This window comes from Primulina tabacum, chromosome 1 (genome assembly GCF_025594145.1).
Source record: "Primulina tabacum isolate GXHZ01 chromosome 1, ASM2559414v2, whole genome shotgun sequence".
NCBI lineage: Eukaryota > Viridiplantae > Streptophyta > Magnoliopsida > Lamiales > Gesneriaceae > Primulina > Primulina tabacum.
Window position 1 is genome coordinate 27,252,996 of NC_134550.1, and position 72,089 is coordinate 27,325,084.

General features: G+C 37.5%; 1 protein-coding gene, 1 long non-coding RNA gene and 1 other non-coding gene across 4 annotated transcripts; 1 reads left to right on the forward strand and 2 right to left on the reverse strand.

Annotated features, from left to right (window-relative positions):
* Window positions 1–26,906: 26,906 nt before the first annotated feature.
* LOC142507025 (uncharacterized) lies at window positions 26,907–27,470 on the reverse strand. Its single transcript, XM_075619491.1, has 2 exons — window positions 27,239–27,470; window positions 26,907–27,127 (listed from the first exon to the last, which is right to left on the reverse strand). Exons 1-2 carry the CDS (start codon window positions 27,468–27,470, stop codon window positions 26,907–26,909), a joined length of 453 nt encoding a protein of 150 aa, XP_075475606.1.
* Window positions 27,471–31,458: 3,988 nt separating this feature from the next.
* On the forward strand, window positions 31,459–31,564 carry LOC142521257 (small nucleolar RNA R71). Its single transcript, XR_012814112.1, has one exon. It is a non-coding gene; the product is annotated as a small nucleolar RNA R71 (small nucleolar RNA).
* Window positions 31,565–36,148: 4,584 nt separating this feature from the next.
* Window positions 36,149–37,050, reverse strand: LOC142518558 (uncharacterized). Of its 2 annotated transcripts, none has more exons than XR_012813581.1 (3): window positions 36,850–37,050; window positions 36,518–36,753; window positions 36,149–36,421 (listed from the first exon to the last, which is right to left on the reverse strand). It is a non-coding gene; the product is annotated as an uncharacterized LOC142518558 (long non-coding RNA). The 2 variants fall into 2 exon arrangements; XR_012813580.1 differs by having other exon boundaries at window positions 36,149–36,417; window positions 36,513–36,753.
* Window positions 37,051–72,089: the final 35,039 nt, after the last annotated feature.

Sequence of the window (72,089 nt, forward strand, 5' to 3'; positions counted from 1 at the left end):
AAAGATAGATTTGCTGCAAACTACTATTCTCAATGTTGTTTCAGACCTATCCACTACTGTTAAGCTCTTATCAACCGATGTTCGAAGATTATCTAACAAGATGGATGAGTTTGACAAAAAGGGGGAAGAGATACTAAAGCTAAAGCTCAACTAGATCAACAGCACAGCAAGGATTGATTCGTTTTAGCAGATTCTTAAAGTTTAGCAGATTTTTGAAGATTACTGAAGATTTTTGTACTCCTTCATTCCTTATAACAAATCTGCATGCTGAGAGAGTTATCTATAAAGAAGATCAGTTGTTCAAGATCTTATTTTATCTACAATGAGCTCAGTTGATCAGTTATTATTTGCCTAGTTTTGTCAAACACCAAAAAACGGGAAGTTGTTGGAGACCAAGTTTCGGATGTTTGACAAATTAAAGGGCTTTCGGACGCCCCAACTGAATCCAGCAACTAAATTATCTAACCAACTGATCTACGAAACTGGACGCACAGTCAACTGACTGCAGCTGTGAATCTCTTCAGCTTATATCTTTCAACTGACCTTTCAGCTGGACACGTCATTAGTTGAAAAGGACATTCAACCTACAATAGTACAAAGCAGACCGTAACTCGTAGTGCAACGCTGCATTTCAGAGAATACAGTGTACGAATGTCAGAAAAATGTTGACGTGGCAATCAACAGATGCAAAGATTCAAATTATATTTATTGTTACCATTGGAAGGAAGCCTATAAATTGGCGAGAAGAGCAATGAGATACAACGCTGAAAAATACGATTCATTCATTCTCTCAAGCTTGCTGTTATTCTAGTTTTATTACTCTCATTTGAGATTCAAAAAGTTCACTCTTATTAGAAATATTTGTAGCATTTGAGGCTACTTTTCGAGCTTACTAGCACAAACTTCTGTATTACTTACATCAGTCGTGCTAGATCCAGTCGAAGAACTGTGAAAATTGTTGTTAACTAAGAGTTTCAGTCTTGGTAGTGTTAAGTCCAAACTGAAGTGGGTCTGTACAAGTTTTGTATTAATGAAAGTCTTTTAGTGCATATCCTATCCTTGTGATAAAAGGGGTGACGTAGGAGTTATTCAATCTCCGAACATTCATAAATCCTTGCATTATTATTTCAGTCATTTATTCTATCTTTCAGTCAGTTTATTTCCGCAACTATATTTAGTTAAACTGATTATCATCGATTGAAAAGATTCTTAAATTTCAGTTTATCACAAAACTGATACTTCATTCGAGAAGGTTATAAAAAATTGTGAGTGTTTATTCAACCCTCCTTCTAAACACTTTTCTACCTATTTACCGATCCTATCACACACATAATTTTTGAAAAATTGAAGAGCAAAAAATCCAAGGTTGTTCGTCGCCTGTTCGTTCTTCTTCGAAACCCGCGCCAAGGATCGAATATCTGAGCGTTCTAAACGCAAAGACACGTTTTTAAACTTTCCTTTTACACAATTCAAATCATATTATGCATGATTTAACGTTTAACGGATATTTAACGTTTAGACGAATATTTTTCAAAGTGTTGACCATTATATGCATATATGAAAGGTGTTACGAATTCTAAGGGGATTGCTGCCATAGGAAGATGTTTAAGGGAAGGGAAGTGGAATGATGAAGGCTGGACAGGGGCTAGAAGCGTGAGTGTGTTTGGGTGATAAAACAAGGGTTGCTAGGATTTCTTTTCGGTTGTAGCTCTCGGCTAGTGGGCGGCTGGACCTGGGGCTCAACCAGGCTCGATCAAGGCGCTGTGATGGCTTGTCCTAGGTCTAGAGAGAGTCCTAGCATGGCTCGACTCATTAAAAGTAAGGAAAGAGTAACCGCGACCTTGGGAGGGGTTTTAGAGCTCGATTGTGCGCATGGGTTGTATAGGTGAGGAAGGAGAGGGCACGGCTTGAGCCTAGTGCAGAGTGTTCCGAAATGGTCCTTAGGGGCGTGTCTAGGGGTCTGGTCGGCATGGCAAGGGCCTAGAGGCATCCGGTATGGAGAAGGGGTGGAGGTGCACGTATGGGAGAAAGAAGAGGGGAACTCGCGCGACTTAGGGCTGGTCCGGGCTGGTCAGTGTGGTGCAAGGAAGGGTAGGCTCGTGTCTGGGCTGCCGTGGTTCAGGGTGGCCTGATGGTGGCTCGGGTTTGTAGGTGCATGGCTTGGTTTGGGAAAAAAAGGGCTCGGGTAGGGCTAGCGAGGAAAAAGGGGTCGGAACCGTGGTTCAAGGAGGCTGATTCGTTGTTCATGGGGGTTGTTTAAGGATGGAATGTTTATGTTTAAAATTTGGAAAGAAAATATTAAATTTTGAATTTATTCGGATTTGTAACGCTTCACGATTTAGCTATTAAGTTATTAAATCGAAAGGCTTGGGGTCACGTCTAAGAAAAATATTAGAAATAAAAAATAAGATTATATGATGCTATGGATAGGCTCGAGTCAAGAAAAGTAAGAAAAAGTAAAATCGGGAAACTTGGAGTCCAAGGGTAAAATGGTCATTTTATTTCCCAAGTAGTTCGAAAGATCTAGCAGGCCATTTGGATAAACCAACATTGGCCTCAGCCCATAGCTATGCACCACTATTGGTCATGGGTAAATATGATGGTCAAGCATGAGCCGTAGCCCATGCCCATGCACTGTCACTCACAGAATATCACACCCCTATAAAAAGGGTTTCTTTCGCTCTCCCCAACACTTGAACTCAGGACCTACAGACTTAAGTACATAGATTCTTAACTTGTTGGTACCTAGTTGAGCTAAGGTCTAGAAAATTCGAACTACGTAACTTTATTGCATGCAATCTAGGGTTTTGCTAAAATAAGTGTCTAATTAATTTTAATGCATTGAATGCATGATCATGACATGAATAGGTGTTTTATTTCATGGTTCGTTAAGATTTCATTTAATAGGGCTTTTAGCAGTATTTCAAGCTTGAACGAGAAATTGAGACCGAGGACAGTTAAGGGAAATTTTTTTATTAAATATTTATTTTTCATTATTTAATATATGATGAATATATGTGAATTTCGAAAATGGGCTTTTGTAGGAGATATTTACTCATCGAGTCATGTTTTAACCGGTACACAAAGTTTAGCAAGTCGAAGGAATTTTTGAAAGTTCGGACAATATTTTCAAAAACATGCCTAAACGAAATATTTTTCGGTAGTAGTTTGGGCTTATGGGGATAATTTATTGTATAATGGGCCTAAAATCCTACTCAACCTCGTTATTTTTAATTAAGGGTCCGTTAACACTAAATATTATATCTAACCCTACCCTCCCGAACCCTAAGCACCATTCGACCCCCCCTCTCCACATTCATCAGTAGCCTCTCGAATTTCGGCAGCAATCCCCTTCGACTTTTCCCTAGGTTTTTAAAAAGAATCCTTTCCCCGTCTTTCCAGTGTCCATTCTACGCGTTTGTATCAAGGTTTTCGAGCGTTAAAATGCAAAGGCACGCCCTATACCTCTTTTTTCTCATCAATCATATCATGATATGTGTTTTTAATATTTTTTCCATGTTAATACGTCAATCCATTGAATTTAATTGTGTTACACGATTTTTACACGAATATATGCTTGGACCTTGACATGATGCTCACGTTTTCCCTTGTGCATGTAAGGGGCTGCCTGGTTAAGGCTTGTAAGGGCTGTACACATCCAGATCGAGTGTGTCAAGGTTCTGAAGTTTGATTTGGATCGAGCCATGGGAGAGCCGATCGGATCTTAGGGTTCTAGTGATGTTTGGTCGATCGGGTGAGGAAAAGAGAGGGGCATGGCCACGTAGGGTTGAACGAAGCCATGGTGCAGACCTTGGTGGGTCCCAGACGTGGTCTAGGGAGGCCCAAGCATGGCTAGTCGTGAACCGATTGCAGGTCGGAAAGGCTTGTTTCGAAGGGGAGTTGCGTGGAGTTGTTGGTGAAGAACTATGCACGTCCGCATGCATGGGGGTTGTAGGCATATGGGTTGGTTGGTCCACACTACTACAAAAACGCAAAAGGACAACGGATGGTTGGTCCACACTACTACAAAAACGCAAAAGAACAACGGATAAAATCCGTTGCCGTAGGCCATTTAAAAATTGTTGTAATTGAGGGTGTTGTTGAAGGTGCGTTCAACGACAACAGTTTAAAACCGTTGTCGTTGCCAACATTTGCGATGGATTTTTTACATTAGTGACGGATTTAACCGTCGCTAAAATTAGCGACAGAAATCATGCCAACCGTCGCTAATTAGCGACTTTTAAATAAACCGTCGCTAAAATTAACGACGAATTTTCCATAAAGTCCGTCGCTACTTTTAGCGAAGGTTTATCATGAAGTCCGTCGTTAATTTTTGCAGTAAAATAAAAAAAGTTACTTTTAATAATTTAATAAATCTAACAACATTAATGATCTTAACTAACACTTAAAAATTTACAATAAATTGAAGCGAAAAAAATTTACCCTAAATCGAAACTAAAATCGTGTAAAAGAAAAAATTTAACTGTTGTGAAGTGGTGTGTAGGAAAATGGAGTGAAAACGCTGGTATTTATAGACAAGTTGTGACGGTCCGACGATAATTTTATTAACTGTAGCTATTAGCGATGGTGTTAGCAACGGTTAATCATTCAACGTCGCTATTAGCGACGATTTAGAATGGCGATTGTTACTATTAAACCTTCGCTAATTTAAAATTTTTAGCGACGGTTTTGAATAAACCGTCGCTTATTTAAAATATACGACGGTTTAGCTTAAAACTCTCGCTAAATTATATACAAAAACCGTCGCTAATTTTAAAAATGCGACGGTTTTAAGAAACCATTGCAAAATTTCGCGACGGTTTTAGCAAAACCGTCACGAAATATAGCAATAGTTTAGTAAAACAGTTGTTATTTGTCCAAAAAACACGTTAATGGAACCGTTGTCGATTGTCCAAAAAAACACGCTAATAGACAACAGTTTATAAAACCATTGTCGCTGACCCTAAAAAAACGCTCAAAGACAACGGTTTTCTAAAAACCGTTGTCGATTGTCAAAAAAACACGCTAATAGACAATAGTTTTTAGAAAATCGTTGTCGATTGTCCAAAAAAACTGTTAATAGACAACAATTTATGGAACCGTTGTCGTTGATCATAAAAAAAAGGCTCAAATATAACAATTTTTAGAAAACCGTTGTCTTTGACCCCCTAAAAGACAACGGTTTTCTAAAAATGTTATCTTCTCCTTTAAAAATTGTCATACGACAACGGTTTTCAAAAAAACCGTTGTGAAAAATAAAAGACAATGGTTTTAGCGAAAAATCATTGTCGTATGTGTGTTGTTGAATGGAAAATTTGTTGTAGTGCCAACAGAGAGTCCCAGGCTTGATTTTGGTCGTAGGGTGGTCTGGTTTGGGGCTGGTTTGGTCTAGTTTGGGCTAGGATCGAAAATTTGAGGGTTAAATGCATTAGGGTTTGATGGATGCGAAGTGCAGAATTTTTCCAGTAGCTATTCGATCATTTTCGATGGTCTTAGATGGTCTGAAATAAGTGGTTTAAGGGTTGTTCATGTAGGTTCAAGTCATGGTTTAAGTTGGGAAAAGTTTGGTTGAGTTTCAGGTTAATTCAGATTAAAACCGGGACCCCGATCCAAATTTTAAAATGAATTATAAAAGTTATTGCATGGGCTCGCGTTCACGTCTAGAAAATGATTATAAATTTGTTTTGACGTGTTTTAATAAGTTTGGTAGGCTTCGGGTCGAAATTTTTAGATCAAGAGGTAAAATGTTCAATTATGGTTTCTAGGGGAAAAATGTTCGTTTTGCTCGCGGGTCGAGTTAGCAGTCTTGGCAGTGCCCTGAAAACTTAAATTTCATGTTTAGAAATGTACATGTTAATATGAATATGAATTTTTATGAAAATACAAAAATACGTTGCACGCTTGATTTTAAAAAATGTACGTATATCCATGATTTTTATAAGTGATGAATACGATGACATGTTTTTAAAGGAGGGGAGTTAGCAGTGACTAATACGAACACGAACACAAACACGAACATGTAAGGCCAAGGCTCAGTGGATGGATAAATGATGGATCGATTTGGGCACCTTTGAAGGTGATTCAAACACAATATTCTCAATGAACAACAATAGCTCGTGTTCTAAGAATGTAAACACCGATGAATTAGATCGAGTTTGGTTTAAAACCAAGGTTAAAATACTCGAAATAATCATTCGTTAAGAAAGCTAATTATTTTATAGCTTTTAACTTGTGTAAACTAAATAACTGAAATAAGGGGGATCAGTTCTTGCATATATCAGTTCAGTTCTGGTGAGAACTGAACTGATAACAGCTTGAACTGATCAAGTCAGTTTTAGAACAAAAGTTAAGCATTTAAATACACAAGATATGTTATGGATGTTCGGATACTTCAATTGATCCTACGTCACCCCTTCTACCACCTCGGGTAGGGTCCTACTAGAAGACTTTGATTTATACAACACTTTGTACAAACCTACTCAGCTTTGGGCTTACACTACTGCCTAACTGAATTCCTAACCTAGACTGAAGGCCAGCACCTTCCAGGCAACACTTGTTTAACGTCTATGTGTCAAAGACTATATACACAAGCTTAACGTCTTTGTGCAAGACTCACTCAACTTATCAGTATGCTCAATTTTCTGTATATGTGAGTGATTGTGTGTGTGCGTGTGTGAGAACTGATCTGTGAATGCAACACGAAAGTGTTCTTACACAATGAGAATTTTGCTTCTAAACTAAGAAGTTGGCATGCCCTTTTTCTCTTCTATTCTGATATTCACACACTTGTGTGTTTTCCACACTCTTTAGTATTGATGATTTTGGTCTGGTATTTATAGAGGCAATGAGAACGTACACCAAGACTCGTCAAATATGAATGTTGCAGTTTCAATATGTTCCTCGATATCTGTCTTGTACTTTCCGACAGCCATTCTGGAATGTTTTGGCTTTAAGCATTGCTGCAACATCTATTATTGTCATTTTACTGGACAAAAGCTTTTCCTCAGTGCGCACAAATAGATTACATTGAATAAGCTAGTCGTGTTCTGCAAACTGATTGATTCCTAACTGATGTTCTGAAATGTTCAGTTGAAATGATCTGGAACTGGTTCGGTGAAATCAGTTGGCTCGTCAGCTGAACTGATTTGCTGCATCAGTTGAACTGTTCAGCTGGACTCTTCATCACTTGAGCTCTTCATCAGCAGGCCGGGCTTCTGAAGATATTCTGCTGAACTGCCTATCAGGTGGACAATCAGTTGAATTGGTATTTGATATTTCAGTGGAACTGGTTCATTTTGGGCGATCTGGCGCTTTCAGTTTGCTTCTCGATGGCTTCAGTTTTGGCTCGATAACTGAACAGTTCTAATCTTGATCAGTTCCAGTTTCTGCGCACTTAGATAAAAACATTGTTAACAAATAATAAGTTTTGTGAACATCAAAATCAAGATTGCGAATATGAAATGTTCCAACAACAAAATTTTCGTTGATGTCCCCGTCACCGGGTATCGCGGTTGTACGTAGATTGATCCATCGGCTAGAGCTGATACGAAAGTCACAATTAATTATCTGAATTCAATAAAAGAAAATGAACACGTATATATTGATATGATGATATTTGTTATGGATACGTTTATGCTTTGTCATGCTATATTTAAGTGCATGCTTTTCAGATCATGAAATGTATTTCAATCAAAGTATGTTTCATTGTTGCATTATATATATTTGTTATTGTTATAACGGTTCAGGTGTGTTGAGTCTTTAGACTTACTAGGTGTGATTGATGTAGGTGAGCATGATGAGGTAGAGACTGGGGGTGCCGAAGACTGAGTAGGCGGAGCTGGGAGTGTGCACGATAACCCAAGGACCTTGCATTTTTTCTGTACTTTATGTTTATGAGTCAGGAGTGATACATTATGTTTTATACGTTTCGCATCTTTTTATATGTTGATGATTGGCAGGATTTTGAATGTTGCATTTTAGCTCTTTTGATAGTCTAGGGATTTGAGGATGTTTTAGATTTATCTAACTGCAGTTCAATCAGCGATGGAATAACTTTCTTATCACGCATGGTTGTTAGTTTTTGTTTGCATGCATGGGTAGGATTATTTTCGAAAAATAGCTTGCCAAAAAAAATATTCTAGTAGTGTTTTAGTAGTAGACTTCACAACTGATATCAGAGCAAGGGTCCTGTAAGGGTTGTTCCACCGTCAGCTTCAGAAGCTCGGTCAGTCAAGCCTCAATTCTGTAAGTTTGCATGTTTTAAATGTTTTAAATAGTTTAATGTTATCACTTACATGTTTACATGTTTGTATGTTTTACAGTATACGTTTAGCTGTTTATATGTTTGATGGAATAAATATTTTGAAAAACTATACTGAATTGCATGATGGTTTACGTTTTGTATTTGGACTATATTCATATATTATGCCTCACAGACGAGCCCCTAGCACAGACAGGCATGATGGTAATCGTGGAGACGATAGAGGCTTTCAACCACAACCACAAGAAGATCCAGCTATCCGAGTTCTTGAGGGTATTTCTAGATTGATGGAGCAGGCTCTGTAGGGTCCGAGACCCAGAATGACATTTATGAGCAGTTCAGGCAGGCTAAACCCGAGGGATTTCGGGGCTACTACTGATCCATTCATAGCAGAGGGTTGTATTCGGTCTCTAGAGCTGCACTTTCAGTATCTAGACATGAGAGACGAAGAATCCGTACAAGGACACCTTACATGCTGAGGGACGATGCATCCCTATGGTAGGAGGAGGCAGCACATGGGGTGGATTTGGCTAACCTTACATGGAATCAGGTCAAGTACACCTTCTATAATAACTATTTTCTAGCTGACGTCAGAGGAATCCTGACACGAGAGTTCATGAGTCTTCGACAGGGGACTTGTCTGTGGCTAAGTTTATCCGGAAGTTCGATAAGGGCTGCCATTTTGTACTTACTAGCTAGGGATGCTGCGGAGAAGTTGAGGCACTTCATAGATGGCATCAGACAGACCATTCGTCGGAATGTCATGTTGATGAGGTCGGCTACTTATGATGCTGCCACCACTTGTGCATTTCAGGCGGAGCAGGCCCTGAGAGATATCGATGTGGATACGTAGCGGAAGAGGCATCAGACCTAGCAGAGCTCACAGCCGCAGAAGAAATAGTTTACCGGACCACCCAAGATTCAGGGGCAGTAGAAGCCCCAATGACAGTTCAAGAAGCCCGGAGAGCAGAAGCCACCACAGGATTCAAGTGCTCTTAAGCCGGAGGAGAGACAGCCTTGAAAGCAGTGCAATCGGTTCCACTACGGTAAGTGCATGTGGGGGACCTTCAAGTGTTTTATTTGCAAGGAAGAGGGCCACAAAGTAGATGACTACCCTATGAACAAGGGCTCTACTACTGGCAGAGAATATGTGATGCATGCCGAGGAGGCGGAGGCTGAGCCAGACTCGACACTGATTACCGGTAACATTCCGGTTTAAAATTTTTTATTTATCACCATTGATTGCATGGAATATTATGTTGTATGATAGAATCACTTTTGGGATTGAGAACTAAGAATAAAGTATGTTGCATGTTCTAACTAGGTGGACTGAACGGATTGAATTGACTTAATTAAGAGTATTAAGGGTCAAATTGCAAATAACCGAAATTATAATGGCCAAATTGCCAACAATTGAAGGTTTAGGGGCTGATCTACAAATTCTCGATAATTCGGGGTTTTTTCGTATTTTTGGAAATTTAGGGATCAAATTAATGATTTTCGAAATTTTAGAGCCTAAATTGATTAGATTCGAATTTTATAGGGGCTAGGAATACAGTTTTCGAAAACTAAAGGCAAATTAAAAAACAATCGAAACTTTAGGGTGGAAATTGCAATTTCAAAAAATTTCAAGGGCAAATTTTGTGACTTCTGAAGGATTACTAGGACTAAAATTGGGATTTTCGATAATTTGGGTAATTAATGATAGAAAATTCCTTAAGCCTCAACACGATCGGATTTGATGGTAATGTTTTGTCTCAGGAAGCATATATATTTCAGGTGTAGCCACGTATGTATTGCTAGATTTCGTAGCTACAATTCATTTATATCCGAGACATTTGTCAAGCGATTAGGTATCATACTAGAGGCAATGGGTTTGGGATTCAGAGTTTCGATTCCTTCCGGCGATCAGATGTTTACCTCGGAGATAGTGAAGAGTTGGGAGCTTCGATTGCAGAAAAACGTGCTACATGCAGATTTGATTGTGCTACCATTGCCTGAGTTCCAGCATTATTCTGGGTATGGAGTGGCTTTCTTCGAACGGAGCTGCGATAGATTTTCGACGGAATTCAGTATCTAGTCTGACCGCCTAGCGGGAAGCCATTTATTTTTGAGGTATCCTGGCACCAGAAGATGCCGCACATCATTTCTTGCATTTGTGCGAGAAAACTTATGAGGAGAGGCTGCCAAGCACTTTTGGCAAGTATTGTGATGGTGACCGAGCCAGTCAATCAGAGGCTAGAAGATGCCGAGGTGGTCAGGGATTTTCCCAATGTTTTCTCGAAGATGTTTTAGGCATTCCACTAGAGAGAGAGGTTGACTTTTCTATCGAGCTGATGCTAGGTACAGTGCCAATTCTAAGGCATCCTATCGTCTAGCACCTACAGAGATGAAGGAGCTGAAGGATCAGATTCAGGACTTGCTAGACAAGGGTTTCATGCGCTCGAGTTTCTCTCTATGGGGCACACAGGTACTGTTTGTGAAGAAAATAGACGACAATATGCGGCACTGCATTGATTACAGGAAACTGAACTGAGTCACAGTCAAGAACAAGTATCCTCTGCCTAGGATTGAAGATCGATTTGATCAGATTCAGAGAGTATCAGAGTTTTCAAGATCTCCGATCAGGATACCATCAGCTGAAGGTTAGAGAGTCTGATGTGCACAAGACGGCTTTCAGGACACATTATGGGACCTATGAGTTTATGGTGATGCCCTTCAGACAGACAAACGCGCCAACGATTTTCATGGATCTCACGAATCTCGTGTTTCAGCCGTAATTGGATCAGTTCATCATAGTTTTCATAGACCACATCATGATCTATTCGAAGAGCAGGGTGTGATTTTTGGCTAGACAGAGTGGCATTCTTGGGACACATCATATCCTGAGATGGAGTGGAGGTTGATCCCAACAAGGTTGAGGCAGTCAGAGATTGGCCAGTGTTTGACGTGTCAGCAGGTTAAGGCCGAGCATCAAGACATGCAGGAAAACTAATATTGCTCCCTATTCCCGAGTGAAAATGGTAGAAAAATACCATGGAATTTGTGACAGAGCTATGGAGGACAGCTGGAGGGTATAATGTCATTTGAGTGATAATTGATCGGCTTACCGAGTCAGTACATTTCTTACCGATCAAGAATACTTTCACCATGACTAAATACGCAGAGCTGTATATCAAAGAGATAGTCAGACTTCATGGGATTCCAGTGTCCATCGTATCAGACAGGGAGCCGAGATTCACGTATGCATTTTGGAAGAGTATGTATCAGGCATTGGGTACCAAGGTGCTATTCAGTACAACCTTCCATCCTCAGACCGACGATCAGTCTGGGAGAGTGATTCAGATCTTGGAGGACCTACTCAAAGCCTGCGTGATCGACTTCCAAGGCAACTGGGAGCCGAAGTTACCTCTCGTGGAGTTCACTTACAACAACAGTTATTAGGCATCTATTGGTATAGCTCCATATGAGTCACTTTATGGGAGAAAGTGTTGGTCACCAGTCTATTAGGATGAGGTAGTGGAAAGAACGGAATTGGGGCCAGACATTATCAGTCAGATTGAAGATATAGTTGTAAAGATCCAGAACATCATGAATACCGCTCAGAACCGACAGAAGAGTTATGCAGATCAGCGGTGCAGGGATCTGGAGTTTGCAGTGGGTGATCATGTATTCGTGAAGGTCGCATCGATGAAGGGTGTGATGCGATTTGGGAAGAAGGGCAAACTCAATCCTAGAATCACAGGACCATTCGAGATCCTTGAGAGAGTTGGGACACTAGCTTACAGATTCGCATTACCGTCGAATCTGGTGGGAGTTCATAATGTGTTCCACGTCTCGATGCTACAGAAGTAAATGTAGAATCCTTCACATGTTATGAATTACGAGCCCCTGCTGTTGACACCGAACCAGGTTTTCGAGGAAAGACCTACTCAGATATTGGATAGGCAGGAGATAAGGCTCCAAACAAGGTGATCCAAACGGTCAAAGTCAAGTGGATGAATCATTACGAGGAGGATGCTACTTGGGAGACAGAGACAGAGATGAAGTGTCACTACCGGAGTTATTCGGTGCATTTTAAATTTCGAGGAAGAAATTCAATATAAGGGGGGATGAATTGTAAGGTCTAGAAAATTCGAACTACATTACCTGACTGCATGCAATATAGGGTTTTGCTAAAATAATTGTTTAATTAATTTTAATGCATTGAATGCATGATGGTGACATGAATATGAGTTTTATTTCATGGTTCGTTAAGATTTCATTTATTAGGACTTTTAGATGTGTATCGCGCTCGAACGAGGAAAGGAGACCCAGGACAGTTAAGGAAAAATGTTTTTATTAAATATTTATTCAATTATTTAGTATATGTTGAATATATGTGAGATTTTAAAAAATGGGCTTTTGAAGAATATTTTTACTCATCGAATCATATTTTAATCGGTACGCAAAGTTTAGCAAGTCGGAGGACTTTTGAGGGTTCAGACAATATTTTCAAAAACGTATCTAAACAAATATTTTTGGGAGTGTTTTTGGGCTTCTGGGGCTACTTTATTGCGTAATGGGCCTAACATCCTACTCAACCTCATTATTTTTAATTAAGAGCTAGTTAACACTAAATATTATAACTAACCCTACCAACCCAAACCCTAAGCACCATTCGACCGCACTCTCTCCAACTTCAGCAGTAGCCTCTAGAATTCTAGCAGCAATCCCCTTTGAATTTTCCCTAGGTTTTTCAAAGAAACCCTTTCTCGTCCTTCCAATGTCTGTTTTACGCGTTTGTATCAAGGTTTTCGAGCGTAAAAATGCAAAGGCACGCCCTATACCTCTTTTTTTTTTATCATCAACCACCTCATGATATGCGTTTTTAATAGATTTTGCATGATAATACGTCGATCCATTGAATATCATTTTGCTACACGATTTTTACGGTAGTATATACTTGGATGTTGACATGATACTCACGTTTTCCCTTGTGCATGTAAGGGGCTGCTAGGTTAAGGCTTGTAAGGATTGTACACATCCAGATCGAGGGTGTCAAGGTGCTGGAGTCGGATCTGGATCGAGCCATGGGAGAGCCCATCGGATCTTAGGGTTTTAGTGATGTTTGGTCGATTGGGTGAGGAAAAGAGAGGGGCACGGCCGTGTAGGGTTGAACCAAGCCATGGTGCAGACCTTGGTGGGTAGGTCCTACTGTGGTCTAGAGAGGCCTAAGTGTGGTTCGTTAACCTAGGGCAGGTCGGGAAGGCTTGTTTCGAAGGGGACTTGCATGGGGTTGTTGGTGAAGAATTACTCACGTCCGCGTGCATGAGCACAGCAGGCGTGGGTTGGTCGGTCCAAGAGAGAGTCCTCAGCTTGATTTTGGTCCTAGGGTGGTCTGGTTCGAGGCAGGTCCGGTCTAGTTTGGACTAGGATTGAAAATTTGAGGGTCAGGTGCATTAGGATTTGAAGGTTGCAAAGTGCAAAATTTTTATAGCAGTTGTTCAGGTCATTTTAGAGGGTCGTAGATGGTCTGAAATAAGTGGTTTAAGGGCTGGTCATGTAGTTTCAAGTCATGGTTCAAGTTGGGAAATAGTTTTGTTGAGTTTCGGGTTAATTCAGATTAAAATCGGGACCCCGGTTCAAGTTTTAAAACAAATTATAGAAGTTCCTGCATGGGCTCGATGTTACGTCTAGGAAATGGTTATAAATGTTTTTTGAGGTTTTTTAATAAGTTTCATTGGCTTAGGGTCGAAATTTTGAGGTCCAGAGGTAAAATGGTCAATTAGGGTTTTCAGGGGCAAAATTGTCATTTTGCACTCAGGTCGAGTTAGCAGTCCTGTCAGCGCCATGACAACTGAAATTGCATATTTGAAAATGTACATGTTAATATGAATATGAATTTTTTTTTTAAATAAGAAAAATACGTTGCATGTTTGATTTAAGAAAATGTAAGTATATGCATGATTTTTATAAGTGATGAATACGATGACATGTTTTTGAAGGTGGGGAACTGGTTGTGACTAATACGAACACGAACACGAACATGTAAGGCTAAGGCTCAGTGGATGGGTAAAATTGACGTTGATGTCCCCGCCGATGGGTATCGAGATTGGAAGAGTCTTAGCAGGGCTAGGACTCGAGTTCTTAGTCTGGGGAAGAGTCCACGAGAAGATGGACTCCTCCCCATACTCGGGTAAGGCAGCAGCCAAGGGGGCTCGCAGTTAGGGCTGGCAGGGGTCGGGTCAAAGGCTGGTGCAGGGTGGCTCGCTGGTGGCTCGACCACAGCATGAGGAAGATGCACGCGGCTCTTGTTCAATTCTCATGGCGCTGGTTCAAAGGCTTGGGCTAGGTTTGTTTGGGTCAAAGCATGGTTCAGGGTCGGTGAGGGTTAGGTGTGCTCGGTGGTGGCTCGAGTAGGAGAGTCCTAGTTGGGTAGGAGTCCTAAGCGTGTAGATGCAACCATGCACAGTTTTGAGTCTACGTCAGGGATGATTTGCGTGAGTTAGGGGCTGGGTCCTTGGGTCAGGACTGGTCAAGAGGGTCCATGAGAGGTCTGGTCGGGGTTTGGCTCGAGGTGGCTCGGGCATGGTTCGATAAAAATGCAAGATGGCTCGGTGGGTTTTAGCCTGGGTTCGAAAATCAAGTTTAATAGAAAATGGCTTGAACCGTGGGTCCACGGGTCGGACAAGCTTTGGCATAATGCCCTAGTTTACCACAACTGTGACATGATCCTTGTACTCCACTACATTGTGTAGTATGATGTCTACCTAACATCGATCACAGAAAATCACGGGTATTGCCCACTTGTCACGCTCTGTGAACTGCTTTAACTAGATGAGCTTGACTGATATTTCTTTTTGAATTGTTTTCCTTCCCGTTTAAACTATTTCTGCTTTTGTTGTTTGTATGATTGTTGAGGTGGAAATGACGGTGTACTCGCTGAAAAATATAAACCGCTGCTAGGTATCTGTGGACCCTGTGGTCGTCTACCTCGTCTCAATCCTATCTCAATTCCCATCTCTTTGTCTACGGCTTATGCATCATTGGTAGGTGATCCATCCATGACCATAACATGTATCTGATAGTCCAATCCTTAAAGAAATTTTGAAGTTTTTCATTTTTCGCTAACAGCCACACCTGGTACATAAGTGAGAAAAGCAGAAAATTGTCAAATATATTCTTCAACAGACATATTGCCTTGCAATAGTCGATGAAATTCAGATTCTCTAGCTAAATACTAGGATAGTGGAGCATATTCTTGGATAAATTTAACAGGAAACAACTCTCAAGTGATCTGACTACCTGTTTACTCCAGTACATTGGTAGTAGCCTCCCACCTATGCTATGCATGATCCGTAGTTGGAGAACTGCCATCGTCAACCTTCAATCAGAATCATAACATACCGTGTTAAACAAGAATTCCATGTGCTTTAGCAATATTTCTACTCGATTACTTTTTTATTCCCAAAGAATTTTGCTTGACACATGTATTGAAATCGAGCTACAGCCAAGTCCATTTCATCCACTCTATGTGTCAACTGTTTTACCTCTTTATCAGCCTTATGAGATGTCTCTCCAGAAAGACCCCCACGTCTGCCTCAGGGAACTCCGTCATTTCTTCCAATATTTTTTGCCACGGACTCCTGGGCCATTTCTTTTCCTTTCCCTTTATTTCGTCTGGCTGCCATTCTACAAAATTTAAGATTAAATTCCAAAAATATTTATTAACCTCAATATAATCCAAATAACCCATATAAAACCCAAATGCATGGTTTACATTTCATATCCCTAAGATAATAACATGTAATTCATGCCAGGCAAGAGCAAGTAATTTCAAATAATCAACACATTCACACAAATTTCTTGTGCCTAAACTCGAGTGTACTGACTCTACTCTGAGCGTATCCTAGTCTATGCTTTGTTACCAACTGTGACGGTCTATTATCCTAATAATGATTTGTTAACATGCAACCATGTTTAAGCAGTAAACAACAGAAAAGTGAGTTGAAAATTTGCGTTTGGGCCTATAAAATTTTTTGCATGACCTTCCCAGTAAAAAAGACATACAAGAAAATCAAATACTCAAAATAAACAATATATTCCATCAATAAACAAAACAACATAAACAAGTGTTGATTAGGCACAATCATGACTTATACAAGCCAAAAATATCGTAGAACTGACAGGGCTCATAATAACATAATAAAATTCTCTAAATATATACATATAATATCTGAGAGATTAAAACATTATGCAATATCTAAATACAAATGAGCCTACTCTCAAGGAGATCTGGTACTTCTTGAAGCTTCCTCTCGATCACCTGATGTCGAACCATTTGTAGCACATGTCATGTCCACAAACAAAATACATGAAAGCCCCCTCGAGTGTATGAAACCCCAGTACAAGATATCAAGAAACCATGATATACGACATAGAATAGCAATGATGTTCTGCATGAATAGGTATAAGATATCAAGATATCAGGACTCAAATTATCGATATTAACAATCATACATAATATGCTCGAGCTTGTGCACGACTTAGCGGACCCTGCCTGGGATATGGTCAGCCTCGAAGCCAGCAATAACGGATCTTAACCGAAATATATTGGATCTCAATAACAAGAACGCTCAATATGATATGTTTGGTGGTATTGATGTGTCTAACTAAAATAATTTTATGAGCAAAAGAAATATTTTATTTTTCATATCAATTACTCACCGATAATATGCAAGTCAGCATATAATATCATATATAAATCAACAAATAAAAAATAAATCATACACAGGATGATCATATACCTCTGTCAGACATCATATACCTCTGTCAGACATCATTAAATCCTTAAAAAAATCCAGAAATTTTCAAATTAGACAAATCATCTGAATATTAAATTTAAATGGTCTTATTACCATACATCAATCTCATGACCATTTATATTCAACTAAAACTTAAACTTAAACTATTTAGGCATTTTAAAACCCTAAAATTTTAATATTCGACTGAAATTCCTAAAATCAATCATTTTATTTTAATTTGTCTCAAATAATCTATTTAGTTTTAAAAGACATAAACTTATATTCGTGACTAATTTTCTTAAATTCCCACAATTTAAATTTTATATAAGAAAATTCACAATATTTGAATTTTTTTTTAGCTCAAACTATTGCGACAAATTTTAATAATTATAGAACTATCGTAATTTTCTCAAATTATCAAATTATTAATTCAATGCTAAATTCTAGTTTCGTTGGATTGTACCTCCAAATTGATCAACTCCGGAACCTACAAAAATAATCCATTAATTTATCAATATCAATACGATATTTGGACTGAATTTAATTTAATTGAAGCAACTCCTCAACCTAGGAAGCTTGCTACTCGAAATGTAGGGGCTGAAATTCAAGCTGGTAATGTTGAAATTCAAAACAAAAATCGAGCTAGGTGAAGACCGACGGCAGACATGAAGGCACTAACTGGCATAAGTAGTAGAAGTAAGATCTCGACCTTCAAAGATCAGTAGTCAATTGTTATGCAATGCGAAGTTAGAATGCCGAACATTGTAAACAACAATAGAAGTAATGATAAGAGACAATTATTGTTTTTGGAAGTTTGAATGAACAAATACTACTACGTTTCTTATTCATCTATTTTCACAAGGTATTCACTAAATGACTTTGATATTTACAGCTTCTGTAAACACTCACTTCAATATTACTTAACATTTGTTACTGAAACTCTTAGTAACAACTTCTTTATGAATGTAAATAGACTTTTGAACATAAAGACTCTTTTTGTCAGTTATAAAACTTACTCAAATAATAAGCCAAGATTGAGATTACAATGTAAAATTTAACACAAAATGATCTCAAAAAATATCTGATAAAACTTTGAGATTGTGCTTCTGATTTTTTCAGCACTACGTCTGATTTTTAATGGCCTTGGCAACCACTATTGCTCCATTTATCATCCTTAAGAAGTTCGCTCTCTCTTTAAGCCTATTGCTTCTTGTCATCACCTACAAATCATTGCAAAGATGAAATCCATATACAATGTCAATACCCAAGAAGATGAATTAATTGAGAAATTTTCTTCAGTATATAACATATACTTGCCAAAATTATTCTGAGCTAGATACTCCACACAAATGTGCTTCTAATTTCCGGGCTTGTTCCAGTGGCAAAAAATATGTTCTGACTTTGGGTTTGTGGGATCTTTAGTATCATTTGGAACGCGCTTCTTATTGAGTTTTTTCTTCGAATGTAAAATATTTTTCCTCTTACTATGTGGTGTTTTTTTTGTCCCACACGAGGAGCCCACTAGAAAAAAAGCTTCTCTATCTTTATGGTGGTCTCACAAGTCATAAGCGTATAAACCAACTCATCAAAGCTAGTCTCGAGCTTATTCATATTTAAATTCACCACAAAACAACAAACGAGAATAGTAGCGACAATAGTAGTATGCCAATGGACAATTCGCTTGTTATGAGCATGTCTTGGCCCAGAATATTTTCAATGAATCCAATCATATTTACACTATGCTCATGGAACAAGTTCCCATCTCGCATTCGTGTAGTCATAAGCTCATGAAAGCGGCGTGCCTCGATGGACGTGTCTACGCACAATACAACTCTTGTAAGTACATGTATATGTCAGCATCACTTATAACTTCCTCAAACCACTTCTGTAGTTCATTTGACATTGAAGTCAACATAAAACACTTTTCTTATATATCATGGTCCCACTATTTATTAAGCTTCACTGGTTTCTCAGCACTAGCATTCGTACCTAGCTCTTTTGGAGGAGCCTAAGTAAGAGTGTATGTTATTTTCTCCGCATTCAGAATAATTTTAAAATTTCTCAGTGAATTTTGAAAATTAGGTCTGATTAGCTTGTTTTGATCGAGTATGACAATAAGTGGATTATGCGAAGAATTTGCTAATATAATGAAATAGAAATAAATTAAATGTTACTGATTATTTTAAAATATTTTATAAGATATAAAATATATATTTTAATTTTGGAAAAACCCTTCCCTGCGCAAATCTTAATTTTTTAAAAAAAAAATTGTGCAGGCAATATGTTATTCTGCCCACTACCCATTGCCCAAAATCAGTCTTGAAAAATTGTGTAGGCAGTGACTAATAATTTTTTTCATTAAGATTGTGAAAAAATAATTTCCTTGGGCACAACAATTTCTGGAAGAAAACTTTCATGCAGTTAGCAACAATGAACTCAACATTATTTAAACAATAAACAAAATAACCATACGATTTAGAGAAACACGGACTCTAATACACAAGGCACTTCGTAAGTTTTAAAATTTTAGTGTCTAAATAATTAGCTTCAATTATACCATATGTTAAGCAGATATAGCTCTTGTTGTCAATCCCTACAAAAAATCAAATAGAAACGCCTTTTATTCAATTGTCAATATCAAATCCACGATTGATTGTTTTGTTCCACTTCTAGTTTGCGCTAGAAAACTAAAAGATCTTTTTGTTTAGATAAAGGAATGAGGATTGAGATAAAGGGATGATGACGACGACGTCAAATTAGTTTCATGGAGGATCAGAGGCTGACGGTGGTGAGAGAGGTGGTCTGCCTAGACGTTACTCAAAGAACAAGGTAGCCGAATACAAGAATGTAGGAGAGAGAAATATTTTGTCAAATCTTGATATTGTGTGATTCGCAATTAGTGATGTGTTATCTAGTCTAACACCAGAATTAATAATTGATCTACATGGAACTCAAAAATAACTTCTTCTTGGTGATTTAACCAACTAGGATATACTCTAGTTAGTATTTGATTTGGACATTCCAAACAAATTAGTCCTAGCAGGTGTTTGATTAGTATATTCCGGTCCAATGACTCAAAACTTCTATTGGATATTTTGCCTAACTAGGACTCCTACTAGTTAGAGTTTCAATAGGATACTCTAATCCTGTTAATCAAACAATCTAAGATCGTGGTTTTATCATAATTTCGATTGACGATCATCGATGTGGCGAGTCTAAATAGCTCGTTATAATGACGTAGAGTCCAAATTTTCGAAACCACTGATTCAATAGTCACTTGGTCAAAGTCAACTCTATGAAATTCAACCAATCAAAATTAGACTTGGTCAAATTCAATTAGTCATAGTCAAAAGCTGCCAATTATGGAACACCTTCACAAAATTCAGGCAATTGCACTCTCCTTACAAATTTAGCAGTCATGCGAACTCTCAAAACGTCCAAATATGGAATCCACTTATAAACTCTTTTACAAGCCAAATGTTTGATCTCCATCAAAATTCAATCACAAAATTCAACTACTTTAATTTGACTAATCTCTATAAGAACACATAAAACAATATTTTGTGACCCTCTATAGTTCAGGTTACCCTAATTAGCCTCATTCTATGCATCATCTTGTTGATTATAAGAATATCACAAATTAGTTCTGATTGCACCCAGCAAATCATGGTAAGAGCGCCTAATATCATCGTCCCATAATTTCTTATGTATCAATGATAGTGTCTGCAAGAAGCAGCGGGTTATAGTTAGCGTACAGTACAGTTCATTCATCTTATCTATCTCGATCAAATATAAAACTATTGGTATATCGAGGGTTGCATATTAATTTGAAAATAATCTGATGAATCTTTGAATAATCATAGTGACATCATATATACAACTAGGGAACCATTTTACCAAAAAGCACATCTCATACTTTTTTCAGAGATTTTTTGCACTATTAACTCATCAGTTGACATAGAATATCCACACTCGTACATGAGCGGTGAATCTCTTACTAATACACACAATATTATCTTCTGATGACCTTCGCAAAGCCGGTAAATGCGTCAAAGTACAACATTAGTACCTAGAGACTCTTTGTTTTCTCGGGTCATAAGCACTATGGTGCACAATCTTAGCACAAATTTATCCACTCGATAAATGACAACCTCTTCGAAATTCAAAGGAGGGGTTTTTCATACCCATCATATGAGCACTCATCTTGTATGATCGAACATCTTCATGTTCCTACCAATAAAACATGATACACAACATCACAAATATTAGTATCAAGCTCAAGCGACCTCTATCCCACAAATATTAGTATCAAGCTCAAGCGACCTCTATCCCTATGTCAAGAGATCGAATCGACTAAGAATAAGTTTAGAATATACGTTAACTTTTAAACGTGTTTAATGATCGCCATCGTATGTACGACCTCATTGTACCATAGAATATTCAAGATATTTATTTATGCAGCTTGTATGAGTATACATATAAAGTAAATGTAATAATTAATAAAATAATAAATTTTATTAAAATAAAGATCGTTTGTATCATAAGAGTCAATCAAGCTTAAGACTACAGTTGGCTTGCGGGAAATGTACTCTAACATGATATTCACGTCTGTAGGCGAGCGGTAAATCCTCAACTATAATCCATTGGCTCCTAATGTGTTACAACTACACTCAATCTCACCACATGATCACCCTCATGGCGTCGGTAAAAGAAGCAAAGTGCAGCCCTAGCATGTATACCTTCAGTGTTTTCCTGGGTAATTAGAATCATAAGGACTAATGGTGCACAACAATAACCATTGGCTTATCCACTTGATGAATGATAACTGATCGAGAAAAACTTGCACTGTGGAATCCTTAATAAAAATATGATTTTATATGCTCGAAAATTAATCACAAGTGCATGATGTCAAGTAATAGTATAATGTACGAGAGTACGAGTATCGTTCCACTGGAGACTGTGTTTGACAATTATTATTTTCAATTATCAAATCTTTAGCAACGAAATTTGAATGGTTGTTTATGACTACTAAAATCACATAAGCATGCAAATAAAAATGTTCAGTAATTAAAGAATGAGATATAATATCTAGAATGGTTAATTAAAATTCAATGAGAAATGAATTTGTTGGGAATTTCAGTTAACCTATCCCGCGTTAATTAATTAATTCGTTCGATAATGATTTACGCTTCCGACAGGATTTCCTATTCGATTGAACACGCCCTCTCGAGGTATGCCAAACTAACCCTACTCAATGAAGTAATTAAATGTCTTTAATTGTTTATCAAGATTGAATCGCATGTCGATCTATGAAATCCCCTAGTTTTCGCCCTACTAGACTATGACTATCGGCGCGTATCCAATTTCATATGTCTATGTAAATTTTAGATCCACGGACTATGCTACTCTTTCTTATCACAAGCTATTATTTCGAACTCACTCACAATATAAAACGTTGTTAAAGTTAGCTACGCTCTAACAACACAATGAAAAACAGTAGCACACTCAAGAATAAAGCAAAAATCAAAATATAAATTAACTAAATCAAAATTCGGGGTAGGATCCCCTTAAATCCCAACAAATATTTTAGTTTAGCTTCTCGAATTCATAGTGAAAATAAACACAAAAATGTTTAAACGATAAATTCTAAATAAGAAATACTAGACTTGACGAAAAATGCGAAGAATGATGCCCGGAAATCTCGAAATCTTCAACTCCAAGCGCCAACTCCTCTCCAAGACTTGTGGTGCTGTCAATAATATCTGAATCCCCTCCCAAAAACGTCCGAAATCCTTCCATATTCTCTCCCCTTCAGAAATAAGGGAAGAAATCGCCTAAAGAAATCTTTCCATTTTTAGATGGCGCTCGGGCGGTAGAATATTACTGCTCGAGCGCCACACCCTCTGTAATCTTGCTTGAGAAGTGCGGCACTCGCGCTCGGACGGTAGAATTTCACCACCCGAGCGTCGAGTCTTCTGTACATCAACTCTTCGGAAGGCATTTCTCGTGCCTGGGCGGTAGAATATTACCGCCCGAGCGCTATGCTCTTTGGAATTCAGTTCCTCGATTCGCTTCTCGCGCCCGAGCGGTATAAAATTACCGCTCGGGCGCCAGCTTTTATGCCCATTGTCTTCTTGGCTTGCATCTTTTGTCCGATCTCAGTTTTCCGGTCATTTTTCCTGCAAATTGATCACGCACAAGTGAGACATGATCATATTCATGGCTCACTATAAAACGAACGAAATGTAAATGAAATATACGTATGCACAATGCAAACACACAAAAAAATAATGCAAAAAAACACGTAAAAACTACACCTATCAACCCCCTCATACTAACCTCTTGCTTGCCCTCAAGCAAGATAAGTTAAAGACCACAACCAAAATGTGAAACAAACCACAAATTTAAAGTACTAAAAACAACTAAACTGATGGCGAAACAGCAAACTGACATCTCATGCCTCAGCGGGTTTTTGAACTACATCCAATTAGTCACCTCACAGCATTTATTAACACCCCTTTTTAAAGAATCTTATAGCATTTTGATTTGACCAGAAAATGTGGTCGTGTGTGTGTGCTGTGGGTTTAACCAGCTCGTGCTTCAGATAGTTTCATTTGCGAATCATGCAAGTCACCAAATCAACAATTCAACGCAAGTTTCGCTATCCCGAGTTCTTTTTCTATTTGTGATCAACAAGTAAACACAAAGCGGCAGAATTTCATAGTTGTCCAACAAAGATTGGGGAGTCAATATCCATAAATGTTTCAAATGGTTCAAAAAGATGGGGAGTACACTGATCATTTTCATTATGCACTTGTCAGCATTTTTAGCTGACATTCCTCAACGCCTTATATCTCCATCTTTTTAGCCTCGGCATAGGATTTCATCCCTTTTAGGCTCCCCCACACCTTACATCCCCTTTTTTCTTCACATTCTAATTCTATTTTTTTTTAGTGCATAATTTTTTCATGTATATTCACTGGGCTTTGAATATGCGGTATCTTCATTTATCTGTCCTTGGGACGACTTTTGAGGTTCAATGCACGATTGGGACGAAGATTATTCCAGGTGGATTAAAGTTTTCTACTCGAGTGTATGCCACTGGTCAGTCACGACTGTCAACAGAAATTTATTCAAGTTCTACTCGCATCTCATGTTTTTCTAGTTTCCCCACAGATTTTTAAACTCAACTGTCATTTACACTACTACCAAAACCCATTATGTTGGCATATACAAATTCACAAATCACCGGGGAATTCATAATGAGTGACAAGACTAAGCAACATGCAGTTCATTTAACCCAAAATCATCATCGGCTACCAACTCACTTGTTTCACCATCAACTGACACACATGCAAGACACAAATTAAATGACCCCCTCATACTAAGAGTGTGCAATGTCCCCATTGCACAAAAAAAGAAAACTGAAACACTAACGAAATATGAATGCAGACATAGGCACAAATGCAAAATAAATGACAGAATGAAACAACAATAGGAACCAAAAGCAGAATGCAGTAGAAAATAAAAAAAATTAAAATAAATGGGAAACAGTGAAATCCCCTGATCACGGCTCATCCTCGTCATGCTCTGGCGGTGGCACTCCCGGAGCATCCCCCTGCTGCTAATAGTCATACTGAAAATGGAATGGATGAATGAATGGCGGGGGTGGTGGTATGGTCCCTAGGTCAACGCCCCCGTGCACGAGCATAGTGCGCATCATGGATTCAACGTAAGAAAAATGGTCATTGACGTTCGAGTTGACCTGATCCTGATGCGCCATGAAGGCATGGGCTTCATCCATTTTGTCATTTTGGGTTAGCCTGCAAGGCTGTGGCGGGCCGGGTACATGAGGCGGCTGTGCTCGATCCACCCACATCTCTCTCGCGAGTGGGGAATTCTATTTGTCGTTTAGCGCTCTTCCGCTGTAAGTCTTCCACACAAATAGGTTTCACCAGTTGTAGCCATTCCTCATCATCCCGAAAAACCACCCCTGCTCTTGCACACAACTCCGAGATGATGGTGGGGAAGAAGAGACCGACGTGACTGTTGTGAGCACTCATTATAATATGAGAATACGGATGTAATCGAGTCGAGCCAAGCCGAACTCTTGAATGTTTGAGCTTGGTTCGTTTATAATCGAGCCGAGTTTGAGCTTTATTTAACGAATATATGCATGGCTCACGAGCTTATTCAAACCTTTATCGAGCCTTAACAAGCTTAATAAATATGAATTATACATTTAAATTTTTATTAAATTAATTAAAAAGTAAACTATATATTTAAAGAAAAATATATTATTCTTATTAAAATTTGTAAATTTATTATAATAAATAAATTTAATAGATTTTTCTATATATTTCACAAATAATATGCAAAATCAATAAATCAAATATCAAAACTATTATTTTTTCATCTAAAAGATTACTCATGAACTTACCAACGAACATGTACACGACCTAACGAGCCGAATACTGTTATGCTTGAGCTTGGTTTGTTTATCTTAACGAGCCTCATTAAACGAGCTCAAATGAGCTTTTATCGAATCGAGCTTCGAATAGCTCACAAACGATTTGGTTCGTTTACATCTCTATCTGAGAATTTATAAGTTTGCCCACATTGATGTTGTACTCTTCGGTCATGGCAAATAGTAGCACTAGCCCGCTCTTTTTGTACCTCGCTCTTATGCAAGACCGGCATCATCCTTCAGGCCACAAATAGATACCATAGGGCAATTCCGGCTTTCAAATACTTCTCGTCAAAACAGCTCGGTGGTCCGACCAACGGTTTCCACATCGTGCTCGGAAGGCACAGCGCTGCGAGTATCATATCATAAATGGGGTCGGCTACCAATGCTTCAAATCGAGAGTCAATAACTTCAGGCGTCTCTAATAGTGCGTTAATTGTAACCGAGTCACATGGACAAGTCGACCTCTAACAAAAACCTTACCATCCTTCCCTTCCACGGAATTTGAATAGAATTCCCGAACCACTGAGAGCACTGCCGCCGTAGGTTGATTTCCAAATTGTTCCCATCCACGTCTCCCCAACTCCACAAGTGGATCTTAATATCTATCTTCATTTTCCTACAGAATCCCCTCTCAGCAATTGGGTTTCGATGAATCTTAGCGTATTCATATCTAGCCCTAGCCGCCTCATTCACAAAATGATGTCTATCAAATGACGAAGATGAGGAGGAAGAGCTGGGAGTACCTTTTTGTTTCTTGTGTGCCATGGTGGTAGATGATGGAGATGGTGACCGGAGGGAAGAAGATGACCGGAGGGAAGAAGATGACCGGAGAAGCGAGAGATGCTTGATTCTTACGGAAGAGGGTGAGCCACGGTGTGTGATTCTTGATGTTTGGAGTGAATTGTGCTGGAAAAACGAGAGTGAGTGCAAGTGAGGAGTAGGGATTGAGAAAAAAAAATTTCAGAATGACAAAGGGGAAGGGGGCGGCGAATTTATGTGCAGGCGCGCTCGAGCGTTAAAAAATTACCGCTCGAGCGCCAATCTCTCTTGAGATTTCATCCTGTCAGAGGTGTTCGCGCTTGAGCTGTAATTTTTTACCGCTCGGTCGCGAAACTTCGCCCAAAAATTTTTTATTATTATTTTTTAAAAATTTGAACTTAAAAAAAAACTAAAACAGTCACAATCGAATTAAGTATGGAAGAGAGGTAGTTCTCAATTTATAGTCGAGAGCTGGACTGTCTGTCAATTTCAGTTCAGATTGTCCTGGAACCGGGTGATTCCAAGTTGTGGCTCAATTGTGCCATCCATGTAGTGCTTCAGTCGCTGGGCATTGACCGTCAATGTCCCATCCTTTCCATCTTGCAATTCTACAGCTCCCAGCGGGTATACTTTAGAAATCACGAATGGACCAGACCATCGTGACTTCAATTTTCCGAGAAACAGTCGCAACCGGGAGTTGTAGAGTAGGACATTTTTTCCTTTTTTGAATTCCCTTTCGATGATTCGCCTTGTCATGAGCCCTCTTTGTCTTTTTCTTGTATGATAGTGCGAGATCATATACCAAATTCCGGAATTCTTCCAACTGATCCAATTGAAGCAGACGTCGTTCACCTGCATCAGTAAAGTTAAAGTTTAGTGCTTTTGTTACCCAATATGTCTGATGCTCTAAATCTACAGGTAGATGACATGCTTTACCAAAAAATAACCTATATGGTGTAGTGCCTATAGGTGTTTGGAAAGCAGTCATATATGCCCAAAGAGCATCATCTAACCTCACTGACCAGCCTTTTCGACTGACGCCTACCACTTTTTCCAAAATCCGCTTGATCTCTCGGTTCGACACTTCCACTTGACCAATCGTCTGGGGGTGATAGGGGGTAGAAATCTTATGTATGACACCGTATTTGCTCAAATAGTTTTTCAAAGAGTTTGTTGCAAAAATGGGTGACACCATCACTAATGATGGCTCGTGGTATCCCAAACCTTTTAAAAATATTTTTCTTTAGAAATTTCAGGACCACTTGAGCATCATTAGTGGCATATACCTCTGCCTCTACCCACTTAGACACATAGTCAATCGCCACCAAAATATACTTTTTCGTGAACGAACTGAGAAACGGTCTCATGAAGTCGATTCCCCCACACATCAAAAACCTCACACTCAAGAATATTATTTAATGGAATTTCATGACGATTAGAGATGTTACCTGTCCGCTGGCATTTATCACATTTAAGCACATAAGAACGAGCATCTTTAAATAGATTTGGCCAATAGAAGCCACATTCAAGTACCTTAGATGCCGTCCTTGTTGGTCCAAAATGACCACCTATCTCACGGTCATGGCAATGGTTGAGAATTTGACCAAACTCCTCCTCTGCAAAACACCTTCTTATCATGGAATCTGCACAAATCTTAAACAAAAATGGTTCCTTCCAAAAATAATGTTTCACGTCAGAGAAGAATTTCTTTCATTGGTGAAACGATAGATTTGATGGTGGTGTGCCTATGACAAGAAAGTTAGCAAAATTTGCATACCAAGGACAGTGTTTCACCTTAAATAGCTGCTCATCAGGAAACCAATCGTTAATAGCATGATCTACACAGTCAGGACTAATCATCTCCAATCTAGATAAGTGATCCGCTACTACATTCTCAACACCCTTCTTATCTTTTATTTCTAAATCAAATTCTTGTAATAATAAAATCCACCGAAGGAGGCGTGGCTTTGCATCTCTCTTAGCAAGTAGATATTTAAGGGCAGAGTGATCCGTAAACACAATTACTTTTGACAGGACAAGGTATGAATGGAATTTGTCAAGTGCAAATATTACTGCGAGTAAATCATTTTCAGTGGTTGCATAATTTAATTTTGCTTCATCTAGAGTCTTAATTGCATAGTATATAGTGTGAAATACCTTGTTCCTGCCTTTGTTCGAGGACAGCACCGACCGCAGTATCACTGGCATCTCACATGACCTCGAATGGTATATCCCAATCTGGTGCCACCAAGACAGGAACCGTCACCAAGCGCTCCTTCAATTCCTCATATGCCTGCAGACAGTCATAATTAAACTCAAAAGGCACATCTTACATAAGTAAGGAAGATAGAGGTTTGGCAATTTTTGAAAAATCTTTTATAAAACGTTGATAAAAACCGGCGTGGCCTAAAAAACTTCTAACTCTTTTTATGAATGTCGGAGGTGGTAAGTTCTTGATAACTTTCACTTTTGTCTCATCCACCTCTATTCCATGCTGTGATATCTCGTGCCCCAACACTATGCCTTCTTGTACCATAAAATGACATTTTTCCCAATTCAGTACCAAATTCGTCTCCTCACATCTCATCAACACCATCTTCAGATTCTGCAAACAATCATCAAACGTTTCACCAAAGATAGAAAAGTCATCCATAAATATTTCAAGAAATGTTTCAATCATATCATGGAATATAGCAGTCATGCAGCGCTGAAATGTAGCAGAGGCATTACAAAGAACAAAAGGCATACGGCGAAAAGCAAAAGTTCCATAAGGACAAGTGAAAGTGGTTTTCTCTTGGTCCTCAGGTGCAATAGTGATTTGATTATACCCCGAATACCCATCTAGAAAACAGTAAAACTCATGCCCTGCTAGTCTCTCTAACATTTGATCAGTAAAGGGAAGGGGAAAGTGGTATTTATGGGTAGCATCATTTAATTTCCTATAGTCAATACATAATCTCCGTCCCGTAACAGTCCTCGTGGGAATAAGTTCATTTTTTCATTAGTGATCACCGTAATCCCACCTTTCTTAGGCACACATTGAACAGGACTTTCCCATGCACTATCTGAAATAGGATAGATAATACCTGCATCGAGAAGCTTAATAGTTTCGTCCTTCACTACCTCTTGCATCTTTGGATTGAGTCGTCTTTGAGGTTGCACGAGGGGTGAGTACTTTTCTTCCATTAATATCTTGTGCATACAGACTGATGGATTTATCCCTTTGATATCCGCCACTTTCCATGCAAAGGCGCTCTTGTGCACATTCAAGACTTTCAGCAGTTTGTCCTCCATCACATCTGTCAAAGAAGAAGAAATAATCACAGGAAGTTTATTGTTCTCACCTAGATAGACGTATTTTGGATGTTGAGGTAATGGCTTGAGCTCCAGAGTTGGTGGCTCCTGTAGGCTTGACTTCTGAGGGATCTAAGTCTCTTCGATCCCCCAAGTCCTCTAATCTCATCCTTATTGGCCTCTTCCATTGTTGGTTAGCATTGAGGTATGCCACTATGTCGGCTTTCTCTACATCCAAATCGTCTTCTCGTGATTCAGTAGTAAGAGTGGCTTCCAAAGGGTCCCTAAGAGCATCCTGCACATAGTTGAACACAAGAGAATCAAAAGCATCAATTATATAACAACTATCAGAATGCAGTGTATGCTTAAGGGCATTAAAATGTCAAAAGTAATCTCCTCTTCTCCCACTCTCAATCTCAACTTCCCCTCCTGCACATCAATTAGAGCCTCGCCAGTTGCAAGGAATGGTCACCCCAAAATCAAAGGCATCTCTATATCCTCCTCCATGTTGAGCACCACGAAATCTGCAGGAAAAATGAATTTGTCCACTTTCACTAGCACATCCTCAATAACTCCTCGTGGATACTTGACAGATCTGTCTGCTAGCTATAAAGGCATCCTCGTTGGAGTAGGTACTCCTAATCCAAGTTTCCTAAACACAGACAAAGGCATAATATTAATACTCGCACCAAGATCACACAAAGCTTTATGAAAAACAACATCACCAATCATGTAAGGAATAGAAAAACTCCCTGGATCCTTAAGTTTCGGTGGGATCTTGTTTTGCACCAAAGAAGAGCAATTTTCAGTTACATTAACCGTCATGTGATCCTCCAATTTTCTCTTGTTTGCTAAGATGTCCTTCAGAAATTTAGCATAGTTTGGCATTTGCATCAGAGCATCAGCAAAGGAAATATTGATGTGCAATTTCTTGAATACTTCTAAGAACTTACCGAATTGCGCATCTAATTTCGCCTTTTTTAATGCTGCAGAAAAAGGTGGAGGGATAACAATTTTAGATTGTGCAGTGGGTGCTGGTGTAGAATTAGAAGACTTATCTTTTGATGACTCAGTCTGTTCATCCAGTACTTGATTTTTTTCTGGCCCTCTAGACTCTAAAATTTTTCCACTCTTCAACTCGATGGCCTTCACTTGCTCTTTTGGATTGGTCTCTGAGTTACTTGGCAGGGTGCCCGGATCTCTACTTGCTATCATCTTTGATAACTGTCCAATCTGATTCTCTAGCCCCTTTATCGATGCATCTTGATTTTGGAGTCTAGTTTCGGTAGATGAGATGAACTTAGACATCATCTGCTCCAAATTGGACTTTTCTTCTCTAGGAGGGTCAGATCTGTACATTGGTTGTTTTCCATATGATTTTCCTCCATGTGGTCAATTCTGACTGTTTTGGCCAACCCATGAGAAGTTAGGATGTTGTCTCTATCCAGGATTGTAAGTGTTCGAATACGGATCATTCCTTAGACGGTTTTGGACTCCCACTTGATTCACTGGTGCCTCTTCTTGCACATAAAAAGGACCACTATCTTGACAGTCCTTAATAGAGTGTTCTCCTCCGCATTTTTCACAAAATATCTCTTGAAGACGCATAGTCGTGCCACCCATATTCAAGCCGTCCAATTTCCTGTTCAAGACATCAAGTTGTGCAGTAATAGCAGGAAAGGTCAGTTACCTGGTGAACTCCTGCACTTCTTCGCTGGTTGTTCCTTTCAGATTGAGGATGATAGCTGCTAGCATCCATCTCTTCCAATAACTCGTATCCTTTCTCAGCAGTTTTTCTCAAGAGGTTTCCACAAGCAACAGCATCTATCATAGTACGATTAGGAGTAAGCAAGACATAGTAAAAGGTTTGAACGACTAACCCAAGTGGCAGTTCGTGATGAGGGCATCTTCGTAACAGATCTTTGAAACGCTCTCATGCCTCATATAAAGATTCCTGCTCGAATTGAGCAAATGTGGTGATGTCTGCCCGCAGCTTCATGGTCTTAGATGGAGGAAAGTATTTAATGAGAAACGCTTTTCTCCATGTCCTCCCATGTGGTGATCGAACCTACAGGCAAACAATTTAACCATCCTTTATCTTTTTCACGTAAGGAGAAAGGAAATAAACACAGCCTAACAGCGTCATCAGAAACTCCATTCAATTTAAAAAGTATCGCAAATTTCAAGGAAATATGCGATATGCGTGTTTGGGTCATCTATTGCAGATCCTCAAAACTGGACTGTATTCTGAATCATCTGAATTATGGCTGGCTTTATTCGAAGTGGTTTTCCCGCACAATAGGCCTCACAATGCTGGGGCGTGCATCATCCAAAGAAGGCTGGGCATACTCTAGCATCGGTATGCGGCGTGGCATCTCAACATGTCTGGCTTTATGGTGTTTCTCCTCATGCTCATGCTCGTGCCTCTCCATCAGTTCCTTCAGTCTTTGCTGCTGTCTTCTTCTGCGGAAAGTTCTTTCAATTTTCGGATTAAACTGCTCAAGATCCACGTCAAGTGACTTTGGCACGCACTAGAAAAAATATCTGGAATAGAATATGGAGTGTTAGTTCAAGAAAAATAAAACAATGCTAAAGAAAATAACTAAAAATAAAATTGTGAATTAACAGTCCCCGGCAACGGCGCCAAAAACTTGATCGAGCAAAACTTGCACTGTGGGATCCTTAATAAAAATATGATTTTGTATGCTTGAAAATTAATCGCAAGTGCACGATGTCAAGTAATAGTATAATGTACGAGAGTACGAGTATCATTCTACTGGAGACTGTGTTTGACAATTATTATTTTCAATTATCAAATCTTTAGCAACGAAATTTGAATGGTTGTTTATGACTAATAAAATCGCATAAGCATGCAAATAAAAAGGTTCAGGAATTAAATAATGAGATAAAATATCTATAATGGTTAATTAAAATTCAATGAGAAATGAATTTGTTGAAAATTTCAGTTCACCTACCCCGCGCTAATTAATTAATTCGTTCGATAATGATTTACGCTTCCGACAGGATTTCCTATTCGATTGAACACGCCCTCTCGAGCTATGCCAAACTAACGCTACTCAATGAAGTAATTAAATGTCTTTAATTATTTATCTAGATTGAATCGCATGTCGATCTATGAAATCCCCTAGTTTCGCCCTACCAGACTATGACTATCGGCGCATATCTAATTTCATATGTCTATGTAATCTGTAGATCCACGGACTAAGCTACTCGTTCTTATCACAAGCTATTATCTCGAACTCACTCACAATATAAAACGTTGTTAAAGTTAGCTACGCTCTAACAACACAATGAAAAACAGTAGCACACTCAAGAATAAAGCAAAAATCAAAATATAAATTAACTAAATCAAAATTCGGGGTAGGATCTCCTTAAATCCGAACAAATTTTTTAGTTTAACTACTCGAATTCATTGTGAAAATAAACACAACAATATTTAAACGATAAATTCTAAATAAGAAATACTAGACTTGACGAAAAATGCGAAAAATGATGCCCGGAAATCTTGAAATCTTCAACTCCAAGCGCCAACTCCTCTCCAAGACTTGTGGTGGTGTCAATAATGTGTGAATCCCTTCCCAAAAACGTCCAAAATCCTTCCATATTCTCTCCCCTTCAGAAATAAGGGAAGAAATCGGCTAAAGAAATCTTTCCATTTTTAGGTGGCGCTCGGGCGGTAGAATATTACCGCTCGAGCGCCACACCCTCTGTGATCTTTCTTGGGAAGTGCGGCACTCGCGCTCAGGGCAGTAGAATTTCACCGTCCCGAGCGCCGAGTCTTCTGTACATCAACTCTTCGGAAGGCATTTCTCGCGCCCGGGCGGTAGAATATTACCGCCCGAGCGCCATGCTCTGTGAGGCCCGGGGTCGAAGAGGGCGGGGGGTGATCGCCAGTGCCATGAGGTTGCACGGACAATGAGCGGATCCTGGCAGGCTTCTTGGTGGAGGGAACATGAATGAACCGATCCCACATGAGAATGAGAGGGATTCCGAGACTATTCAATGTAATGGACTGTACAGTTGAAGAGGGCTTACAAGATTTGATATGTACTACTCATATCACGAAGGTGCATCTTCTTTTCGGTAGCTCATCACATAAGAACTCCAAAGTTAAGCGTGCTTGACTTGGGGCAATTTTGGGATGGGTAACCTCCTGGGAAGTTTCCTAGGGTGCGTGTGAGTGAGGACATAAGCACGCTGGAAAGACTCGTCTTGGTACATTGAGGACAATCGTCAAATCAGGGGCGTTAAAGTTGGTATCAAAACCGACCTCTCTTAGTACGGTGTGGTTCGGGGACGAACCAAGCGGAAGCTGGTGGGCATGTGAGTCCCGGGCCCGAAGAGGGCGGGGGGTGATTGCCGGTGCCATGAGATTGCACGGACAATGAGCGGCTCCTGGCAGGCTTCTAGGTGGAGGGAACATGAATGAATCGATCCCATACGGGAATGAGAGGGATTCCGAGACTGTTCAATGTAATGGACTGTACAGTTGAAAAGGGCTTAAAAGATTTGATATATACTACTTATATCACAAAGGTGCATCTTCTTTTCGGTAGCTCATCACATAAGAACTCCAAAGTTAAGCGTGCTTTACTTGGGGCAATTTTGGGATGGGTAACCTCCTGGGAAGTTTCTTAGGGTGCGTGTGAGTGAGGACATAAGCACGCTGGAAAGACTCGTCTTGATATAGTGAGGACAGTCGTCAAATTTGGGGCGTTACATACTCTCTGGAATTCAGTTCCTTGATTCGCTTCTCGCGCTCGAGCGGTATAAAATTACCGCTCGGGCGCCAGCTTTTCTGCCCATTGTCTTCTTGTTTTGCATCTTTTGTCCGATTTCAGTTTTCTGGTCTTTTTTCCTGCAAATTGATCATGCACAAGTGAGACAGGATCATATTCATGGCTCACTCTAAAACGAAGAAAATGTAAATGAAATATATGTATGCACAATGCAAACACACACAAAAATAATGCGAAAAAACACGTAAAAAATATACCTATCAATAACCACCTGGAAAATCTTAGAAGGGTTGGTTAGTAAACTCATCAAGTAAGTATCCATCTGTATATTTGAACATCATTATTTCATTACCAATTAAACGTGGTACGCAACATCATATGCTTGTCTCGAGCTCGAGTGGACCTTATCCTTCTTTTGGGCATCTCAATTGACTGGGAACACAGTTTAAAATATACAATAATTAAAATATGTGTTTCGTGATCGTCATCACATGTACGAGCTCATATTTATTTACTATAATATACAGTGTCTTTATATGTGAAACTTTCATGGGTAAACAAATAAAATAAATGTCAAAATAAATATTAAATATAAATTATATTGAAATAAAGATTGTCTATTACACAGAGTCAATAAAGCTCGTAATAAACAATTGGCTTATAAGATATATCCTCTAACACATAAGCATTGTATGTGGGACAAATGTTGTCTTAAGGAGACAAGTCCAACTCTAGGCTTGACTTGTATATTGTTCCGGGATTGTCCAACACTTGTTGCAACATTCTCTACTACAACTTCTTTACAGTTTCATATTTTCACATCTTAAATACCGAGCATATATTTTTCATGCTTAATTTATAATGTCGTAGTCGTACATTACGTTGTTAAAAAAAATTAATATCTATATGCATATTGATTTTATTTATTATAATAGCTAGTAAACAATCAAAATATTTCATTTGAAAAAAATCAAGTTTAAAATCGATCATGCAACCAAACCAAACTCAATCAAACCAAAAATGTAGGTTGGTTTGGTTTTGTTTATAATTTTTAGGAGTAAGTTTTCTACGAGACGGTTTCACGAATCTATAGTCGTGAGACGGGTCGACACATTCGATACTTGAATTAAATTTTTTTTATATAAACAATAAAAATTTTTGAAATAAAAAAAATTCATTGGTCGGGTCAAGTAAGATATACGTCTCACAAAATTAACCTCGTTGATATGGTCTCATAGAAACTTTTGTAAATTTTAATAGTTCAATCTGGTTTGCTATAATTAAGTTAAACCGTTTTCTTGGTTTGGTTCGGATTCTATCAAAAACCGAATCAATCTATATTTTTTCACCACCACTAATACAGTTTATACTGAGGATAAATATATAAACATACATTTATTAAACCAAAATTTATATCATATTATTGAGAAATTAATAATCAAGAAAGTTGTTCAAAATATTAATATAATTGTTGTCGAAAATGTATAAAGTGGAAGAGTCGTGCCACAAATGCAAACAACACCAAAATTGTCACCCAAAGAAACCTAAATCCAGCTCCAAGGTTGTACTTGGATAGAATATTTGATTTAAGGAGGGGTTTGAAATAACACCATTGTTTGTGTATTTTAAAATCTTTAAAATTATCATCACATCTACATAAACTAAAAATTAGTTTATTTGTAATTCACCCAACATAAATTAATCTAAGCAATCAAATTGGTTTGAAATTCAATGCTTCAATTTTTTCGATCCAAGAACACCTTAACGTTTGAAATTATATTGTCATAATTAATTTCAGTCACCATAAATATTAATTGATTGTTAAAATTGGAACTTGGACCTAACTCAACCCCAAAAGCTAGCTCAAGGGGGATGGATTGTCCAAGCCCATATATACAACTCTCAGGTTATTTATCCAACCGATGTAGGACAATTAACACACCCCTCTCACGCCCAGGAATGAACATCTGGAGCGTGAAGTTTACAAATGACCCAATTATGGGCAGAATGGGTGGCCTAATTATAGGCAGTCCAACACATAACGGTGGAACCCGGGCTCTGATACCATGTTAAGATTGGAACTTGAACCTAACTCAACCTCAAAAGCTAGCTCAAGGGGGGAGGATTGTCCAAGACCATATATACAACTCCCAGATATTTTATCCAACCGATGGAACTTAGACCTAACTCAACCCCAAAAGCTAGCTCAAGGGGGGAGGATTGTCCAAGCCCATATATACAACTCTCAGGTTATTTATCCAACCGATGCGGGACAGTTAACACACCCCTCTCACGTCCAGGAATGAACATCTGGAGCGTGAAGTTTACAAATGACCCAATTATGGGCAGAATGGGTGGCCTAATTATAGGCAGTCCAACACATAACAGTGGAACTCGGGCTCTGATACCATGTTAAGATTGGAACTTGAACCTAACTCAACCTCAAAAGCTAGCTCAAGGGGGGAGGATTGTCCAAGACCATATATACAACTCCCAGATATTTTATCCAACCGATGGAACTTGGACCTAACTCAACCCCAAAAGCTAGCTCAAGGGGGGAGGATTGTCCAAGCCCATATATACAACTCCCAGGTTATTCATCCAACCGATGTGGGACAATTAACACACCCCTCTCACGCCCAGGAATGAACATATGGAGCGTGGATTTTACAAATGACCCAATTATAGGCAGAACGGGTGGCCTAATTATAGGCAGTCCAACACATAACGGTGAATCCGGGCTCTGATACCATGTTAAGATTGGAACTTGTACCTAACTCAACCCCAAAAGTTAGCTCAAGGGGGGAGGATTGTCCAAGCCCATATATACAACTCCCAGGTTATTTATTCAACCGATGTGGGACAATTAACATTGATTGAATTATTTTATCACAATAAATCGATTCTGATGGAAGTAGGAGAGCCAATATTAAGCAAGAAGGGTCACATGAATTATCTTCAAATATATACTTTGGTAGTAGAACTTATTCAACTCTCGTGACAAGCGAAGATAAAGACCGATTGCAACACTCCCCTCGTGCTATGTTCTATGACTAGTTCAAAACTTTGTCCTTTGCTGGAATTAGTTTAAGAAAAAATACTTATTCGACAAATACAAGATATTTTCAATCTTATGAAATCTATACCAACGTCATCAAAATATATGAAACTTACAGTTTCCTTAAAACAAATATCTCGTCCAATTAACACATGTAATTTGAGATTTAAGGAATGTTCGTTTGTTAGATTACAATTACTACGGATAAAACCAATGGTAATTAAGTACAAATCACTATTAGAGACAGAAGCAAAATGTGTAGCTAAATTTTTCGCTTTGGAGAACACAACGAATCAAGGAAGACAAGCTGTTTTAAATATAGTTTTGAGTGAGATTGTTTGGTACTTCATATTGGGATATCATGTTCTCGCACTCAAGAACCAGTGGAAGTTTAAAAATTTTATTTTTGGGCGTTGTGTGTTCAAAACATTCATAGTATGTTCTAAGAATTTACCTTTGTGTTCTTAACGTTTGGACTCCAAACTATTCCGCTATTTAGGCGGATAGCCCTTCTTTTAAATCCATATGAACGACTCTCCACTTTGATTATCTAATCAGGTCCACGATCCCAAACTGTTTCCCTCGTTTGGTTTGCACTAGAAAATCCATACGATTTGTGCGTTGAAACTGTAGCATCCGAATTTACAAAATACGGAGATGGTGCGGCGACGGCGGGGCATTGATGTAAGACTCTTGATGGCCGAAATTAGTTTTCCCAAAATAATGTGTTGGATGAGACTTCATGATTGTGAATCATGAATTATGTAATTATTGATTCTTAATCAATAATTAAGCTAATACTTATTGATTTTTAATCAATAATTAAGCAAATCAAATTCGCCTTTTGTGTCCAAACTTTCCCAACAATCTAAAGGAGAGGCTGTGGGTTTCAAGGGAGAAAAGAAAGAATTTTCTTGTGTTTTGTGTAAAAAATAATTATGGTTATCAATTATGAGTCCTAGTAGTGTGTATATAGAGGTTGACTCCTATTCTCATTAGGAGTCCCTCTCCCATAAGGACTCTAATAATTTCATTATATTTAAACTCTCATATATATAATGTATATATTAACTTTTAATAATACATTAAATAATAATACAATATAAACATATTTTATATCACCATATAAAATATATATGTACATTAATTAAATTAAATAACCATTATTTAATTTATAAACTAACTCCTTGGTTAATTTAATTCTAGACTCATCTAGAACATATATGAGAATTTGTGCATGTTAGTAGTCACCGCTACTATCACAATCATTTAATTAGTAAATTCTAAATTCACAAAAAAATGATGTCGAACTCATTATAACCCCGATCGACGATCCGATGAGCGCCGATGTACCAAAGATACAAATCTTGTTCATATAATGAAAATTGATAATTTCGAATACCAAAATTTTCACTTACCATATTGGGCAGCTGCCAGTTTTGTAAACTCCTAGACTAAAATAGGCAATCTCACTCTCCTTCCTTATTTAACAATCATGCTAACTTCTATTTCTTTCATCATATATAATCAGCTCATAAACTCTTTTATAAGCTTCCTCTTTGATCTCCATCAAACTATAGTAGCCAAATTTCAACTCCTTCAAATTTGATTATCTCAACGGGAACACAGAATTCGATACTTGTGTGAACCTCAATGGTTCAGGGATACATCTAGCCATGAGTTCACATCTTCATATGATTCATAACATTTATTCTTATTTGGGTTTACCCTAGTTAACCTCATTCTTTTCAACTCCTTCATCAAGATTGTCATAACTCATTTCTGATTGCACCCATCGGATCATGGTAAGAGCATCTAGTAGCATCGCCCCATGATCCTCTAGGTATCACTAATAGTGCCTGCAAGAACCTTTAGTCATAGTTAGCGTAAAGTACGATCCCTTCATCACATATATCCTGATCGAATCTACAACCATTGGTCTGTCGGAGAGTTGCATATGAATTCGATAACAATGCAATTTATCTTTGAGTACTAATAGTGACATGGTACGTTCAAGTAGGAAAACACATTTCCCTAAAGCACATTTCTTGCTCTGGCCAAATACTCCTTGCACTATTAATTCATCAGATCACATAGGATATTTTCACCCGTAGGCAAACGGTGAATCCCTGACTACAATGCATTTGCTCCTACGTATTTCGAAACTACACCCAACCTCGCCACCTGATGACCCTCAATGGAGTCGATAAACGGATCAAAGTGCACGCTAGTACGTATAGCCCCTACATTGTCCCGGGTCAAAGGATTAATGGTGTACAACCATAACTGCGGACTATTCCATTCGATAAGTGAAAACCACTTGGACAGTTCGAGGGAGGGTTATTCAGTGTATCATCATATGATCACCCATCTGTCTGAATGGACATATTCATGCCCTTGCCAATGAAACATGGCGTTTACATCACAGATACTAGTCTCGAGGTCGAGCGACATTTATCCTTGTTTTATGCAGCTGATTCGACTAGAAACCTGTTTAGAATATACGATACACTTCCTAATGAGTTTCATGATCTTACGTTGCGACGCAAACCTCATGGTACCTATTGTATATTCAAGGACTTCATCTATGCAGCTTACATGGGTATACATATAAAGTTAATGTCATAATCGAATAAAATTGTAAAATATTATTAAAATAAAGATTTTTTTACATTATTGTCAATAAAATCCCTAGCCACAAGTTGACTTGCCAGACACCTTCTATAACATTTCAAAGGCTTGAGTTTGAGCTGATAATACCTCACTATTACCATATTCATGTGAACTTAATTGTCGTTTCGATACTTACATCCATCATGGCAAAGGATGATGGAATGAAATCCTCTTTATCTATTTTGTTGACATTTCTTTATTTATATATATATATATATATCTGTTGAAAATAAAAGATTTGAATGTTGAAAAAGTAATAATTGAATATTTGAATGTTGAAATAAGAGTTATAAAAATTAGAAATTTGTGTGTGAAGATGTAGGTAATGATGTATTTTATTTTTTGGATTATTATAAAAGAAATTCTATAAATAGCCTCACAATTTGTGAAAAAATTCACAATTGAGTTGAGAGAAAAATATTATAAAGTGTGTAGTTTGATAATTTTGAGAGTTTGAGATTTTTACTTTTTACCATAAATTTTTACTTTTTCATAACAAGTTATCAGCACGAAGCTCTAAAGGTCCTCCATATTTTTCCAATCTCCAAAACAGAAAAAAATGTAACAAAAGTAATAATATTTATTTTATTGTTTATTTATTGTGTATATATTTAATATATAATATAATGTTACTATATAATAAAATAAATTTTTCAAAAACTTGTTATAAATACTGGAAGGATGTTAAGACGACATCCCACACTCCCGGTAAGGGATACGACAAGTATAAAAGCCTATAAGGTTTTTAAACAAAATTACTTATGACACCTCATTATAATAATGTGATATGATATATATAATTATTTAAACATGACTAATATTATATACATCATATTATTAACATAAAATTATACAAATACATACATTTATTTTTTTGTACACCAACGGTCATAAACGGTAACAAAACGGCTAGTTTTTGCACTATAAATATGATCACACAAACACATCCAATCACTCCAACTTTCTATTCTTCTCTAAACAATTATTTTCATCAAATTTTCGAAGAAAAAAGAAGATGGCTTTCTCAAGGTTATTATTTTGGTTATCATACTCACGAGTCTTGTATTTATCGGATAATATCCTCCTCGTGTATTTTCTTTATTTTTACGAATCCTTGTACTTGTTGTTTATCCATTACTTTGTATTGTAATATTCATTAACTAATAAAATGCATCGTAATTTTTTTTAGTACCACCATGTCAAACTTGGCAAATCTCGAATTCATTGCTCTTGATATTACGTGGAAAAATTATATGCCATGGACTATCGATGTAGAAATGCATCTTGAGTCATTGGGTCTAAGTGAGACCATAAAAGAAAATGTCATATCGACATCACAAGAAAAGGCAAAAGCCATGATATTTTTACGTCGACATCTCGACGAGGGATTGAAATGTGAATATCTAATTGAAAAAGATCACATGGCTTTGTGGAAGGGATTAAAAGAAAGATTCGAACATATAAGAGAAGTTATACTTCCCACCGCCCGGGATGAATGGAATACGTTGATATTCCAAAAAGTCAGTGATTACAACTCGGCGATGTATAGAATAATCGCGCAATTGAAATTCTGTGGGCACGAGATTACTGAATTGGAAATGCTTGAAAAAACATTTTCCACTTTTCACGCATCGAATATAACTCTACAACAACAATATAGAGTGCGTGGATTTTCGAGATATTCTGAACTTATCGCTTCTCTCCTTGTGGCGGAAAAGAATAATGAGCTGTTAATGAGAAATCATCAGGCATGACCCACTGGTTCAACGGCATTTCCTGAAGTAAATATCGTAAACAAAAATGAATTTAAATCTGGAAACCAAAATCAAAGTTATAGACAAGATTATGGTCGAGGACGAAATCGAGGTCGTGGTCGTGGAAGTGGTCGTGGTCGTGGCCATGGTTTTGAAAATAATCGAGATAGTTACTTCTATAACTCATCTCAAAAGAGCGTCCCAAATCATCCACTGAAAAGGCATCATGAAAATATGAGTGTTAATGAGAATCACTCCAAAAGATTTGAAAGTTCTTGTTTTAGATGTGGTACTCCAGAACATTGGTCCCGTATTTGTCGAGCCCCTGAGCACCTTTGTAAACTTTATAAAGAATCAATAAAGGGGAAAGAAAAGGAGAACAACTTCACTGAACAGAGTGAACCTTTGAGTGATTCAACTCATTTTGATGCCGGAGATTTTCTGATTGATTTTTCAGACAATGATCAATTTGCTGGTGGAATAAATAAGTAAAATATTTTATGTACCCGTATGATAATATTTTATCGTGTGCTATATTTTTTACATATGTATTGTATTGTATTTTATTTTTATAAATGTATTGCCAGTAATTTTATTTCATTGCATATTTTTGTTGAAGTTCAAACATGGAAAATGCTATGTAACAAAGCTGAAGTTTGCATACCCGATAGTGGTACAACGCACACTATCCTCCTAGATAAAAGATATTTCTTGGAACTAAATCCAACAAAAACAATGGTGAATACAATATCAGGTCCTGTAGACTTGATTAAAAGATGTGGTAAAGCACAATTTTTGTTACCTAATGGTACAAATTTTTTTATCAATGATGCTTTATATTAACCACAATCGAAAAGAAATTTGTTGAGTTTTAATGATGTATATTCCCATGGGTATGATACTCAAACAATGAATGAAGGGAATGAGAAATATATGTGTCTTATCACATATAAATCAGGAAAGAAATATGTGATTGAAAAACTACCAATGCTCCCTACTGGATTGCATTATACACATATAAGTCCCATTGAATCAAACATGGTAGCTGATAATTCTTCAATATTAACCAATTGACATGATCGATTAGGACATCCTGGTTCAACAATGATGCGAAGAATTATAGAAAATACACATGGTCATCCGCTGAAAGACCAGAAGATCTTTCAGAATAATAAGTTTCAATGTAAAGCATGTTCTCTTGGAAAACTTATTATAAGATCATCACCAGTCAAAATCCAAACTGAATCACCAATGTTTCTTGAACGTATTCATGGTGATATTTGTGGACCAATTCATCCACCATGTGGACCATTCAGATACTTTATGGTATTGATTGATGCCTCCAGCACATGGTCACATGTATGTTTATTGTCAACTCGAAATGTTGCATTTGCAAGGTTACTTGCTCAAATAATAAAATTGAGGAATCAATTTCCCGATTATAGAATCAAGAAAATTAGACTTGATAATGCTGGTGAATTTACTTCCCAAACTTTCAATGATTGTTGTATGTCTCTGGGAATCATTGTTGAGCATCATGTTGCTCATGTACATACACAGAATGGATTGGCTAAATCATTGATTAAACGTCTGCAAATGATTTCTAGACCAATGATTATGAAAACAAAGCTCCCTATTTCTATATGGGGACATGCAATTTTACATGCTGCTTCATTAATTTGCTTCAGACCAAGTGTATATCATAAATACTCCCCATTGCAGCTTGCATTTGATAAAGAACCAGACATTTCTCATCTGAGAATTTTTGGATGTATGGTGTATGTGCCTATTGCACCACCGCAACGAAAGAAAATGGGACCTCAAAGAAAGATTGGAATTTATATCGGTTATGATAGTCCATCAATCATTCGATATCTTGAACCTAAGACAGGCGACGTGTTCACAGTACGTTTTGCTGATTGTCATTTTAATGAGAAAAATCTTCCCAATGTTAGGGGGAGAACAGAAACATACCGAAAAAAAATTACATGGTATGTATCATCATTGTTACATTTGGATCAAATAACAAAACAATGTGAAAAAGATGTACAACAAATTGTGCACTTGCAAAGATTAGCAAATCAAATACCAGATGCATTTGCAGACACAAAAGAGGTGACTAAATCATATATACATGCTGCAAATGCCCCTGCTCGAATTGAAATTTCGAAGAAACAAATTGAAGACACTCATGATGTCATTAAACGCCTAAAGCGTGGAAGGACAGTCGGTTCCAAGGATAAAAATCCTCGAAAAAGAAAATTTATAGAGAAACACGATGATCACAAAATAAAGAATGATGTTCCTGAAGAAACACATGATGATCACAAAATAGAGAATAATGTTTCTAAAGAAACACATGATGATGAAAATGTTCTGTCAAAACCACAAACTGACGAGAATCGTGAAATCTCTATCAGTTATATTAATACTGGAAAAATATGGAACCGAAAAGATATAGAAGAAATTGATGATATATTTTCTTATAATGTGGCAATCGACATCATAAATTATAATGAAGATCATGAACTAAAATCTTTTGGTAAATGTAAAAATCAGCAGGATTGGATAAAATGGAAAGATGTCATCCATGTTGAATTAGATTCGCTAAATAAACGTAATATTTTTGGACCTATAATCCTTACACCTGAAGGTGTTTCAGGTGTAAAAAACATGTTGGATACAAATGGGTTTTTATTCGAAAGCGAAATAAGAAAAATGAAATAGTAAGATATATAGCTCGACTTGTTGCACAAGGTTTTTCTCAAAGGCTTGGAATTGATTATGAAGAAACGTATTCTCCTGTGATGGATGCAATTACGTTACGGTATTTGATTAGCTTGGCGGTATCAGAAAATTTAGAAATGCGTCTTATGGATTTTGTTACAGCTTATTTATATGGATCACTTGATAGTAATATATATATATATGAAAATCCCTGAAGGATTTAAGATGCCAGAAGCACAAAGTTCAAACCCAGAGAATGTTATTCTGTGAAATTACAAAGATCATTATATGAGTTAAAGCAATCCGGTCGAATGTGGTATAATCGGCTAAGTGATCACTTGATGAAAAATGGATATGTAAATAATTCAATATGCCCTTGTGTTTTTATTAAGAAAACAACATCCGTATGCGTAATTATTGCTGTATATGTTGATGATTTAAACATCATTGGAATGAATAAGGAAATTAAAGAAGTTGTTTCATACTTGAAGGAAGCATTTGAAATGAAGGATCTTGGAAAAACCAAGTATTGTCTGGGTTTACAAATTGAACAAAAAAAATGTGGAATATTTGTTCACCAGAAAAATTATACAGAAAAGATCCTTAAACGTTTTAATATGGATAAATCAAATCCTTTAAGTACTCCAATGGTTGTTAGATCATTAAACATAGAAAAGGATCCATTCCGTCCATGTGAAGATAGGTGAAGATATTCTTGGTCCAGAAGTACCATATCTAAGTGCTATCGGTGCCCTTATGTATCTTACAAATTGTACAAGGCCTAATATATCTTTTGCCGTAAATTTATTGGCAAGATTTAGCACATATCCAACAAAGAGACACTGGAACAGAATTAAACATATATTCCGTTATCTACGAGGATTAACAGACTTGGGACTTTTGTATTCAAAAGATGCTAATCCAAGTATAATTGGTTATGCCGATGCTGTATACTTATCTGATCCACACAAGGCGCGTTCCCAAACTGGATATGTATTTACTCGTGGAGGCACTGCAATTTCTTGGCGTTCACAGAAACAAACTCTCATAACAACTTCATCAAATCATGCCGAGATTATTGCACTACATGAAGCAATCCGTTAATATGTGTGGTTAAAATCAATGAGCCAACATATCAAAATCTCATGGGGATTATCATTCGTCGAGAAGCCTGTGATACTTTATGAAGATAATGCTGCATGTGTTGCTTAAATGAAAGAAGGATACATAAAAAGCGACAGAACTAAACATATTCCTCCTAGGTTCTTCGCATTCACCAAGGAGCTTGAGAAAAATAAATATATTAATGTTTGTCACATTCAATCAAGTGAAAACTCATCAGATCTCTTTACAAAGGCACTTCATACGACAATACTCAGAAAGCACATATATAATATTGGGATGCGCAATCTACGAAATTTGTGAAGAATTGTTCGTGTCAACATGAGGGGGAGTTTACGTGACTGCACTCTTTTTCCCTTACTATGGTTTTTATCCCAATGGGTTTTTCCTAGTAAGGTTTTTAACGAGGCAGTACAAAAACACGTAATGAAGACATCATCGTATCATGATCATCATCACAAGGGGGAGTGTTGAAAATAAAATATTTGAATGTTGAAAAAGTAATAGTTGAATATTTGAATGTTGAAAATAAGAGTTGTACAAATTAGAAATTTGTATGTGATGACGTAGGTAATGATGTATTTTATTTTTTGGATTATTATCAAAGAAATTCTATAAATAGCCTCACCATTTGTGAAGAAATTCACAATTGAGTTGAGAGAAAAATATTATAAAGTGTGTAGTTTGATAATTTTGAGAGTTTGAGATTTTTACTTTTTAGCATAAGTTTTTACTTTTTCATAACAATGTCTACTTTGTTCACATTTCTTTATTTTTATATATGTGTGTGTGTGTGTGTGAGAGAGAGAGAGAGAAGAGAAAGAGTATAAGTAGCTATTAATCTTTCATTATTTATCTAATTAATCTTGTACATAAATTGTTGAGATAAAGTTGGATTTATAATTTGGTGATTATGATCTATATAGGTCCGAATTAACTGAGCTGATAAACACATATCTAAAGGAACTTGTCTGATCTGAAGTATTATAATGGGGTGGCTACGGAAACAGTACAGATCCGTATTAAAAAATAATATGATGAGCTCATAACACAATGGTACCGATCTTATTCGATAGTCAAGTATATATTAAGACTGCATCGGATAAATAAGCAAAGAGCAATTGTGTTGATTCATAATCTGATGTGCTTACAACATAGTGCTACTAACATGAACTAAGAAGAATTTCTCCGAGTTCACCATCAACTGATGTGAAAACAATCTCGTAGTACAAAAAATAGTTATCTCCGAATTGAATTTGAATTCGATGAGCAAAGACATATTATCTATTTGTAATAGAATATGTAAGGGGGAATATTATGTTAAACATAAAGTGTAAAAGGCTGTCAGATTTAAATGTTGTCTCAAATGTTGTAACACCTAGTGACAACACGAAGAGGAATAATATAACACACAAATAAGTAACTTAAACCAAAATAACTCATAAATAATTGTGTACAAGTATAAATATTTGGCCGGTGTCTCAAAGCAAATTAATAACTAGAAAACCAACTTGAGTTCACAAAAACCAACACTAGTGATTTTAATGGAAACTAATTTTCAACATGTTGAGAAAACAAATTACTTTCTAAAACAAATAATCAGACTAAAATGTATCCCAGAAAGCAAAAAATTGGTGTTAAAAACTGCAGTAATAAAGCACAATCTTCAGTCAACACTTCCACGCATATTGTTTGCAGATGTCTCCAATAATCACGGTAACACATGAAACAACAATTTTTAAAACTGCAACGTCCTCGTGCATTGTTTTTCTCTGAATTTCACGCCGTGCAAAAGTAAAATAGTGCATAGCCACCCAAAACGAAAATCACCAGCCGAAAAATCGAAAGTCAAAAGCAAAAATTCGAAAAGCCAAAGTCTTTTCCTTAGATTCTTTCTCTTATTTATAGCTTCCTTCCCTTCTACGGTTTGTCTCAAAAAGAATCCAACAAAATATGGAAAACAAGAGTTTTATTAGCAATAAAATCTTTTTTAACAATAATACAATATCATAAAATCCTTAACATAATTATCACATATCTAGAAAGACAAAACTCTTAATTAAATATTTCAAAAAATCTTATCAATAAGGAAGAGATTTAAGGAAAATATTAATTCAAAGAATAAATTATATCTTGGAAACCAAGAATATTTTTCCTTTCAGAATAAAAGATCCATTGCTTGCCTCATTTAGCTAGTGTCCGAAAGAATTTAATTATCCAGTACTATATTTGGGAAGAAGAAAAGGAAACATGACATTCTCTGCAAGTTTTTCGGGCATCCTGTACGATTATGAATGACGCGCATATTTATGAACGTTGGATCATCATCTATAAAAAATGAATGCATTAGGAACTTTTACAACAACTATTTGTCTGAAACTCGATCATTTTCAATCATTTCTATATTCGCAGCATCACTTAAGGTCTGATTGCAAGTTGATCTACATATGCTGAAAAATTATATCAAATTGTTTAAGGATCATTCAGTGCACAATTTTATTCTCACTAACCATTTTTTTACACAAGTTGTATTGTACTTTGAGAATCATTTTAACTATCAGAAAAGTATTTCTGAACAGATTGAGTTGATTGAATAGTTTCTAGGTGTTTGAGCTAAATAAGATTATTGAACCGAGCTGAAGTGTGTTTGGTTTTTACAAGCAGTTGTACCAATAAAATCTTTTAATGAATGCTTCTGGAAACATAAGAAAGAGAGATCACGTAGTAGATTTTCCTTCGAATTTTCATAAACAAATTCTCGTCTCTATTTACTTTCAATCATTTACTTACCTGATCTGATCATATTTTTCTATAATTTATTCATGGCATATGTTGAGTTGTTTATGTACTTATCTATTAATTGCTCTATGTAATTAGTTTAATAAAAAAATTCACTTGAGTTGCTCACATGGGTTAAGTTTGCAAAATATTTATGATTATAATTAAAGAGTTTATTCATCCCTTCTCTAAACTCATTTTTTATTCTCACAAATGGTATCAGAGCGTGTTTTTCTGATATATGAATATATTATATAAATTATGGATTTTTCAATAAGATTCTCATGTTTTCTGAAGAAAAATACGAAGACTAGAAAATCCAAATGCAAACACACTTATCATCTAAAGATGATGACATGTGGTATTTCATAGCTGATGGACACATAAAGATTTTAGAAGCCCACACTCTTGCGGAGCGTTTGATAGCATGGATTCAGTAGGATTGTGTTTATTTTTTCATGTTAATCCAATGTTCGATGCTCCGCAAGTACATGTCAAACCATTCACATGTACTGAACTTTGAACCACTACAACTTACACCAAACATGTCGTGTGAGGAAAAACCTACTCAAATCTTTGGTAGACAAGAAAGAAGGTTGCGAAACAAGGTGATAAAAATGGTCAAAGTCAAATGGCTAAATCACTCGGAGGAAGAAGCCACGTGGGATACGGAGTCAGAGATGAGAATTCGCTATCCTGAATTATTCGGTACGTCTTAATTTCGAGGAGGAAATTTTATTTATGGGGGGAGGATTTGTAACGTTCAAAAAGCCAACCTACGTAAACCGCATCCATGCAAATGATTTAAATTTTATTATTTTACTGAATTGATTTTAAATGCTTAATTGATATATTTTACATGCCTAAATGTTTGAAGTGCATGATTTCACGAAATTGAAGGATTTTACCCTAATATTCGATAACAGGCTGGGGAAAGGAGATCGCGGACGACAAAAACAAATAAATATTTTCAAGGCTTATTAATATGATTAAATTTTTCCAAAATTGATAGGGTTCAAATTATTTTACGAGACGAGTTCAATATAATCCGAGAAGCCGGTTTTGGGCAAACGATGGACTTTTAAAATATCAAATGCATTATTTTTTAATACTAATTTTTATAAACTTTTATTGGAGTTTAAATTGCTTAACGTTATAACGATTATTTTTTAAAAAATTTACATAAATATGAACGTGTTATGATTTCCAACGAGTACGCTACCAACATAGGATGATTAATGGGGGTAACATGGAAAAATTAAGGTGGAAACGATTGCTGGACTCGAGTTGGAAGGGTTGTGCACGAGAGAGGCTAGAATCCTAGGGTTTCTTTAAAGGAAGAAGGCTCGGCTTGGTCAATGGCTACATGTGGCTCAGCCAGGGCTTGGGAAGAGGCCGTGCTGGTTGAGGTTCGGTTCTAGGAAGAGTCCTAGCACTTGTACAGCTGGTAGGGGAAGAGGCCATGTGTGCAAGGACTCTTCCCATCCACGCGTGTGGGCGGCTTCTGAAGGAGGGTGTGTGGCTGGGCTGGCGGGGGTCTAATCTTGTCCAGTAAGTTCTAGGGAGGATTGTCAAGGGTCGGGTCAGGGGCTGGTGGCATGGTGGCTCGACCAAAGCATGAGGAAACTCGCGCGGTTTAGTGTATGCGCAAAGGGCTGGTCTCGTGGCTAGAGGTTGGTGCGTTCGGTTAGGCTAGGTCAGAGAGGGTCCAGGAAGCTTGAGTAGGGTCTGGTCCATGATGGTCCGAGGGTGGCTCGATGAAATCGAGCCGTGGCTCAAGAGAGTTAGTCGGGGGTTCGAGTATAGGGTTTAGGAAGGAAGGGTTCGAACCATGGTCGACGAGGGTCGATTAATGGTTCACAAGTGTAATTTAGGTATGAAAAGTTCATAATAAAAGTTTGGGATTAAAATATTAAAGTTTGAATTAAATCGAGAATTAAACGCTTCACGAATTAGTAAATAGGAAATTAAATCGAAGCCTCGAATTTAAATTAAAATATTAAAAATTAAATTTAAACTTAAATAATTATTTGGTATGATCTAGATTCAAGGAAAGTAAGAAAAAGTCAAAAATCGAAAAATTATACGTATATGAGCAAAACGGTCATTTTACATCGGGCAGTACAAAAAGGGTTGGCAGTGTCCCGAAGGGTCATAATGCTTGTTAAATGATATATTATGATTATTTTGATGAAAATATGATATTTTATAATATATGGTAAATCTGTGCAATTTTTAATGTAAAAATACTATTTTTGGAAAGTCATGATATTTTATGATTTAAAAAAGAAAAGAAAAAATATTATGAAAGATGTGGATTGACTATGACAAAAAGGATATGATATATAATTTTTGGAAAAATCGTGAGGAAGAAGCCCCAAAAGGAGCCCGTTTACGGGACAAGACCCCAGAGGGAGCCCAACAATCGTATTTCCATTTTACGTCGGTGCCTAGTGCCTGTCTCCATGCGCAATGGTGAGCAAAGACTAATCAGTCGACCAGAGGACAAAAGATCAGTCACTTTCAAGGATCAAACTTCACCCAAAATGATAAATGATTGAAAGCTTTACGATTTACGATTTACGATTTACGATTTATTGATGCTTAAAAGTATTTTGATTAAAAATATGATTTTAATGCATGTGCTTATATATGTATTATTTGTTACTCATGTCTAGAACGTGCTGAGTCATTAGACTAGCTAAGTTTGAATGCTGCAGGTGATGATTTTGAGGGAGGTGCTGACGCATTAGTGGATTGAGGCAGACAGTACACTCCCGAGTTACTTTATTTTTCGCATTAGATTGATAGTAAAATATTTCAAGATTTTTGTTAATGATTTATTAAAGATTTTTATGCTATATTTTTGAAATATGATGATCATGTTAAAGGTTGGAGTTGAATTTTGTTAAATGACGATTTAGGGATTTTTATGCACTTGAGATTTTAAATGTTAAATTATTTTGATTTATAAAAATGTTAAGTGATTTTAATTACTAATTTTCGAAATAAAGTTTATATAAAAGTATTAATAGGATTTTAAAGTTAAAAAGTAGAGGGAGACGTTTCAAAATATTTTAAATAATAACTAATAGGCTTAATGGGCCTATTATATTAGGTTAATGGGCCTTAGCTTGCATCATGTGTTTTAATTAAAATAAAAAGCCAAAAACCCTCCCCAAAACCCACCAAAACACACGCACACAACACTCACTAACACAAGGACTCTCTCCATCAGTTAAGACACATGTACACACAAAAATTTTGAAGGAAATACACGAAAAAAGCTTGAAGAATTTCAGCAAGTTCTTCCCCTCTTCAACGTCCCTCGCATGGCACGTTGATTTTCGAGCGCAATATATGCAAAGGACACGCCTTAATCTTCTTTCAAACATCTTTCACACCATATTATGTATATTTAATTATCCTTGCATGAAAAATATGATACACTGCTTGTATTTTCGTTTTTATGGATTTATATGTATTAAAGTAGATTTTTTATTTTTTAAAACTCTTCCTAATAATGCACAAAGGGCCTGCCATGGTAGGGTTGCTTAAAGGGACATTTTTCAAACATGTTAAGGGTCCATAGATGCTAATATGAGGGCTGCACCAGCAGGGACGAAGGCTTGAACAAAAATTATAGTTTATATGGATTAAGGTTTCGGCCAGGCTTGTAGATGCTGTTAAAGCATGACCAGGAGACCTAAGGGGGCTGCATGATGGTCCTAGGGTTGCCGCACAAGGGTTGGTTTGAAGGCTAGGGTGATCGCGTGAGGCTTGGGGGAGTGCGCATGACTTTGGGTCGGGTTTGAGGGGCTGTTGGTTCTAGGCTTCTCACACTTGGTCTAGTAGCTTGCCTAGGGTTCATTCATGGTCCTAGGAGGGTCAGCGAGGGTTTGGCTGGGCTGATTAATGGCTAGGGATGAAGGGGTGCAAGGTTGGGAAGCTATGGATTTTTTCAAGGGGCAGAAAGTTTCACTAGCTTGAAGAGGGAGTTCATGACTCTCCGTTAGAGAGACACGACTATGGCTGAGTTTGTTTGGAGATTCGATAGGGGTTGTCACTTTGTACCCCTTATTGCTAGGGAAGCTGTTGAGAAATTAAGGCACTTTATTGATGGACTTTGACCTACCATACGCCGTGATGTGATGATAATGCGACCGGCAGATTATGCAGCTACCACTGCCTGCAAATTCCAAGTTGAGCAAACCCTGAAAGATATTGATTTTGAGATGCAGTGCAAGAGCAGCTGCACCAGCAAAGCTCTCAGCCAATCAAGAGGCAATTTACGGGACCTCTGAAAGCTCAAGGGCAACAAAGGACCCAAGGACAATTGAAGAAGATAGGACAGCAAAAGCAACCACCGCCTGGAGCACCAAAACCTAAAGAGAGACCATTATGAAAATAATTCAATCGCTTATACTATGTCAAGTGCATGTGGGGATCATATAGGTGATTCATATGCAAGGAAGAAGTACATAAAGCTGATGATTGCTCGAAGAAGAAAGGACCAACTGTGGGCAGAGCTTATGTGATGCATGCAGAAGAAGCCGAGGAGGAGCTAGACACGAATCTAATCACTGGTAACCTAGTTATGTAACATTTTTATACTGCTTTTATTGCATGAAATATTAAATTGGTTATGAGAATTAATTGGGGTAATGAGGAACTTAGAAGAAAGTAGGTTGCATGATCTACCATAGTTGAATTGAAAATTTGACATTGAAAATTATGAAAATTGAGCATAAAATATAAGCCTTAATAATGTAAAGGAATGAATTGAACCAAAACATAAATTTTAAGGCTTAAAATTGGAAGAATCGAAAACCTTGGACAATTATTGCATAAATTAGAAAACCTAGGGGCTAAAGTGAAAAAATCGAAAGTTAAAGGGCTAAAGTGCATAGGATCAAAAATTTAAGGGCTAAACTGAAATCGAAAAGAGACGAAAATTCTCTGGGAAATCTGATATTTCCAAAAAAATTTAGAACTAAAGCAATTTTGGAAAATCTCAGGGACAAAAATGAAGAGAATACGAAACTTTAAGGGGCATGAATGTAATTTTCGAAAATTACTTGGGAAAAATGTGTAATTTTTGAGAAAATTATGAGAAAATAATGATAGAAATTCCTTAATCTTCAACACGAATAGATTTAATGGTATACTAGTCGCGGGAAGGATATACAATTTAGGTGTAGCTACCTACACATTGCTAAATTCGGGAGATACACACTCATTCATATCTGAGACATTCGTCAAGCGACTAAAGATTATAATTGAGGATATGGTATTGGGCTTCAAATTTTCTATACCTTCTGGTGATCAAATGGTCACTTCGAGCATTGTGAGGAATTTGGAGCTTCGTTTGCAAAAAGATGTGGTTCAGACTGATCTTATCGTACTCCCAATGCCTGAATTCGACATCATACTTGGCATGGATTGGCTATCATTGAATGGAGGTTCGATCGATTTTCAGTAGAGGTCAGTATTTATTCGACCGCCCAGCGGAAAATTTTTTATCTTTGAGGCAGCGAGGAACAAGCAAATGCCGCACATCATCTCCTGGTTCAGTGCAAGGAAACTTATTAAACGAGGCTGCCAAGCTTTTCTAGCATGTGTTACTTCGTCACATGTTCCTGTCAGTCAGAATCTAGAGAATGTTGAGGTCATCAGAGACTTTCCTAATGTCTTTCCTGAGGATATTTCTGGCATTCCAGCGAACCGAGAAGTGGAATTTGCTATAGAGTTGATGCCGGGCACTGTGCCAATTTCTAAGGCACCCTATCGCCTAGCACCCGCCGAGGTGAAAGAGCTGAAGGATCAAATCCAAGAATTGGTGGACAAGTGTTTTATTATCCCTAATTTTTCTCCGTGGGATGCACTGTTATTATCTGTGAAGAAAAAATATGGAAATATGCGACTCTGCATTGATTATTGATATCTGAATAGAGTCACAATCAAGAATAAATATCTCTTGCCTAGAATCAAAGACTTATTTGATCAATTTCAAGGAGCATCGATTTTTTCGAAGATAGATCTTCGTTCGGGATACCACCAGCTGAAGGTGAAGGAGTCAGACGTTCATAAGACGACCTTTAGGACTCGATATGGGCACTATGAGTTTATGGTCATGCCATTTGGGTTGAAAAATGCGCCGGCGATCTTCATGGATCTCATGAATCGCGTATTTCAACCGTATCTGAATCAATTCCTCATACTCTTCATTGATGACATTCTAATTTACTCAAAGAGACGAGAGGAGCATAGTCAACACTTGAGAACGACTCTACAATTGTTGCAAGATAGGAAGTTATTCGCTAAGTTCAGCAAGTTCAAGTTTTGGCTCGAGAGAGTGGCGTTCTTAGGCCACATCATTTCTAGAGATAGAATGGAGGTTGTGTTAGAGTAGGTTCCCAACAAGCCCACTTGTGGCTAGACCTTTTATTGACTCTAATGTAAAACAATCTTTATTATAATAATATTTTACGATTTTATTCGATTATGGCATTATACTTTATCTGTATACTCATGCAAGCTGCATCGATAAAGCCCTTGAATATACAATAGGTTCCATGAGGTATGCGTCGCAACGTAAGATCATGAAACTCATTAAGAAGTGTATCGTATATTCTAAAAAGGTTCTTAGTCAAATCAGCCGCCTAAAACAAGGATAAAGGTCGCTCGAGCTCGAGACTAACGTCTGTGACGTGAACGCCATGTTTCATTGGCAAGGGCATGGAGATGTCTATTCACACAGATAGGTGATCATATTATGATGAACTGAACAACCCTCCATCGGACTATCCAAGTGGTTCTCACTTATCGATTGGAATAGTCCGCAGTTATGGTTGTACATCATTAGTCCTTTGACCCAGGACAATTTAGATGTTATACGTATTAGCTTGCATTTGATCCGTTTACCGACTCCATCGAGGATAATCAGGTGGCGAGGTTGGGTGTAGTTTAGAAATACGTATGAGCAAATGCATTGTAGTCGGAGACACTGTTCGCCTAATGGTTGAAGATATCATATGTGATCTGATGAGTTAATAGTGCAAGGAGTCTCTGGCCGGAGCAAGAAATGTTCTTTAGGGAAAGGTGTTTTCCTAGTTGCACATACCATGCCACTATTAGTACTAAAAGATAAATCGTATTGTTGTTGAATTCATATAAAACTCTCGATATACCAATGGTTGCACTAAAAAATCCAAACGAGAATGCAGAGAATACGATGTCCCCACAGGTTGATCCAAAAAAATTCGTGGACCTAATTAAGCGAACAAAGGAGAAGACCTAATTAAGCGATCAAAGGGGAAGAGCCGTTCGCATGGATATACAAGAAGGGCTATATCCGCCTAAACACCGGAATAGTCAGGAGTCCAGTGTTGAGAACGCAAATGTATAATTCTAAATACCCTATGAATGTTTTAAACACACGACGCCCAAGAACAAAAATTTTTAAACTTCCGATGTGTCTTGGATGCGAGAATACGATGTCCCAACAGGTTGATCCGAGCAAATTCAAGGCAGTTAGAGAGTGACCAGTACCAAAGAGCGTAACCGAGATCCGTAGTTTTTTGGTCTAGCTAGCTACTACCAAAAGTTCATTCAAGGTTTCTCTACTATCACGGTACCCTTGACCGCTTTGACGAAGAAGAATGCAAAATTTATTCGGGGAACCGAATGCTAAGAGGGTTTTGAGAAGCTGAAGCAAGCCTTGACTTCATCAACGCCAGTTCTGTCGATGCCATCGGGGCAAGGAGAGTATGTTCTTTATACAGACGCTTTGAAACTTGGTTTAGGTGCAGTTTTGATGCAAAATTACCGAGTTATAGCTTATTCGTCTAGACAGTTGAAGTTTCATGAGAATAATTACCCGACTCATGACCTCGAGCTTGCAGCATTAGTATTCGCATTCAAGATTTGGAGACATTAATTATATGGGTAGAAGTGCAAGATTTTCACCGACCATAAGAGCTTGAAGTACTTCTTCACCCAAAAAGAGTTTAACATGAGGCAACAAAGATGGATAGAATTTGTAAATGACTACATCAGTGATATTAGCTACCATCCGGGAAAGGCTAATGTAGTAGCGGACGCATTGAGTCGAAAGACAGCGGTCATTAATCAATTATCTTTTCAAAGACCACTGCAGTCCGAGATTCAATTATTCGAGCTTGCAGTATATGCTAGGGGCGAGGCCCTCAATCTTGTTACTATGACTGTTCAGTCGACTCTAAGGGATAGAATTCGAGAAGGTCAGTCTTCTGATGATAAATTACAATAATGGAGGCTTAGAGATGAAGCTAAGGGTTGAAAGCTGTATTCCAAGGAGGATGGCATAGTTCGGTATTGAGATCGACCATGGGTTCCTAGTGGCGATTCACTGCAAGATGTTATTATGAAGGAAGCTCACAATACCCTGTACTCCATTCATCCTGGAAGTACGAAGTTGTACAAGGATCTGCAGTTATTGAATTGGTGGTCGGGCATGAAGCGAGACAACTTGGATTTTGTTTCCGAGTGTTTGACATGCCAGCAAGTTAAGGCTAAGCATCAGAGGTCAGCCGAAGAGCTTAAGCCACTTCTTATTCCTGAGTGGAAATGAGAAAATATTACTATGGATTTTGTTGTGGGATTGCCAAAGACTATCAAGGGGTTCAATGTCATCTGGGTGATAGTTGATCGTCTTACGAAATATGTGCATTTTCTACCTATCAAGATGACATTCACCATGACACAATATGCAGAGCTGTATATTCGAGAGATATTCCGACTGCATGGGATTCCAGCGTCCATTGTTTCTGACAGATATCCAAGGTTCACATCATCTTTCTGGAAGAGTCTGCATGTAGTGATAGAGACGAAGTTGTTGTTCAGTACAACGTTTCATCCGCAAACCGATAGTCATCTGAAAGGGGTATTCAATTTTGGAAGATCTACTCCGATCTTGTAAGATTTATTTCCAAGAAAGTTGGGAACCGAAATTATCTCTAGTGGAGTTCACCTATAACAATGGCTACCAATCGTCTATAGGAATGGCTCCTTACGAGGAATTTTATGGAAGGAAGTGTAGATCACCTATACATTAAGACGAGGTTTGTGAAAGAGAAGAATTTGGTTCAGACTTGATCAAGTAAACAGCAGAGCTAGTAGTCAAAATCTAAGATAGGATGAAGACTGTGCAAAGCCGACAAAAGAGCTATAGTTTGCAGTATGCGTCACGTATTTGAGAAAATAACACCTATGAAGGGTGTTATGAGATTTGGCAAGAAAATCAAACTCAGTCCGAGATTCATAGGGCCGTTTGAGATTTTGGAGAAGATTGGAACATTAACCTATAGAGGGGCATTGCCACTTATACTAGCTGGAGTACACAATGTGTTCCATATTTCGATGCTGCAAAAGTACATGTCGAACCCTTCACATGTACTAAATTATGAACATCTACAATTGACTACGAATATGTCATACGAGGAAAGACCTATACAAATTCTGGATAGGCAAGAAAGAAGACTCCGAAACAAGGTTATACAAATGGTCAAAGTCAAATGGCAAAATCACTCGAAGGAAGAAGCTACTTGGAAAATCGAGAGGGACATGAGGAGTCGCTACACGGAGTTATTCGATACAATTTCGAGGACGAAATTTCATTTAAGGGAGAGAGGAAATTTGTAAGGTCCAAAATACGATAACGTAATCCAACTGGATGCAAATTTAGGGAACATGGAAAATGACTAATTAAATGCTTTTAATGGCATTAATTAATTATGGTGTGCAAGATTACATGTGTAAAATAGGGTTTTCTGTGAATGCATAAAGCTTTGTTTAAAGGTTATTCGAGATGCGATAGAGAAACAAAGACTGGCGACCATATGAGGGAAAATATTTTTATTAAAAAATTATTTTTAATTGTTTAATGCGTGATGTATTTTAAATGGAATTTTCGAAAATGATGTGTTTTTACACTCCGGGTCGTATTTTAAATCGGCAGTTGATTTTCGATAAAAATTGGAATTTTTTGAGAACTCGGCTAATATTTTCACAAACTTTTCTAAACAAAATATTTTAATTAATAAGTAATGGGCCCATTATACTAGGTTAATTGGCCTAAGATTGCACCATGTTTTTTAATTAAAATAAAAAATCCAAAACCCTCCCCAAAACCCATGCACACAACATCTATTAACACAAAGACTCTCTCCAGCAGCCAAGACACACGCACACACAAAACTTTTGAAGGAAAAAAACGAAAAAATCTTGAAGAATTTCAGCAAGGTCTTTCCCTCGTCAAAGTCCCTCGCATCACAAGTTGATTTTTGAACGCCAAGGCACGCCTTAATCTTTCTTCAAACATCTTTCACAAAATATTATGTATATTAATCATCCTTGCATGAAAATTTTGATCACCACTTGCATTTTCGTTTTTATGGCTTTATATTATAAAAGTAGAGTTTTCATTTTTTAAAACTCTTCCTAATGATGCACAAAAGGGCTGCCATGGTAGGGTTGCTTGAAGGGACATTTTTCCAATATGTTAAGGGTCCATAGATGCTTAGATGAGGGCTGCATCAGCAGGGACAAAGGCTTGAACAAAAATTTTAGTTTATACGGACTAGGGTTTCGGCTAACGTATCCTTGAGGGCCACGACTTGTAGCTACTGTTAGGGCATGAGTAGGAGACCTAAAGGGGATGCATGATGGTCCTACGGTGGCCGCACAAGGGTTGGTTCGAAGGCTAGGGTGATCCTGTGAGGCTTGGGGGAGTGCGCATGACTTTGGGTCGGGTTTGAGGGGTTGTGGGTTCTAGGCTTCTCACGCTTTTTCCAATAGCTTCCCTATGTTCAGTCATGGTCCTAGGAGGGTAGGTCAGCTATGGCCTTTTTGGCTTGGTTAATGGTTAGGGCCGAAGGGGTGCAAGGTTGGGAAGCTAGGGTTTTGTTCAAAATAGGGCAGAAAGTTTCAGTAGCTTCCTAGGCATGTTCAAAGGTCTTAATTTGCTTGGTTTGGGTTATTTGAGGTATGGTTAGGTATCATTAAGTCATGGTTCAAGATTTGTTAAGTTTCGAGTCAATATAAGTCAAAACCGATATGTACGTCTAAGTTTAAAAATGAATTGGAAAATTAGTCGAGCAGCTAAATTTTACGTCTAAAAAATATTTATGGGTGTATTTTAAGGTGTCATGTTAAGTTTGGATGGATTTGGATCGTCGTTATAAAGTCTAAGAATAAATTGAGAAAGTTGGGGTTTCATGCGCAAAACGATCATTTTACACCTGAAAATTGTAAGACGTCCTGGCAGTGCCCTGAATGCTGTAATATATGTTAAAATGTTTATGTTTGAGATTATATGATAAAACGTTAATGCTAAAAGACATGTTGCACACTTGGTTTAAAAGAAAATTGATATATATATATATATATATATATATATATGCATGAATTTTTATAAGTGATGGAAATATGAAAAGTTAAATGAGGTGAATTGGTTGTGAATAATACGATGATACGATGATATGTAAGGCCAAAGCTTAGTCGGCGGGTTAGAATGTCGCTGATGTTCCCACCTGTCCTGTACAATTGTAATACGTAGATGGATCCATCGACCTACAGCTAATACGAAAGTCGTAATTGAGGAACTTAATACAATAAAAAAAAGGATACGTATATGATGAAAGGAAAATATTTAAAGTTTACGTTCATGAAAAGCTATTTTCTTAAAAATATTTTCAATGTTTCTTGTGAATGTAAATGTATTACTTGTCATTAAGATTAAGGTTTGCTGAGTCAATAAACTCACTAGGTGTGATCGATGCAGGTGACCATGATATTGATATTGATGGAGGTCTTGATGGTTGAACTAACTTGACTGAAGGTGCACACAACCCGAGGACCGTCGCTAGTTTTCCGCAAATAAAATTACGTTTATGATTCAAGTTTACTTCAAATATTTTATGACTTATGATGCTTTTGAGAGATTTTTGAGAGAATGTTAGATTTAAGTTTATTTTTGAAATAATTTTAGCTTAGGGTTGGTTGAAGTTACGTACTACGTTATGTTTTAAATGCGTTCTTTTGGATTTTCAAATAATAGTTGGTTGGTTTATTTTAAATTGTGTCAAATATATGTGTGTATATATATATATATAAATACATATTTGGGCCGAAAGGTGGGAAAAAAATTTCTAATATATTTTAAAGAAAAACGTGTAGTGGACATTTCAGGTATGACTCTTTATGAGGCACTTTATGAGAGGAGTGTAGATCGCCGATACATTGGGACGAGGTTGGTGAAAGAGGAGAATTTGGTCCGAACTTGATCAAGCAGACAGCGTAACTAATAGTCAAAATTCGAGATAGAATGAAGACTACTCAAAGTCGCCAAAAGAATTATGCTGATAAGCGACGAAGGGAGCTAGAGTTTGCAATGAGGACCACATATTTGTGAAAATAACATCTATGAAGGGTGTCATGAGATTCGGCAATAAAGGCAACTCAGTCCGAGGTTTATAGGGACCGTTTGAGATTTTAGAGAAGATTGAGACATTAGCTTATAGAGTGGTGTTGCCACCGATGCTAGCTGGAGTGCATAATGTGTTCCATATCTCGATGTTGTGAAAGTACATGTCGAATATTTCACATGTACCGAATTATGAACCTCTACAGTTAACTCCAAATAAATCATACGAGGAGAGGCCTATACAAATTCTAGATAGGCAAGAAAGAAGACTCCAAAATATGGTTATACAAATGGTCAAAGTCAAGTGGCTAAATCACTCGGAGGAGGAAGCTACACGGGAAACTGAGGCAGACATGAGGAGTCGCTACCCCGAGTTATTCGGTAAGTTTTAATTCCGAGGACGAAATTTCATTTAAGAGATGGAGGAATTATAAGGTCCAAAATGCGATAACGTAATCCAACTGCATGCAAATTTAAGAATAATGGAAAATGACGAATTAAATTATTTTATTGGCCTTTAGTAAATGTGGTAGGCATGTTTACATGTTTAAAATATGGTTTTCTATTTAAATGCATAAAATAGTGTTTTAATGGTTACTCGAGATGCGATCGAGGAACGGAGACCGGGGACCTTAAGGGGGAAATATTTTTATAAAATTATTATTTTTAATTAATTAAAGTATGGTATATTTTATATGAAGTTTTTGAAAATAAGGCTTTTTGAGGTGTTTTAAGCGCCGAGTCGTATTTTAAACTGACAATCGATTTTTGACGAAAATCGAGACTTTTTGGAAACTTAGCTAATATTTTCAAAAAATTTCTAAAAGAAATATTTTAACTACTATCTAATGGACTTATTATACTAAGGTTGTTGAGCCTAAACTTGTAAGGTCCAGGAAATTTAATTTGTGTAACTTGAATACATGCAATCTAGGGTTTTATTTAAAGATGTGTTAATTTATTTTTATGCATAATTATTGCATGATAGGATTCATTTTGTTTTGCTATTATTTTAAAAGTTCATGCATTAGGATTTCTAGAGGCATTTCGCGCTCGATCGAGGAACGGAGACCGAGGAAATATCAGGAAAATTATTTTTATTACATATTTAATTTTTATTAATTAATACGAGGTGTTTTAAGTGTATTTTTCAAGAAATTGACTTTGTTGGTTATTTTTATCCGACAGAGCATATTTTTAACCGGTACACAAATTTTAAAGATTTGGAGGACTTTTTGAGGGCTCGGGCGATATTTTCAAAAACTTATCAGAATGAAATATTTTTCGAGCTTGTGTTTGGGCTGGATAGGCCTATTTTTAATGCTTAATGGGCTCAAAATCTTTTTATTTTTCTTGGAGGCCCATTAGTGCATTTTTAATCAACCTAAACTACAATTAAAATAAACCAAAACCTAATTACATTTCATAACAGCCGCCCACGCCTCCCTCAGCAGCACTCTTACGTGAAAACCAGCAGCAAATCCCTTTTTCTTCCTCCATTTTCAAGCAAGTCTCCTCCCCGCTTCTCCGGTGGTTCCGCGACGCGTGATTCTTCGAGTATTCGAGCATAGGGGTGGGCGTCGGTCGGTTCGGTCCGGTTTTTCTCTATAATGGTTCGGTTTTTGGTTTTGAATATATGTGGTCCAAAACCAAACCATTTTATTACGGTTCGGTCCGGTTTTTTTGTAATACGGTTCGGTTATATGGTCGGTTATATACGGTTTTATAATATTTTGTTAAGAAATAAAATTATACATCACTTGATGCTTGATGAATGCAACACATATTAAAGAAAAAACGATAGTAGATGAGTAAAACATATACGATTACAATACACTTATGACTTAACAATCTAAGCTTCAATAACAATTTGAAATACAATTTCAAACAGTAGCTCTTCAATAAAAGGATACACAATCATTAAATTCCAATTTTCAACTCCAAAATGCACATAGATTTTGCATCTCAAACCTCAATACATTTAACAATATGAGCTTCAATAAAAATTTGAAATTTCAATTGTCAATATTGGACTTGTCACATGACTAAAGCCCATTTATTAGCCCATTATACAAAAAGCTCTATGGTTAAATATAATATAGTCGGTTCGGTTATTTTGGTTTTCTGAGGATCAAAATCGTAAATCGAACCGAAAAACCGAATTTCTTTAATTTTAAAATCGTAACCGGCCGAAAAACTGATAAAACTGAACCATTTAAACCGAATTTTTCGGTTCGATCGGTTATTTCGGTTTTTACCAAACTATGCCCACCCCTATTCGAGCATCTACTCTTAAAGGCACGCATGTATTCTCTTTTACGTATCATTCGCGCCATTATTATGTAAAAATGTGTGTAAGTGCATGGTAATCTTTCGATCTAGCTTGGGTGCACGTTTTGTTGAAGTTTTGACATGAAATTTCATTTTTTTTGTTGCATGCTAACGGTTTTTGGTTGCATTTCACGTTCTGTTGTTTTTGGTGCAAAGGGATGCTGGTGTAGAGTGGTAGGGGCCGAATCTTGTGCAGACCATGGATTTCTAGGGCTGTGTTTTGATCGATTCATGGCTGGTAGCAAGGGCCGTGTGTTTGAGTCGCATAGCACGTCTAGGGGTAAGATCGAGAGATTTGTAGGTACAGCGGTGCATGGTTCGACCCTGGTCAAGAAGCTGACCCACTTGGGTCAGTGACAGGGCTAGGAGAGAGCGTGCGCTATTGGTATTGGTTCAGTAGCAGATCGAAGGGAGTAGCGTTGTAGAGCCCAAATTCAGTACACGTAAAACCCATGCATTTAATTAAATTGTTAAATCATTTATTTAAATTTAAAATGATTTTAGATATGCATGATTTATTCAAATGCATTATTTTAAATTAATTATGGTTTTGTGATGCACGTTGAAACGTTTTCCTTGAGTTTTATGTTTCAGATGAATATTCGATACGGGATCGAGAAAAGAGACCAGTGACAATTTAGGTGATTTATGAAAAATGTGGTATTTTATTTCAAGTCCAGAAAGTGGTATTTTAAATTATTTATGAAATTTTAAGCATTTCAAAGCCTAATTTATTTTATTAGGTGATTTTAAGATTTTAAACATTTCAAAATACTAAGTTGAATAGTTGGGGATTTTAAATCTTGAAAAATGACACATGTGTATTTTATTTTAAATTAGGGGTTCTTGTAAGTAAATGGGGGATAAGTATTTTATTTAGCATGTTAATTAGTTATTAGTATTTTTATTAACATAATTAACTCCCTAATTAACACCTAATTAACTCCCTTAATTAACTCCCCTAATTAACCCCTAGTTATCTCCCTAATCAATACACACACACACCTACACGTGCATTCTCTTTTCTATTGAGAAAAAACTAGGGTTCTTAGAGTGCTCCAGCAGCAACTCTTTCCCCTTTGGTTTTCTTCAGTAGACTCATGTTTGATTATAGCAAGCATCGTGGCACAAGTCGTCCTGGATCGATTCTCGCATCCCCTCGCGTCGTTGATCTTCGTTTCTTGAGTACAATCATCGAGGCATGTATATTCTTTCGTTTCTGCATCGATCTTGTCATAGTAAATATTTTGATGATTATTGTATGAAAAACATGTGAATGTTATGCAAAAGTTAGAGCAAAAATGGTTTTATCGATTTTGAAACGTTTTTGGATATCAAAACTTGAAGTTTGCTGTCATTTTAAAAACTGCAACTTTTGGTCGATTTTCTGGAAAAACTTTCAACATATAAAACATAGTACTTTTTAAGACCTTCGATTTGACAGTAAATTCGTAATTTTTATATAAGAAATGAGTGAGTTATAATCGTTTTCGTGGGACTGCACAAACTGCACTTTTCTGAAAATGCGCTATTTTAATGTGTTCTTGAAGTTTTGGTTGCAGGCTTCGTTGGGATCTCCTGAATCCTTGCTGCTGTTGTTAGGGCAGCATGTCCAGAATGTTCCAACGAAGCCCTCGACGTTTTTAAGTATGTTCGACGTGCAAAAAAAAATATTTTAAGTTTTTGAGGTATGCTAAATGTCTTGTGATCAAATTATGAACGGGTTTGGAAGTCGGTGAACGTGGCCGAGGACCTCTCCACCGCGGTAAAGTATGACCGAGTTTAGATCAGGATTGGAAAGCGGTAAAGCATGACCAGGGACCAGTCCACCCGGTAAAGCATGACCATGTTTAGATCAGGATTGGAAAGCGGTAAAGCATGACCAGGGACCAATCCACCGGTTAAAGCATGAACGGGGATCTCATGTATGTGGCACTGGATTTTCCCTGTGAGCCCAGTACTGTGGTTTAGTCCGATCAGACACATTTATGTATGTGTCACTTGCTTTGAAACATATCTCTACTCAAAATGATATTATGTATGCTCAAGTATGTATGATGCAAGTAAGTTTAAGAAAAATTTTATGATGATGGCACGTCTATGTTTATGCTACTACGTTCAAGTTTCAAGTATGTTTATGCTATTATGTTCAAGTATCAAGTATGTAAGCCCTACTTTAAAGATGCATGTAATTTTATTATGTAGTACTTGCTATCTCCAGTTTATACATGTTGAATCTGTAGACTCACTGGACTTGATCGATGCAGGTGAGGATGACTTTGAGGAGACGAGGGGTGCGAACAGTGAGCTAGCTTGGACTGAGTGGGAGGCTCAATCCGAGGACCGCCCAATGTTTTTAAGATTTCACACATGACAAATTTTATTACTCTGATTTCATGTTTTGGGTTACGAGGTTTAAACAAGTGTTTTAGCAAACTCTATTTACGATCTTTTTATTGCAATTATTTTTGGATGAACATTTTATTTTAAATCGAAATTTGAGAGTTTATTTCTTATGTAAGAAAATTTTTATTTTTCCGCAAATTTTAAAGTAGTTAAAAAGTACGGTACGTTACAGTTGGTATCAGAGCGGTGTCTTGTAAAGGGTTATGCCTACTGCCGGTTGCGAGAAGCTCACGAAGTCACACCTCGAGTCTGTAAGTTTTAAAGTTTTAAAATTCTTTTATGTAGTAAGCATCAAGTTATGATTTCAGCATGTGCATGTTTTAAGTTCAATTTACGTGCATCTTAAGATATTGATATATGTACATGCATGTTGGGTTTGCGTGTTGGTTAAACATTGGAACAATATGCCTCCTAGACGTAGGATTGTGCGTGGAACAGGCGATGAGGGTAGAGAGCCTCAGGATGGGGAGAGGGCCACTCTTTCTCGTCCACCGCCAGACATGCAGGCTCATATGCTTGCAGGAATTACTCGATTCGTCGCACAGTTTGCGGGGAACAATGTTGCAGTGGATTCTAGGGCGAGACCCAAACCGGAGTCAGTCTACGAGAGGTTTAGGAGGATGGATCCAAAGGAGTTCTCGGGGACTACTGACCCGATGATAGCGGAAGGATGGATTAATTCCATCAAGGTAATCTTTGCGTTTATGGATCTGCAGGATGCAGACAGAGTTAGGTGTGCCACTTTTTGTTGACTGGAGATGCCAAGCTTTCGTGGGAAAGTGCATCAGTGTTAGTGAACTTGCAAACACTGACATAGAATGGATTCAAAGAAGTTTTCTACTCCAAGTACTTCACTGAGGAAGTACGCTCCAGATTGACTAGGGAGTTCATGTCGCTGCGACAAGGAGACAGCAGCATGGCAGACTTCATCAGGAAGTTTGAGAGGGGGTGTCACGTTGCCCCTAATTGCTAACGATGCTCGGGAGAATCTGAGGCATTTTATGGATGGTTTTCGGCCGATCTTGCGCCATGATGTCATGGTTGCTGGTCCTACAACTTATACAGTTGCCGTGTCGAGAGCTTTGGCGGCAGGGCAGGACCAGAGGGACATTGAGGTCGATAGGCATGGAAAGAGGCCCTATCAAGCATCTTGTCTTGAGGAATCTTTGTAAGTCATTAAGAATCTTAAGATTAAGTGGATATGAGTACTGGAATTAGGTTATCTAAGACTACTTGAGTTGTGTACGTTTTAATTTCAAGTTTACGAATTAGGTGATCATACGGGGATATTGGGTGAAATAAAAACAAAAGAGAAGTAGTTGTATTCAACATAGGTTACCAATGGTCGAATATTAAGATTTTTTTATCGAGTAAGAAATCTAAAAATCTTTACATGAGGATTCTAGAATTCTGTGGGTTATATTGAAGTTGATTTATTAGAATTAGTCCATCATTAACATGGGAAAGCTTATTAAGCTTTATACGTTCGAATGAATTAAGTATTGAGGATATGTCAAAGCGTGACATTCGTTCCAATGGGGAAGGTTTAAGTGTCTTAGGCCTCAACCATAATGTAATTGGGAAGGAAATAGTTTAAGCATGTGTTTAATGCTAGGAAGGTTTTATTATCTAAGCAGAATATCGATATTGTATATTTTGGGGTTTTATGGATTAATATTACTAAAAATTTAAGATTAGCAACAATTTTTATTTGAGATGTACTTGTAAATAGCTAAGTTACGTAAGTTTGGTGTCGTAAGGTAAAGATTCGATTCAAGAATTGTAGGCCAATATTATTACGGGGTCAAGATAAGGTTTAACTTTTGAGTGTAGTACCAAGGACAAAAGTTGATCAATAACTTTTGGTGCTAAAATTTCTTAGGTTGAACTGCATAAATGCTAATGTAATAGATCGATGAACATTACGGGTATAGTATAAAGAAAGTAAGATATGATAAGTTTGAACCACCATTTCTAATATTGGGAATTGTGAGAAAAGTCAGAATTCGAGGTCATAGTAAAGTAAAAATTAGACAGCCATCAGGAATAGATATGGGCATTACAAGTTCTTAGTGATGCCGTTTAGACTGACAAATGCTCCACCGATTTTATGGCCCTCATGAACCAAGTACTTCAGCCCTACCTAGATCAGTTCGTTATAGTGTTCATTGACGACATTCTCATATACTTGAAGAGCCATGAGAAGCACAATCAGCATTGGGGTACAGTTTTGCAGGTCTTGCAGATTCGCAAGTTGTTTGCAAAATTTAGTAAGTGTGAATTCTGGTTGGAGAATGTAGCGTTTTTGGTTCATATAATATCTAGAAGTTATATTGAGGTGGATCCAGCGAAGGTAGCAGCAGTTAAAGAACGGGTTGAACCGAAGAATGCGTCAGATATTCGCAGTTTCCTAGGCCTAGCAAGCTACTACACGAAATTTATTCAGGGATTTTCTTCGATAGTAGTGCCACTCACTTCATTGACCAAGAGGAATGCTAAATTCATTTGGAGTGACGAGTGTCATAAGAGCTTTGACACTCTGAAGCAAGCTCTTATTTCAGCGACAGTGTTAGCCATGCCAGCAGGTCAAGGCAATTTTGTGTTGTACACCGATGCTTCTAAGCTCGGGTTAGGCGCAGTGTTGATACAGCATGGTCGGGTTACAGTTTATGCCTCCAGACAGTTGAGGTGCATGAGAAGAACTAACCGACTCATGATCTTGAGTTAGTTGTCGTTGTCTTTGCGTTGAAGATATGGATACATTACTTGTACGGTGAGTAACGCCAGATATTTACCGATCACAAGAGTCTCAAGTATTTCTTCACGTAGAAAGAATACGAGACAAAGACGGTGGTTGGAGTTGGTAAAAGACTACGATTGTGAGATTAGCTACCATCCAGGAAAAGCTAATGTTGTGGTAGATGCCTTGAGCAGAAAAGTTGCAATCGTAGCACAATTGTCAGTGCAGAGATCTCTACAGTCAGAGATTCAGAGATTTGGGTTAGAGGTTTATCCTAAGGTCGAAGCTCCTATGCTGTCTAATATGACAGTCCAATCTTCTTCGTTTACAGAATCCGTAGAGGTCAGCCTTCAGATGAACAGTTACAGAAATGGAGACTGAAGGATGAGGCCAAGGACAGTGTACTCTACAAAGTGTCTGATGACATTGTGAGATACAGAGGGAGAATGTGGGTGCCTAGTATTGATTTGATCAGAGAGGATATCTTGTCAGAGGCACATGCATCTCCGTATTCCATCCACCAGGAGGTACTAAGATGTACAAGGATTTGCAGATTTTGTATTTTTGGCCAGGTATGAAGCGAGATATCCGTCAATTTGTGTCTGAATGTCTCACTTGCCAGTAGGTTAAGTCAGAGCATCAGAGGCCAGCAGGAATGCTTAAGCCACTCCCTATCTCCGAGTGGAAATTGGAGAATATCACCATGGATTTCGTTGTTGGATTGCCGAGGTCAGTCAGGGGATCCAATGCTATTTGGGTTATAGTGGATCGACTTACTAATTCAGCACGTTTCTTGCCAGTAAAGACAATTTTCTCCATGACGCAGTATGCGGAGCTTTATATCAGGAAGATAGTCCTATTGCACGGAATCCTAGTTTCTATTGTGTCCGACAGGGACCCGAGGTTTACATCGTCCTTCTGGAAGAGCTTACATGCAGCCATGGGGACGAAGTTGCTATTCAGTACAGCATTTCACCCTCACACAGATAGCCATTTTGAGCGAGTGATTCAGATTTTGAGGGATTTGTTGAGAGCTTGTGTGATCGACTTCCATGGGAATTGGGAATCGAACCTACCTCTAGTCGAGTTTACATACAACAACAGTTTCCAATCATCTATAGGTATGGCTCCCTGCGAGGCATTGTACGGGAAGAAGTGCAGATCACCGATTCATTGGATGAAGTCGGTGAGAGATCAGAACTCGGCCTAGAGATTGTTCAGCAAACCGCATACGTGGTGGTCAAGATCCGAGACAGGATGAAGACCGCACAGAGTCGTCAAAAGAGTTATGCTGACAAGAGGAGAAGAAAACTTGAGTTTGCCGTAGGTGATCACGTTTTCGTGAAGATAGCACCTATGAAGAGTATTATGAGGTTTGGGAAGAGAGGAAAGTTGAGCCCGAGATTTATAGGGCCGTTCAAGATTCTTGACAGAGTTGGGACACTAGCTTATCGTGTAGCCCTACCGCTGAATCTGGACGGTGTACACAATGTCTTCCACGTCTCGATGCTGAGGAAAGTTCATAGCGAATCCTTCGTATGTTTTGAGCTATGAGCCGTTACAGCTTGCTCCGGATCTGTCGTATGAGGAAAAACCTAATTAAATCCTAGACCGACAGGAACGGAGACTTCGGAACAAGGTAACCAAGCTGGTCAAAGTCCGGTGGCTGAATCAATCAGTGGAGGAAGCCACTTGGGAGACCGAGGCAGAGATGAGGAATCGCTACCCGGAGTTGTTTGGTAAGACTTAATTTCGAGGACGAAATTTATTTAAGTGTGGGAGGAACTGTATAGTCCAAATTCAGTACACGTAAAACCCATGCATTTAATTAAATTGTTAAATCATTTATTTAAATTTAAAATAATTTTAGAGATGCATGATTTATTCAAATGCATTATTTTAAATTAGTTATGGTTTTGTGATGCACGTTAAAACATTTTCCTTGAGTTTTATGTTTCAGACGAATATTCGATACGGGATCGAGAAAAGAGACCGGTGACGATATAGGTGATTTATGAAAAATGTGGTATTTTATTTCAAGTCAAGAAAGTGGTATTTTAAATTATTTATGAAATTTTAAGCATTTCAAAGCCTAATTTAATTTATTATCTAATTTTAAGATTTTAAAAATTTCAAAATACTAAGTTGAATAGTTGGGGATTTTAAATCTTGAAAAATGACACATGTGTATTTTATTTTAAATAGGGGTTCTAGTAAATTAATTATTCGTCATTTCGTGAGTATAATCATCGAGGCATGTATATTCTTTCGTTTCTGCATCGATCTTATCATAGTAAATATTTTCATGTTTATTGTATGAAAAGCATGTGAATGTTATGCAAAAGTATGAGCAATAATGGTTTAATCGATTTTGAAACGTTTTTGGATCTCAAAAGTCAAAGTTTGATGTCATTTTAAAAATGCGACTTTTCGGTCGATTTTCTGGAAAAACTTTCAACATATAAAACGTAGTACTTTTTGATACCTTCGATTTGACAGTAAATTTGTATTTTTTGGATAAGAAATGAGTGAGTTATGATTGTTTTCGTGGGACTGCTCAAACTGCACTTTTCTGAAAATGCGCTATTTTAATGTGTTCTTGAAGTTTTGGTTGCAGGCTTCGTTGGGATCTCCTGAATCCTTGCTGCTGTTGTTAGGGCAGCATGTCCAGAATGTTCCAACGAAGCCCTCGACGTTTTTAAGTATGTTCGACGTGCGAAAGAAAATATTTTAAGTTTTTGAGGTATGCTAAATGTCTTGTGGCCAAATTATGAACGGGTTTGGAAGTCGGTGAACGTGGCCGAGGACCTCTCCACCGCGGTAAAGCATGACCGGGTTTAGATCAGGATTGGAAAGCGGTAAAGCATGACTAGGGACCAATCCACCAGGTAAAGCATGACCGAGTTTAGATCAGGATAGGAAAGTGGTAAAGCATGACCAGGGACCAATCCACCCGTTAAAGCATGAACGAGGATCTCATGTATGTGGCAGTGGATTTTCCCTGTCAGCTCAATACTGTGGTTTAGTCTGATCAGGCACATTTATGTATGGGTCACTTGCTTTGAAACATATCTCTACTCAAAATGATATTATGTATGCTCAAGTATGTATGATACAAGTATGTTTAAGAAAAGTTTTATGATGATGGCACGTCTACGTTTATGCTACTACGTTCAAGTTTCAAGTATGTTTATGCTATTACGTTCAAGTTTCAAGTATGTAAGCCCTACTTTAAATATGCATGTGGTTTTATTATGTAGTACTTGATATCTCCAGTTTATACATGTTGAGACTTTAGACTCACTAGACTTGATCGATGCAGGTGAGGATGACTTTGAGGAGACGAGGGGTGCGAACAGTGAGCTGGCTTGGACTGAGTGGGAGGCTAAACCCGAGGACTGATAAAGATAAAAAATTGAATATTAATTAAATGTTTTATAATATAAATATATAGTTTTTGTTTTATTAAATATTTAAATATTATATGTTTTATAATAAATTGTATAAAATATATGTTGTTGTGTAATTATAAGTTTTTACTATTTTTTACAGGTTCGATAAAACAAGAATAAACTTGGCGTTGCAAATGGGATTAAGATGATTCTTGGACCTGTAGAAAGTTGATGTTAATATCTACAATATTGGTGGCAAGCATGAGATAAAAATTTTCTCACAAGTGGGATCAAATTAAGCAACAATTAAAGTTAC

Excerpts from the sequence above, each read along its gene's own strand:
- LOC142507025 (XM_075619491.1), bottom strand. The coding sequence starts at position 27,470 with ATGGTGTCACCCATTTTTGCAACAAACTCTTTGAAAAACTATTTGAGC. Across the intron at positions 27,128-27,238 it reads TGCTTTCCAAACACCTATAG|GTGAACGACGTCTGCTTCAA; the intron begins GCACTACACCAT and ends TTACTGATGCAG.